Source organism: Miniopterus natalensis, chromosome 5, assembly GCF_054644295.1.
Source record: "Miniopterus natalensis isolate mMinNat1 chromosome 5, mMinNat1.hap1, whole genome shotgun sequence".
Classification (NCBI taxonomy): Eukaryota; Metazoa; Chordata; class Mammalia; order Chiroptera; family Miniopteridae; genus Miniopterus; species Miniopterus natalensis.
The window spans coordinates 90,706,185-90,767,132 of record NC_142085.1 but is presented as its reverse complement, the minus strand read 5'-3'; the positions used below and the strand labels follow the sequence as shown (position 1 = coordinate 90,767,132).

General features: G+C 52.2%; 2 protein-coding genes across 3 annotated transcripts; one reads left to right on the top strand and one right to left on the bottom strand.

Moving 5' to 3' along the window:
- Nucleotides 1-699: 699 nt before the first annotated feature.
- CEP43 (centrosomal protein 43) lies at nt 700-27,185 on the bottom strand. 2 transcript variants are annotated; one of them, XM_087817748.1, is made up of 13 exons: nt 27,078-27,185; nt 26,694-26,747; nt 23,578-23,632; nt 23,068-23,156; nt 22,086-22,223; nt 19,481-19,561; nt 17,016-17,075; nt 11,336-11,556; nt 10,243-10,355; nt 8,903-8,971; nt 4,534-4,573; nt 3,661-3,757; nt 700-2,638 (listed from the first exon to the last, which is right to left on the bottom strand). In XM_087817748.1, exons 1-13 carry the CDS (start codon nt 27,183-27,185, stop codon nt 2,558-2,560), a joined length of 1,206 nt encoding a protein of 401 aa, XP_087673874.1. In that variant the 3' UTR covers nt 700-2,557. The 2 variants fall into 2 exon arrangements, with proteins under 2 accessions (XP_087673874.1, XP_087673875.1); XM_087817749.1 differs by lacking the exons at nt 700-2,638; nt 3,661-3,757; nt 4,534-4,573 and adding an exon at nt 5,624-7,913.
- An 8,553-nt stretch (nt 27,186-35,738) lies between these two features.
- RNASET2 (ribonuclease T2) lies at nt 35,739-48,365 on the top strand. The gene is made up of 9 exons (XM_087817747.1): nt 35,739-35,882; nt 37,936-37,999; nt 38,591-38,646; nt 39,972-40,029; nt 40,347-40,417; nt 43,913-44,026; nt 45,835-45,883; nt 47,179-47,253; nt 47,991-48,365. Exons 1-9 carry the CDS (start codon nt 35,797-35,799, stop codon nt 48,171-48,173), a joined length of 756 nt encoding a protein of 251 aa, XP_087673873.1. The 5' UTR covers nt 35,739-35,796; the 3' UTR covers nt 48,174-48,365.
- The last annotated feature ends 12,583 nt before the right edge of the window (nt 48,366-60,948 follow it).

Here is a 60,948-nt window from a genome sequence, read left to right as displayed (position 1 = left end):
TATTTTGTTTTCTGAACCGTCTCCGCTGAGATACACTCTGCCTGGGCCTTTGGAACATGCTGCTCCTTTTCCCGGCGGCCGGGCCAGGGATCCTTTGTTCCGGAAGCCGTGTGGATGACTCAGAGTGGAGCTGCCCTGGTTTCTACCATGGAGTTTCCCAAATTTGCCCCTTCCTAGAATGGAAGCTGGTGGAGTGGACCACATGAGGTCCCAGGGGTTCAGTGTCGTTGGGAGGCAGCTGCCCAGCCAGAAATGACACTTTCCAGGACGCCTGCCATGGCTTAGAGCCTGCTGAGCAGTCTGTGGGCGGACGCTGCGTTAGCCAAGCACACAGTGGTTCAACACAGCTCCTGCTGAAGGAGCTTCTGGACAAGCAGCAGCCCCTCAGACAGGGACGAGGTGATGAGCGTACTCAGGGTGAATGCGACGGAGGGGCAGGCAGGCAGGGGAACACCTCCAGGCTGGAACTTCTGAGAATGAGATGGAAAGGGGCCAGCCGGGCACAGTTCTGGGGGATGGGCGACCAGAGAGGCCTGGGGGTGGGTGCTGGGGCTGGCTGGGAGCGAGGAGGAGGGGCCTAGACGAAGACCAAGACTGCCACGGCCACAGCTGACGCTTGGTCACTGTCACACACCACAAAACAGAGAAGGTGAGAGCTTTTTATTCACCTTCAGTTACCACTAATAAAATGAGACCTAGTATTTGAAAAACTCTATTGTAAAATACAGGATTTCCATAAAAATGTATTTCATGGGTTAATATTTCAATATGTATTTAACAAAAAAACACAAATCACGCTCAAATCCTGTCTAATCAAAGCACACACATGGGAATGAAACTCTTCACAGCTGAACTTTGTATTATTTACAATTCAGGCGTACGCAGCGCTGATGAGAAAGCTCCACTGGGCATTTTTGCCCCCACCCCCCCCAAATATTACCAAAAGGTCAGACTCTCTGGGTAACAGAAAAATGACAAATTTCAGGTACTACTGTTCAAAAGTTTCCATAAATTAAAAGCCATCTCCTGCTGTCCTCTATTTCACTGAGATCTAGCTCCTGACAATTAACAGATAAATCACACACCTGACAGACTCCAGGGGGCAGACAGACTAAAGCTCTACAGAGAGCAACTGTGCAGAGATGGTATCAGGGAAACACACCGAACCACGAGCACACACCATGTGGGCGTCAGCAACAGGCCACGTTGCATGCAGCACAGTTCACGCACATACAACGTGGAAAGCTCAGCTGAGACCCACAACATGGCCCCCACACAAGGGTGGGACAGCACAGCGAGGCTGCCCAGCCCACTTTCTGTCCTATTTTCTCTGTGTGTATGGCTCAGTTTTACTTAAATTTTAGATTCAGATTCCAATGTTATACAACCTTAGTCCTTACAGTATCATCTCCCTTTACCTATAGGGCCCAGCAAGTATTTCTGTAACGCGGAGGCTAACATGAAATGAAAAACTGGCAACACAGACCACCAAGTCTGCTTGCCTCCTGAGATAATGAACTCCTTTTATTAGTAAAGGTGACTTTCAGTAAAAAGCCATCATTTAATTGAAATAAAAAAGTACACAATTCACCGCGCAGTCACAGCTTTTCTTGTAATTACACCGACAGGCATGGTCGCTCCCAGCTGTCCAGCTCAGTACCATGAGTATCAGTGACCTCTGTGATCAGCTCGCTGGGCACAGTGAACGCGAGTGACGGCTCGAAATGCTCCCATGGTGCACTTTACAGGGTTACAAAGAAACTATGTACACACAGAAGGCTTGTCCACCTGGCTATGGATGGTCTCGGGCCATCACTACTATACCAGTGTAGCCTGGATTGAACATAACGAGCCCTCAGGTCCAAAATGGAAGCACTGCTCAACGGTTTCAGGTGGTTTTGGAATTTGGCGTTTCACATTGTCACAAATGATAAATGAGCGCTCTCACAGAGCACCCGAGACTAAAGGCAGCAACCACAATGCTGTCAGTGACAACAGCACCAATTAAAATCCACAACCGCCTCTAAGTTTCTCTAAAAACGAGCAAAACTAAGTAGCACACATGAGAATATTTAATAACCTTAACGGTCTAACAGACCTTCCGAATGGAAGGAAGCACAAGGAGGAGCTGACACCCGTCCCCCCCTAGGGCTGGGCTCCAAGCTGCGGTCCCGCCACACCCTGCAGCACTGCCCGCACCAACCCTGCTGGACTCTAGAAGGCCAAGGCCGCATGCCCAGGGCTGCGGGGCCTGCAGCTTTACTGACACCCTTCACTGTGCTCTCAGCACTGCTGTTTTAGTGGGTTTACCCCCTGCCATGATCTGAGCCAATTCATTCCCGCAGTGAGATGCGCGGGTCAACCAGAAGACGACGATAAATCCTCCAGACATGGGCTCCGACAGGAAGTATTTCGTTTAGTATAATGAAAAGTTAATTCTGAAAAATATCTGCAGTCATTTTGAAACATAGGCACCAACAGAGAGCTGGCTTCCAGCAGTGACTGAAAATGAATGGAGCTGGGTGGAGTCCTCTGTCCTGACGGCGACCTGCTTCCCTCAGGTGTGCGCCACATCTTCCAGGTAATCTGCCACGTCACTGAGCTGGGACACTGTTAGGTCCTGGGTCAGGTCCTCGAGCTTGTGGTTCAAGACAGAAAAGATAAGCATCAGAATGCAAGTAGGGTCTTAAGTATTTTTAAAATATATCGCTATAATTTAAATATTATCTTGCCCTGGCCAGTGTTACAATGTGGTTAAAGTCGGCCCGCACACCGAAGGGTCGAGTTCAATTACCAGTCAGGGCACATGCCTGGGTTTCGGGCTCAATCCCCAGTAGGGGGTGTGCAGCAGGCAGCCAATATGTTTTTCTCTCATCAATGTTTCTCTCTCTCTAAAAATCAATAAAAACATATTTTTAAAAAGCTTTCTCAGGGCACAGACGGTAAGGACTCAAGCCCAGATTTGCTGCCTTAGACTGTCTCGACTACAAGTGCTGCTCCCCTCAAAGGCTCCCCCTCCCCCCACGTGATCATCGGGACAGCCCCACTCCCACCAGCTGCAGCAGCCACAGCCTCTAAGGTGGACCCAGCTCTCTTGGCACCAATATGCAATCCTGAGACACCATCTCACACACCCAAGTACATTCTGCTCTCTACCTAACCACAAGCCAATTTGGATCCTGGATACAGATTCTTAATCCTACCCAATGCCATTTCTGCTCAGCTGTCTCCCCTGGAGGTCTGGTGCCTGACCTGCCTGTACAGAGCCCCTGGCATGGTGCACAGCCTCAGCCACACCTCCTGCACTCACAGGCTCATACGCACACCAACCACACGCACACCAACCTCCACAGAGACCTCTCCGAAACGACCCAGCCCTGCCATGGCCCTCCACGCCCATAGAATGATGCCCAGCAATAACACCGGATGCTCTGGAAAACCCGGCCAGTGACCAGAGTGACTGACAATGGACACAGTTTTACATCTTCACTTAATACACTTTTCAGACTTGAGCCAGGTAATTTTGTAATTCAGGTAATTCTGTCATAAACTTTTCAATTTTCAACTGTTTTTACTAATTTGTATAAATTTCCAAAGCTTAGCAGTAAATCACAGCAGCAAACAGGCAGGAAGAGCCCTCCAGGGAACCAGACCGCTGACCTTGTCACTGGTGTTGGCGTCGTCCAAATCTACAGAAAGGTCCTCCTCGATCTCCTCCCCAATACTTAGCTCGCTTTTCTCTGAGCGATGGCTGGTGCTAATTTCAGAGGGAAAGAAGAAAAATAAGAACTCTGAATATAAACATTTACAGAGCAACTACCATTGTTCAGCCTTTCACATGTTTATCTTAATCCTTTAAAATAATAAATAACATTACTTTCACATGTTCTCATTTGACCCTTAAAATAATGTGGGAAGGGCAGCAGGAGTGGTCAACTGAACAGATGAGAAAAGTAAGGTTCATGCTGCCATCTCAAAACAACTGCTGCATAGTAAGTCATTCTGTTAAAAAGTAAACATAAATTCCCAATTGGGAAAAAAAACCCTGTTAGTTACATAAAATTCTCAGCCTCTCATTTAAAATTTCTAATCATACCTATCCACAACAAACACTACTTCCAAATTAATTACTAGCCAACTCCTATGCTACACCTATGCTTACATGTCAACTGGATCAGAAAGATATGCGAGAGGGCAACGTGTGTAAGCAGATGTGGAGGGTTCCCACCGAGAGGAGGGGAGCAGACGGGTGGGGTCTTCATCCTATGGCGCCCTGACTGCTTCCAAGACCCGAGTCAGCTATGCAGCTGCTTCTGTATCTTACTCTCATCCAGTCTCCTGAACACCCACATTCTGATTCGGAATCAGAGGCATGCTTCCAGAGCCCCCTGCACACCTCTGGACGGACTATCTTTATTCCGTCCTATGAAAGGGGAACAAGCCCACTGCGACAGGCACCAGGGTGACCGGTCAGCCTCCCAGTGTCCGGAAGCTGCTCACGATGTGTCTTTGTTGTCCAACTCTTTTTCTCACCTGTTAAAATCATCAACATAGTCATCATCTTCTCCAGTCCCTGGTAAGTTTAGGGAAAGATACATGTTACATTTACATAAACATACTTAACCATTTATCTACAATTAAACACACACATTTTCTTTCAAAAACTACATTACTGAATAATACTGTATCGTTACAAAAGAAGTCCCAAAGACCAGAAATAATAGTTACCCATATATAAAAGCAAATGAGAAAGTAACCTACCTAAGAGGCAGTAGTGTTACATCCTACATAACTATTTAACTACATAAAGTGCAGTTAACACCTTTTATTCCAGACATCGAAGCTGCATCACGTTGCGTGTTTAGCATTTATAACGTCATCTGATGTTAACACTAAACATTTGATGTAATGGGACATATAGCAGAAGTGTGTTAGCCCCAACCCCCTATTATGTTTTTGACTCTATAACAGAAATCCAGTTAAAAAACGAGTGCAGCCAATGAGGGCGTCCTCAGTCAAACAGAGCTGGTTCAGGGGCCCAGAACTGAGTCCTGTGACCGGGAGCTGGTGAGCATCCCTGATGACCCTCAGCTCTGAGCTTGGTCACCTGCCCCCACAGGTTAATGCTGGGTGAAGTGTTACATGTGGCCAGGACGTCAGTGCACCGTGAACTCTGTGAAAAGGATGCCGCGAAGGGAGGGTCGCTCACTAACCATGCAGCCCCACCGTGTCTGAAGGGCACCTGGGGCCTGGACAGTGCACAGCTGACCCCACTGCCCTCACTCCTGCTATCTTCTGGGGGCCGCTGAGGAAACGGCTGTCAACAGCAGAGCAAACACTTAAGTGTCCACGAGAGCCACCTTAACCATGAGTGACTGCATGTGGAAGACATGCAGGGATCGCATGGCCACCGAGGGAGGAGTGTGGACCCTGACAGGGAGCCACACTCAATAACGAGCCAGAGAGACGCTCCCGCTGGGGATGCCCATGGGTCCCCGAAGACCAGACAGCCCATGACCATGTCCCGGCACTGCTGAGGAGGATCGAGTTCTGGGTGAGCTGTCAGACACGGTGGTCCTCTCTCGATACAATCCCCTGGTTGTTATTCATTTTCCCACAGGACAGTGACTGCTGGGTCCCAAGGCCCATCACTGGGTGAGGCGGCATCTCTGATCTCACGGAGTTCACCCTCCAGTGGAAAGAAGGGGCAGCGAGCAGCTGAGCAAGCCAGAAACTGGGAGGGGCTGGGAAGGCTGAGTGGCAGCTGAGTGGAAGCCTAGAGAAGGAGCCAGGTGCACACATCATGGGAAAAAGTGTGTTCCAAGGAGAAACATGTGCAAAGGCCCCAACATGGGGAGGCTGTGGTGGCTGGAAAATCAGCACGGAAGCTGGTAGAGATAGCATCATGAATCTAGGGGCAGGGTGGGGAGAAGACAAGAGGAGCAGAGAGCAGAAGGGCTGGCCGAGGCCAGTAAGGTCATGGTCAGGACTTCAGCATAAATGCAAAGAAGGGAGAGGAGTGAAAGAGGACAGGTGCGTGAGGCCTGTTTTTTTTCCCCACACACTCCAAACCCCACAGGAAGAAATGTCCTTGGGAGGCAAAAATAAAGAGAAGGACAGCTGGAGTCTGCTGCGAGGCCCAAGTCACAGACGACTGAGGCTGAGGGCTACGTGGCCTGTGTGCTGATATCTGACAGAGAGGCTGTGTGGGTGGGGAGGAGGGACTCAGAAATGAAGACAAGAATCACAGCTCAGCCATAGGCAGATCACTGCCAACAATGAGTCAGGAATCCCTGCAGCTGATCGGTGAGTGGCCTCCAGTTTCCAGATTGCTTGCATCTCTCGAGTAAACGGCCCACCTGCATTCTCAGCCTAGATGACTCGGGGCCTCAGACTGTCAGGCAGAGCACAGGAGGGGACAAGGGGTGGAAGCGTCTATTGAAATAACCACACAGGTGCTGGTCTGCAAGCGTCAAGAGAAACCACAGAGCCGTGAGGCAGCCTCCAAGACCCGTCCCTGTTCCCGTGTAAACTCAGCGCAGAAGTGAGAATTCAGCTGGCAGTGGGGATGGCTGCGCTGCAGTGTGAACACAGGGAGCCAACTGAACCCCACTCCAGTGTCTGGAGCCAATCCAAGACCAAGCCCTCAGGGAATAGCTGTGCCAGGACTCACGACCATGACACCCTGACTTCCTGCTGACACACAGACTACAGATACATGAAAGCTGGGTTCACAGTCCAAATCTGGCCCACAACCTGTTTTTCTACAGACTGTAGGCTAAGAATGGCTTTTACATTTGTCAAGGATGGTGAAAAAAAGTGTGACACCACACGTGCCCACAAACCCTGAAGGATCAACTGCTCAACCCTGCACAGAAAGTGGGTGGGTTTGCACTGTAACGGTGCCAAGTCTGTCTCTCTGTGACTGGCCCCCATCTGCCGAACCACAGCAAGCTGGGCTAGAGCTTGATCTGTGAGCTCAGAGCTCACTTCCCACTGAAGTGGCATTTCAACATCTGGGCGCGAGCAGTGGCTGGGCATCTGCTGCTCTGACAACAGTGCATGTGATCTCAGAAGCCTCCTTGGCCCAGGTTCCTCATCTGTAAAAATGGAGATAATAACACCACCTACCTCTTGGGGTAAGTTTAAATAAAACAGACCCTTAGCACAGTGCCAGGCACACATCACCAGCATCATTACTGTCCGAGGCTGGTCCACTAACATTATGTATTATTAAAATACTGAAAGTAATGTACATTTCCAATGAAAATAAAAACAAACAGGAAGCAATGCCATTGCAATACCATTAAACAAATCTGAAAAAAATGCTTATTTATACTGAACCCTAATGTCTGGCCAAGTGGCCAAACATTTAGCAAGTCAACAGCTAAGGTCACCTGTGTAGCTACCAAACGCCCAGCCCGGGTCCTTCCAGGTGCCAGCAGAGTAGGGAGAAGCACGGACACCTTCCCCCTACCAGCACCTTCCCATTCTGAGCAGCACGGCCCCACCCTCACGGAGGAGGAGGATTCTGGGCAGCTCCTCCTCACAGGTGGATGGAGAACAGAGCAGTCACAGGGAAGCTCAACGGTTTGGCAACAGTGAGCCACTGAAAAGGTAAGAGACCAGAGCCCAGCACACGACAGGGCAGGGCGGCTATCAGGCTGGAGGTAAGGCAGGTCTCCAGGGGTGGCTGTTCATGGGGGAAAAGTCCTGGGAGCAGACTTTCCATCAGGCCTTGGAAGAGAATGTCTACCTGAAATGTGGCCACACCTCAGGGGAAAGAAAATGAGCAGGAGGAAGTAGGCGCACCTGGCTGACCAGCCCGCAACCAGCAACTTGGAGGCACCACGAGGCCAGGTCCCTGTGGGACACATCGGCAGCTCAGGAAACATCTATGCTGCTGCAAGTGGCTGCAAACGGGAACAAAGTAGCGTAAAAAGGAAGCTAACATTTACCGGGCACTGTCCTGTATGTGCCCACAGTTTCCAATGTAGTTACTCCTCAATCAGGTGGATGTTATTAGTCCCACTAACAAGTGAGGGAACAGCTGTTTCCTTACTGCACTTAGTAGGTGCCCCATCTGGGACTTTCTGAATCATCCACTTCCAAACCGTCCGCACTGTTCCTGCAGGAGAGCCGTCCTCTCAGACGCCTGTGGTCTAAGAAGTGTGGCAGGGGGCCACACTCTCCCTGCCAGTGAGGCCTGCCCAGAGCTGCCTGGTGGGAGCCGGCACTAGGAGGCCTAGAGCTGTATCACACACACTCTCGCCGTCCTCCAAGCAGGAAGGAAATGGTGACAGAGAACCGGCTGCACTAGCTGCATCCTCGCGGTTAGCTACCCAGTAAGGCATGAAGTGTCCCATCACATGGTCCCGGGTCTGCAGACAGAGAGCCAAGGCGAGGCCCTGTGCTCACCCTGAGGCTCTCACTGCTGCAGGAACGCAGGTGCTGCTCTGCATCACACCCATCCCCCACACCCACAGTGCCGGCACAAGTCTGTCTCCCCCATCAGAGCAATTCCCTAGGCCTAACCATGAGCTCTCAGCACCCAGGACTGTGCCCGGTCACCTGAGCAGAGAGGTCACTTCCTAGGAGAGGCCTTTCCAGAAGGAAAGCCTGGGCTGGCTTTAGGGGACCTGCTCCCCACATTCATGCCACGTGCACGGACTCCCCTGCCACCCACAGAGTCTGCAGGGCCTGCCTAACACCCACCAGCAGCATCTGCCATGGCTGCTGCTAGGTCTACCCGGCACACGGGCTGAGCCTGGACACACTGAACCAGGCAGGCGTGTGCTCATGAGGTGTTCACTGCAGGATGAATACCTCACATCATTTACGATTTTATTCTATAAAATAATCACCTCCGAGCACTCAACACTAAAACTGGACATCTAGTTACCTAATCCCAGAGATCCAGCTTTATCGTTCGCCAATTTCAGATCTTTCAAAACCGCGTTTCCCCTTTTACCTGCAAACAGGGAAAAACATTGGCATTAAATCAACAGAACACAAATGTCTCTAAACCACATCAGTTTTTTTCAGAACAAGGGCTTCTTTGCAACAGCTACTTAATAAACTAACAGGAAATGACCAGATATGATGAATGGCTGCCTGTGTCATCACGCATCACACCCCTTCCTAACCACACACAACTCTTTACTAGACTGCGACCATCACCACGATTCTGCCCAGCTTCTTCCTTACGTACGACCACATGGACTACCGTTACTCTCATACTGCTTTTCCTTTGACCTCTAAATTCTGCTGATGCAAAATTCAATCACGATTTCACTTACCAAACTGAGCTTCTCTCCCTGGTTTTATTTCTTCAGCCCCTAGTTCTCAATGCCCCTCTACACCATTTGTCCCTAATCAGTTTGGGGTGACCTCATCACGATACCCTGGACTCTGTTGCTGCAGGTGATGATGACGTGGGAAAGAAGACAGAGGCGATGTGGTGGGGCCACAGTCGCAGACCCATGGCTGGTGGGCCAGAGGGTGAAGAGATACCACAGACCATCTTGTGTGCCTGAAGGCCCTGCAGTAGCATCACGTAATGCAAAATGGTGCAAATCACACTGTAATTTCCTAACAGAGCTAATCTACATTTTAGAAAACGTCAGAAGAGGCACAGTTACGCTCTAAACACTGTGCTGATCAAACCCTGTTTCCTACATACAGTATCCAAGCTCATCTCCGTATCTGCCGGTGTGAGCCCTGGGTCCTGTCACTGTGGGTAACGGGGCTGTGGGGGGCTTGGGAAGGAGACATGTGCTGTAGGGTGTCTGTCACTCCTCGTGCAGCTGACAGTCTGTCTCTGCTGCACAGAAAGACATGTCAGGCCCAAATCCCTCTTACCCTGTGATGATCACTGTGGTGTCACGCAATCTGCAAAACACATACTTATTAAACTAACTGAATTAAATCCTACTTATCAATCTAAATGTCCAAAAGAGAGAAGGTTTAAAATTGTATGTAGCATGTGACAGAGGGCTAGAAAGTCAATTTCCTAATAGTGCTTTGATGGCATAGGAAAAACAGAATACAAACCATACTTTTAAAAATTAAAAAAATAGAACACAGTATTAACAGAAAATGTTCTGAATGGAAAAATTATGGGCTACTTTTCTGATTCTGCATACATTTTTCTGGAAAAATAAGCAATGATCATATACTACTGAACAAGTTAGAGAGAAAAACATGAGTATTCAGCGTCCACCTCTTCAGTCCAGCACTCACTTTCGGAGTCTTTCAATAAGGGGGCTCCAGGGAGGGAGCCGAGCCCGCTCCTCAAGGACGGGGCATCAGAGAGTGAGGCAAGGCTTCCTCCTTGCTTCCCGGGGTCACTTCTCCTAACAAGAAACAGGTGCACAGTTAGGTGGTGCTCTTACCTCCTGCACTAGAACAGAGCAGCTTACGCAGGTCTCATGGGAACAGTGGCTGCACCATAAAGAATATACAAAGTACGCAGCACCGAAAGGCAACATCCGCTCCCCGCTCCCCACAATTCTGTATGACATCCAATCATAGAATCACCTTCACTGTCTGTGATTCTATCAGAAATGCGGGCAGGACAACACAGGAGTCCTGTCTCCTACCATCACACCCTCCGCCTACAGCGCACCCACACACTTCCACCCCCAGCCAGGACAAAGGCCCTGGGCCTCGAGTGTAGCTCTCTAGAAATCCTCAGTCCCTACACCATCAACTTCCCTCTTTAAAATGGGACTGTTCTTATCAACATACACAGGTGCTGTTATGTTGCCCACTTTAATGGTTCTCGACCCCACGCCTGCCCTCCGGCCCCACCCCATTCCTTGGCCCCTAAGCCTTACAATAAAGTTCACCAGAAAAGTATTCACCATCTATAGTCCTCTCCTCCTGTTCTTTCTTGAGCCCACTCAAACCTGTAATACCTCCTCTGGTTCTCTGCTCAACAGCCCCTGGAAGGCAGGCCTTCTCTGACACCCTATGGAAACCTGCACCCCCCGTCCCTCCCCACTCCCTCCCTTCACTACCCTGCTCTCCTGACACAGCTCGCTGTGCCTCTTACAGTGGCCTCTGCCCCATCAGCAGAGGTTTTGCCTGTATCACCCCTGGGCCCTGCAGCTCCAACAGCAGCTGGCACACCTGCCTACGGAAGGAGTAACACCTAGGTTCCCTATATCTGGAACTGCCTTACAACACAGAAGGCTTTGATGACACAAAACCAGACTTACAAATCCAATACGTACAGAACCTTTAGCAGCTCACCATTCCTTAACTGTAAATAAACCATTCAGTAATTATATTTTTAAGCCTCTGTTCTGATAACCCAAAACCGAGGACTCACCAGCCGTAGGTTTTCTCGGGCTCGGGAAGGGGGTCATCAAAGAAAGAGTCTTCATCCACGTCGTCTTGTGGGCCGGGGCCAGCTCTGTCCTGGGCGTCTAGACTGGGATTGTTTAAGAAAGACCCGGTTTTTGCTTCATGGGCCAGGAGGTGAAGACTGCTTCTGCTCTTTGGTTCTGATGAGGAGACGCTTGTATCGCTGTGACTAGCATCACTGCCGCCCTTCTCGAGAGAGACAGGAGAGAGAAGGGCTCCTTGGTAAAATAAAACTCTAATGTTTTAAATAATAAAAAGTCGTGAACATATGCAAATCTCTGTATGTGAGTGTGTGAGCACATGTGTGTGGGGGGGTAGGGGTCTTGCAGCTAACTGCCTGAGGTCCAAAGCAACCTACCACTTATCCCCTCACCCCCAGGCTCTGGGGAACTGCCCACTTTTGAAGGGACAATGTCAAAGAACCACGTAAACGCCATTCCTTCTCACTCCCTAAGTGTAAACACCTTTGCTATACCTACTCCATTATAAATAACTTTGCATTTCCTCTTACATATGTATCATTGCTTCATAAGTTACCACAAATTAATGTTTTCAGCTTGAAATAAAAGGCATTACTAGTAAAGCAGAGAAGGAAGATTAGCTCACACAGATGAACCAAGTATTAAAACAAAGTAAACAGCACTTTTCCACCCAGCGCCTGATACAGCCGACAACATAAGGTAAGAGACACCGCCTCTACAACCCCCCTTCCTAATGTCAAGATCTGCTACCAGGACAGCACTGGCCTTAACTGGGACGTCAGAGGACTCCCCAACCCACACCTCCCCTGAATGTCCATAGCACGTGTGCCACGTCCCTGTGAATCTAGACCAATACACAAGACTCAGCACTTTCACTCCTGTCCCACTGCTCTGGAGAAGCTGCAGGAAACTGTGCGCAATTCCTTGTTCTCAGTGGGCCCTGACCCTCACAACCTGGCTTGATTCTGTCCTTTGTTGATTTCTTTTTGCCCTTAGACATGCCTATGTCAACAATAAAGATGACAACAAAAACAAAGGATATGAATGACAGTAATAGAAGTAGCTGACATTTATTAAAAGCCTTCAATGCTTCTCACGTTATGTCATTTTAACCCTCGACCCCATGGTGTGGGGCATATTCACTCTGCTTTGCAAGCAAATGTAGAAAAGATGTACAAGCAGTTCAGCCACTTGCCAAGGTAGCTGGGGAGTTCAGGGGTAAGGTAAACATCACAACCTGACTCCAGAGGCCAGTGCTTAGTATGTGTGTTATGCTCTTAGGTTGAGTCCTATGAAACTGCAGTTTTTGTGGGTTCAAAATGGCAATTTCCCAAGCCCCGCCTTCCACCCTGAGAGAGAAGGGCACGCTCCTCACATGGGCGGGGACACAGTCCATGCTGCGCTGCTACTGCAGCTTCGCACAAAATGCAATGCCCTTCCAGCATGAGCGTCCTTGAGAACTAAACTAGAGCAGCACTTTCCAGTCTCATCATTACTAGGAGTTAAGGAGGCTGGGAGGCTGGGGAAGCCAAAGACTTGAAGCCGGCCAGGGGTAACATGTGGGTCAGATGTTTCTGCTTTCATGTGCGTATAGACAATGCACTGGGCACATATTAAGACACGTTTCTGTTTTACACTAGCTAGAGACCATGATTAGTCGACAGTGGGCATTATCTATGCTGTACGGTGTTTGGGCCTTGTATGGAGTTATACGTCCACATGCTATCAGAGCAATTAATGATTGAAAAGAGCTGTCTGCAAAAATAAACACCAAGTCCTCATCCTGTTAGACAACACAAGATATTTTCAAAGCAGCAGAAAGTTAAAAAATCTCCTGACAACTTCCTTGAAGTTTTCCTGGTACGCAGCATCAAACACGGAGAAGTGCGGCCAGCGGCCAACAGCCAACGACAACGTGGAGAATCCACAGCGGTCTCAGAACTCACTCCCTGCACACCCGCTGAGGCCGACCTCCAGTACTGGAGAGTGTGCCTTTACTTACAATAGGGGAGCCACAGAGGTAGCCAGCAAGGTCATATTCAGCAGGACAGGCCCTTAACCCAACAAGCTGGTGTCCTTACAGCAGAGTGTCGACACACAAGAGACCACCAAGAATGTGACAATGGGGACAAGCCTGGGACTGCCCGAGCCATGGGAAGGTGGGCAGGCCTGGAACAGACTCTCCCTGTAGACTCCTGCCTCTCAGACTTCCAGCCTCCAGGACCACCAGCCAGGGTGAAAACTGTTCTCAACCAAGGTATTTATTATAATAAAGCTTGGTCTCTTCCTAAAATTGGAGAACTACTGCACAGCACTGCAGCAGCCACTCAATTCCCTCAGTGGATCTTAAGACTAATAAGCTTTATGGAAAATTTCTAGATTAACAGAAAATTAACATCACAGAGAGAGGTTTCACAGTGAAAATAACTACTAATCTTCCAATAGCCAAAAACTTGAATTATCACTAGAATGTCTTATGAACCTAGAAAAAAATTAATTGCTTTTCTAAACTAAAGGCTTATTCTGAAATGCTCATAATAGAGAAACATCAAAGCCAAAGTTTTCCAAGTTTCAGAAGTTCATGCAAATTTTCTTCCTGCCCCTTAACCCCCCACCCTAGCGCCCCTCCTCAAACCCGCCAAAGGCAGCATCTGACCCAAGACTTACCAATAAATTTAGAAAAGTAATTTTACTATAGCTGTAGCGCACGCGTGTGCACACACACACACACACTCACTCTTAAAAGTTTCATTCACCTAGAAAGTAAACAACTGTGGAATTCAAGATTCACAAAAATTCTAACTCCTTTCTAAAAACCGTTTTTCTACAGAAACTCTTCCTATGTTCTATTAGCAATTTGTAACTCCCACAGGTGCACAAGGGGACCAGTTCTCTGGCTTTGAAATCAGACTAGCAGACGACCCTGCACAGCTGCTCCATGCACCGCCCTACCCAGCCAGCTGCTTGGGGCCCAGTGGACAGTAGTGCCCAGATGTCAGGTCTTGCTTCTGAAGCAACCAGGATTGGGCTGCTGGCCACGCAGGACGGTAAGGGCCGAGTGCTGGGCACACTGCTCACCACGTGCATTCATGCATTCAGAATGGGTATGGGTGTATGTGTGAAGGGAATGACAATGCCCGGTTTATCTAGAAAATTGAGGTGTCTGAAAAACACAGAAACACCTCACCCCAAACGTACACACAGTGGGATCCCCATCACTGCCCTAAATCGACGTGAAGCTGGGCTTATCCAAGAATTATTTAAGAAATGGCCCTTTTTAAAGACCTCAAAGCAAAAAATACCTCAATACACACTAGTTTTAAAACACCTGAAAACTGATTATAAAAAGGCTGACCTTCCACATTATATTTAATGTGATAGAGAAGCATCTTACTCTAAGTTACATTAAGAACTCAAACATGGGATATCTCACTCAGTTTCTCTAAGTGAGCGGAAAACCCCAAGTTAGCGGTGCCTTCAGAGTCTGCTTAAGTTCTGATGCTCTTTCAGACAGCGACAAATGGTTCACACTGAAACAGGTCACACTTTGGAAGGGTTAGCATAGAGTTAAAAAAAATGCTAACTCATTAAAGAAACACCCTCCTCCCACCACCTAGCCTTCTAATTCTTGTGTCCATCCTTTATAGACTGGTAACAATAGCAAAACCCAGAAATATAACTTTTATTTTACCCATGTTAAATTAGTTTAAAAACCTTAGATCTTGCTTTGCATTTTGACAGGTTCACAACAGTAATTTTTATATACATAGGAATGATTTTTCAAAGGGCCTTTGTAATATAGCTTCCCTGAAAACAGCTAAGGGTCTCTGAAGGAGCCATTCAAAACAGGCCTTCTGCATACAAAAGAAGCAATAAGACACACCCACAGGCCTTGCTTGTGCCCTGCCCGGTGCTCTCCTGCTGTTCCACCCATGTTCCTGGACAAGGGCCAAACTCTGAGCTCTGCCCAGCTGAGAATGCTAGCTACCTGCCTGCGTGTGAATGGCGCCCCCTGGAGTCCGGCTGTGTACAACCTCAATGACCACATACGTGTGGCTTGGTGTGGAGTTATTAAGATGTTAGGATAGTGGGGCATTAAGGATATGGGAAACCTGCTGCATGCACAAGGCAAAGCGGAAAGGCAGAGGAAGAAGAGCTAAGAAACATCTCTGAGGCTGGAAACTGCTGGGTATGACAGATTTCTACAGCAGTTCTGCAACAAGACCAGGAAGTAGAAGAAAAAGGTTTCAAAATAAAACCTTTGGGTTCAGGAACTACAGGATATGGGCCTGTTCAGACTCTTCAGCCACCCTCGGGTCTGGGAGTGTCTGAGGCCCTGCCCTAGAAGGAAGCCTGGCCCACCAAGCTGCTCCATGCACAGAGTGAACTGAGTCTCCGTGGGCTGTTTCTGTGTATCTACTTCTTCAAAACGTTCCAACCTCTTTAGACCCATGAGAACAACAAGATTATGAAAGCTTGGTAATATAAAATATGCTCTTAATTTTTTTAAAAAGTCCAAGAAACTGATGAAAAGCATCTATAAAAAATATGCTGTTTTATATTTTTACTTATCTTTCTTAAGGTATGTCTTAATTCAATTAGACTGTAAGCTACTGAAGTGAGGACTGTATTAAATGTCGCACCCGGAGCACTTAACACATGAGCTTCTCTAGGTAAGTGTTCAGACATACTTGCTAAATAACATTTTAAAACATCTTGTATGGTAAGGCATAAAAAATAGTGTAAACAAACACGATGACAGGAATATACCATTGAAACCCACAGACGAAAAGCCACCAACATAGCAGACACACTGTAAACCCTTCCATTCTGGAGGTCCGCAGGGATCGATCCAAGAACCAAGGATCAACAGAACCACGAACTCCACAGAATTAAAAGCTAAGTACAGTTATCTTACTCTAAACTCGTGTAAAAACTGACTGATGGATAATGCTCCTAAGACTCTAATACCTAAAATTTAAAAGTGGCTGGTTTACTGGCTTAGTTCATTTTTGGGAAGGAAGCAGCCATAGCTGCTCACTGTGGGACTGCCCTCCTCAGCAATGTGTGATGGTTTCACAGCTGCTGAGCACAAAACGTCTGAAGGAAACTAAATTTAGCCTTTAACTTACCAACTGGAATGTAGCAAAAAGTAGTATTATGTCTACTGACCTCAGATAAAAATCATAATGTTAAGAATACGTACATGGCCATCCATTCAAAAGTATTTTCAACTTTTTTTGTTGCCAAAAACCAAGGAATCCTCAACATAAAACTGACAGTGTAATTTAAAAGTATAATAGTATGGCCCGGCTGGTGTGGCTCAGAGGTTGAGCCTCGACCTATGAACCAGAAGGTCACAGTTTGATTCCCAGTCAGGGCACATGCCCAGGGTGCAGGCCCGATCCCTAGTAAGGGGCGTGCAGGAGGGAGCAGCGCACGCGTGTATATATATATATGGCAGTATGATTTTCACCTGGATAAAAACTGAGAGTCAAATTACTTCCTGTTTATGCCACCATGACTTTACCATGTCTGACTACAGGTAAGAGTGTGACATTTCAAAGAGGTGACCCCAGGCCCATGGATTGCAGGCCCAGTGGGGCCCACACAGGCCGGCCTGCCCAGCGGGGCTGCCCGTTCCTCTGCCCTCATGCGCGTTACCTTGGCACCAGACTTCTGCCCGCTTGTCTTCTTCTTACCTTGTCGTTTATACCTTGGTATCTGAGCATGAGAATAAAATGATATTTTACCACAAAGTATAAATCTTTAAAAGTAAACTAATTTATAAACAAACTAACAAGGATTCCTATTAGAAAATTTCTAAAAAATGGAGACATCGATTAATGTGTTTCTCTTAGAAACCCACTTTTTTGGTCTTTTCTTAACTCTCTTCCTCAAGGGGTTCAATTCATGTTTAAATACTCTGCCCAACAGTTACCGGTCAATGTGGACACTGTAGCCCTGCCCCACTGCATGGGCAAGCTCTTTGGTGCTCCATTGAGCAGCCTTCTGAGAAAGCCAGGCCTGAACTCCTGAGCAGCTGCAGTTAGGACTGCGCTGGCCTGGCCTTGCCCTCCCCTCCTCAGGGGCACACAAAGCAGGCTCCCGAGGGCTGCCGGACCCTGTGCTTGGCCACACTTCCCAGAGTCCCTTGTGCTCCCTGTGGCTCTCCAGACTAGGAGGCCCCCCTTAGGCACAGGCCCTTCTAGGGTCCCCAGTGACTCCCAGACCACTGAGGGAAGGGAGGAAGCCGGTGAGGAAAGCACTGGAATCCCAAACTAAAATGGAACTGTACATGAGTCCAGGCCCAGCAGAGATGAGCTGTGGCACTCTAGACGCAGCCACTGCCACACAGGCCTGTAAACATGACTGAGGCTGAGGCTCCACGAAAAACAGTCAGCAGGTGAAGGAGTGTGGGGCCGCCTGAAGGTCTGGTTTCTGTTCTCTAATCAACCTCAGAAATCTCTATCCCTTCTCTGGGATTGTTTAGGGCAGCGATTTTCCCACCTTTTCCATCTCATGGCACATAAACTAATGACTAAAATTCTGCAGCTCACAAAAAAACGTATCTTTTGCCAATCTGACCAAAATAATTGGTATAATTTTGACTCATTCACACTGGACGGCTATTGTAGTGTTGGCTGTGGTCATTTTTAAATCTGACGCTCTAAGGAGAAGGGGTCAGTGCCCCTGACTAAACAGTCAGGTGTTGCATGTTTTAAAAGTTCTTGCGGCTCACTGGTTGAAAAATCGCTGGTTTAGAGCAACATTTCCTAACCAACTTAAAACATCAGGTTCTCATCATAATTCTTAAGTCCTAAAAAATATGAAGAGAATTAGAATATGTAAAACAGACATTTTTTATCTTGAAGACATACCACATGTGAAAGGTTAGCATTGCTACTTTGCTTTAAAAAATAATTACTTGCTAAAAAGGGAACTTCCAAATAGCTCAACGTGCTAGGTACTACTAATATGGTATTTGGAATATGAGTTAATTTTAATCCTTCTAAAGCCAGGTATTTTCACAGAAAGCCACACTCTTTACAAAGGCTCTTCTCTCTGTAATTCACTTCAAGGGACTCTTTGAGTTGACTCACGATCTGGTTCTCTGTTCTGTTCTCCCCATGAGCATCAGGGGGGAAAAGCCTTCAGGGACCCAGCTCCCTGCAGAGCAGGTACCAGACCTGAGAAAAGTTACCAGCATCAACAGTACAAGGGTCTCTCTGCTTGGTTAGAAACAAAGTATCCAATTCCTTTCATTTCTACATTTAAACAATAAAGAGGATCAACAACAGCAGGAGCCATCTGCCCGTGCCTGTGCCCAGGCCCCCAACAAGCAGCCGTGGCTGCCACCTCCCCAAGTGCGCCTAATCAGAGAGGGCCCACAGGTATCCCCCAGCCCGGCTGCACCAGGAGCCTCACCTGACTGCTCCCAGGGTGGAGCCAGAGGGCCAGTCACCATGCTCCGCGAAAGCCGCCCTTTGGCAAGAACAGGTTCTATCCCTGCGCCCTGCTCCAGCACATCCCAGAGACAACACGCTCCTGAGGACCACCATCCCACCCATGCCTGTCACTAGCATGAAGACCCCTGACTTTGAACCCGAGTGTTCCTCTCGATTCATTTCCATTACACCACATCCCTGAACCAGCAGGCCCTCACTTTGACCACTCCTAGACCACACACACATAACCCAAGCACAGACCTTCTCATAAATCCTCAAAACGGCTCCTTAACATAAATACCCACCACCATGGCTTACAATTCCAAGCCTGGGCACCATCTACAGTAGTCAGCACAACATTTTATATTCCTGAATATTCTCAAGTTAGGAATGTATAAATGAAAAGGGGAACAAAATTTCAAAGTACCAAATGAGTCCAACAATTCTACAATTTTGTTATTTAATAGGATATTCCTCTCTATGCCACAAAATTCAAAAAACTAGCAATTAAAGCAAAATAACTTTTAAAAATACATACTTCATCAAAAGGAGGAAATCACTGTCAAAAAACTGAACAGCACCTGTGTTACAAAGCAACACAGTGTGTAACGAGCAAGACTAGAGAGGAAACCCCGAGCTGGGCAACTCGGTCTGGACCATCCCTGTGCCCTGCCCACTTACCTTGCTGGGACCTGTGTGTGAGCTCGGTTTTCCGTCTGGTGACTTTGGTGGAGAATGTAGATCAGCCAGATCTAGCGCACCCTAAAATATTCAGTTTAAAATGAAAACATTTACAAATAAAACATAAACATACTAATTACACCTCAACAGAACGTTAACATTTAAAACCACTACACATGTTGGTATGTTGATTTCTTCCTAATTAATGTAAATACCCTTACTAGATTTTCCCAATTTTAATTTAAAAAAGCAAAACACACTTGGATTCTGATTACCTGTAGAGCATGTCACTCACTCAGTCTGCACCATTAAGCCCTCTTCCCTGCCCAACTCCTCACTGGTCCTATCTCACTTGGCAGACACTTGCTCTTCCCACCCCAGGACTGGCTGCCCTGCTTCATTTGTCCCAAGAAATGTCATCGAGTTCCACTCTCTGGCAGACGCCAATCTCTTCAAAGGGCAGCCCTCACTTCCTTCCCCTCCCACCACTTTCTCTCTACTTCTCAGGGCCCTGGCTCCTGTCCCGGCCTCACTGGGTATCTTCACAAAACCATTAGGCAAAGCAAAGGACAGACAGCTCAGGGAGTACTCAGGCAAGTCCCTGGGCTGGAAGCAAGGGGTGGGAGGGAGAGAACCACGTGAACAGACATGTGGAAGGAGGACTGGAAAAGAACACTGTCGGTGTTGCTCTCACTTTGCTGGGAGTAGAGAATGAATCGCCCTTTTGCAGGGCTCCAGCGTTCCGTGGGTAACCGGATGGCTGTGCCATGGGAGGGGTCTGAAATTCTGGTCTCGAGCAGGGGAAAGGGCTGAGCGGGACTTAGGGAGTCATCCAACAGTAACGGCAACAAAACCAGGAACAGTCATCACAATGGCCAGTGTTGTCCCATCACCAATGCCCAGCACCGTCCCAAGAGCTTCACACAGACTGGTGCCTTCAGTCCTCACTGCAGCTCACCAGGCTGACCCTCCTGCTACCTGCACTTCAAAGGGGAGGAGCTAAGGCACATGGAGGTGAGTGACCGAAGATGCCGCACGCAGGGCAAGGCCGAGCTGGGGTGTGAACCTAAGCAGCCTGGCCCCAGAGTCCAAGCTGTCCCCAGTGCACTAAGGGAGGAAGAGCAAACCCAGGAGAAAACATGGGCAACCACCATGCGTGAGGTGAACCCAGGAGCAGCTGGACTGGAAATGAAAGGGAAGCACGGAGAGAGACAGGTCAAGGCCTCAGAAGCCAGGAGCTGTCACCACTGCCTACAGACTGCTGGCTCAGGAGAGAGTGGGCACGATAACTGTCTGGGGTTCCTTAACTGTATGTACGGCTCAGTGCCCATCCTATAAGCGCACAGCAAAATCTTGTCAAATAATTATGTGTGAATGAAGTTACGATGCACAAGCTGTGGTGACAGCCTGTGCTCTGGACAGACCACCTGATTTGCCTGCCCAGAGGCACTGCCCTGCTCTCTGGTTAAGGCTGAGCTGAACAAAATTTCACAACAATGCCCCCTTCTGAGTAAAAATAATTACTCAAAATGTTTAGAGCTAATCATTTATTGTATGACACTTCCTCTAAAATCACAAACCATCATTTAAATGTCCATTTTCTCATGAAAACATCTTATCTTGAATAGCTCTCAATTTTTCTAGCACTGCACATAAAACTGTCCTATATTTTATTTTTAATTAGAAGAACCTATTTATTATGCCATGAGTTCTCCGTCAAGCTTTACTGATTTTCCAAGACACTAACAGAAAACCCTGACACTGTCCAGACAGAAGAAATGGCCGGCAGCCACACCCTCCACATTCTTACCCCTCAGCTGTGCCTAGAAGCACATGTGTAACCAGCTATAGTATCTGGACAGTTAAAATGCTGTCTATACCTGTCAGCAGTACCTTTCCATAAGTAGAAATCAGACTATTAATCTCTCTAGCACTGTTTCTAAAAAGGAAAGATAAGAGTAAGAAACGTAATGGCTAATCAAAAACACAGAAATTTGAAAATGTTTAAAAACTAAGCAAAACCAGTAGCTCAAATATTTTAGGTCTAGTTTAAAAAAGGCTTTCAGTTAAAATATTAACTACCCTGCAAGTTGGCCTTTTTCTGTTTAAATAGCACTAAAATGACAACTGACTCTAGTGGCGTGTTCTCAGCATTTCCCGTGCAGCCCACGAAAACCTCTTGGATCCCATCTCCAGAGGAGCCAGGAGGTTAGCACTAGTCAGCAGGGAGGTTATACTAGTCAGTGGGGGATTGGGGAGGTTAGCACAAGTCAGTGGGGAGATTACACTGATCAGCAGGAGATTGGGGAGGTTAGCATTAGTCAGGAGGGGGTTAGGGAGGTTAGCACTAGTCAGCAGGGGAGCAGGGAGGTTAGCACTAGTCAGCACGGGATTGAGGAGGTTAGCATTAGTCAGTGGGGGAGCAGGGTCCATCAATAGAACAGGGGTAGCAGCAGCCTCAGAGTGTCTACACCTCTTGTTTTCATTAAGACGTGCCCTTATACGATCTGAATGTTTCATTTTGTTTCTAAGGAAAAATTTATTTACACCTTGGTTCACTATGTTTGTATTAATAGAAGATGAAAAAGCACAGGACTGCACCCACCTCTGCACAGGCGGGCCCTCTCTCTTTCTGCTGACAGCGTCTGATCACTTCCAATAACAAGGGTCCACCCACAGTACCTTCCGCTTCAATAATACCTAAGTCCCGGGCTAAATTCTCTCGACCTTCAAGACCTTGAAACTAGGGAAGAAATAAGATGAAAAAGCAAGCTATAAGTGCAGAAATATATAACAAAATTATTTTCAGAGTTTAAAGAAAAAATATTGTCAGATCTTAAAGACATCTCTAAACTCAGAGACTGTTTTTCTAATGAACGAAATGTCCATTTTTAAAAATTACATATACAGGATATCCCCCAAAATGGATACACACTTTAAGAGCTGATTCTATTACATTTGGAAAATGAAGTGTATTTTAATAAACACTGCCTTTATCATTATTCAAGTTTGTATACATTTTGGGGGGAATGTATGTACATATATGTATTTGCAGGGAGAGGGGGACTGCAAGTTGCCACAGGAGTCACTGGTGGTTCACCCCAACCTGAGGCTTACTCCCAAATACTCACTGAATGGGGCAGTGGACTCCAACACCACAATGTTTAATGATATTCTTTCTTTCCACAGGAAGCACAGTTGCTCATGTGTGTGACATAAACACATAAAATACCACACCACAACATGAGCACATTTCTATTTGGAATTTTTCACATGGCAAATGTAAGAGTTGGGGGGGGGGGTTTATTTTATATTTCTTTTACCAGCTTCTATACTTCTTTTACCAAATTCTACATTAACAGGTATAGTCTATTATCATAACAAATCAACTTTACAACACTCCTTCTTAGTTAAATAAGGCAGGGAACCTGGAACCTGCTGCCAGTTCATATGGTATTTAAGAAAAACAGGTAACTACAAAAACCATCTTTATGCAGGACACTGAAAGCTGTCAAATGTTAAGTTTCACCTTATAATGAACTCATTTGTATCAAAGGCTTCAAAGGTGATGCAAAAATCATTCTTACTGCGCTAGTTTCAGGTTGGAAAACGGCCAAGGTGAAGTCAAGATTAAAGAACTGAAGAAATTCTGCCACCAGACTAGCCACCAGCCGGCCTGCAAAGAGGAGAAAGAGATGGTGAGCAAGTCCCTGAGCCTGCAGCTTCTCCACCAACACTTGAACAGGACAAGCTACATCAATGGGAGGAAAGTACAGTTAAGTATGAAAACCCGGTCTCCCCATGTTTCCATTAGGGTCCCAGTCTGGCAGTGACTATCAGGAAGACACTGTGACAGTTCATCAACAGATCAGAGTTCTGCGTCTTACAGCAAAACTGGTTTATCCAACAACTTCCCATGATCAGTAATAGGCAAAGCAATTTAACTGTTGTCCAATAAAATCTGATTTTAAAATAAAGACCTACCAGAATCACAGACTCTAAAAAATAATCTGAAATTCTTGATTTCTCCCAAGTGAAGTCACAATTTGAAAACTTAAGAGACAGACAAAATAAGAAAGAAGAGCGGAACATCTTACCGTCTTTTGTATTTAAAAACTTTCTCAGGCTCTCGTTGACTAAAGGGGTTTTGTTCTGTTAAAAAAATGAAATACTGTAAGTGTCATGTGTTTATCATGAAAACTACAAAATGTGGATTACAGGATAATTTTCTGACAAAGATATAAATGAAATATTGTCACCCATAAAACTATGGTCAACCCCATTCCACAACTACTGATGACTAAGAAAACTGTTCTGTGCTACTTAAAGAGTGTCTCAAAATGATAAAACTAAACTGCATAGGAGACTTGTCCTCACTTTTAAATGTTTTATAAGTTGCTTATTAATTTAACTACTTTAGAAGCCAGATCTTCAAATACTCATGTGAAATGACATTAAGTTTACTTATAAAAATAACCATCAACTATATGAAGTTTGATACTGTCATCTCAGCGACCCACCACTCATGACACACTCACTACGAACAGGACTTGAATTACACACGCTCCTTCTTAGTCCACCTGTGGGAGGACACATAACTTTACATGGTGCACAGGCCAACTTATTTGAGTAAATAAAGAAAAAAACCTTGTAGTACATGGAAGCTCCTTCAAGCAGGCTACGTGAGTACAGGTATAGGGGCAGCCTTATACACGGCTGAGGAACATGGGGCAACCACTCTAGAAAGCAGTCTGGGAGTGTTTTAAAAAGTAAAAGACACCCCTGCCATGTGATCTACCCTCCTAGATATTTCCTCAAGAGCAAAGAAAGTACAGATCCAAGCAACAAACATGTACATGAATGTTCACAGCAGCCTTATTTACAAGAGTTGAAAAGTGGAAACCACCCAAATGTCCACCAACAGGTGAACGACTAACCAACTGTACATTCTACAGTGGAACACTACACAGGAACCAGGTGGAGCCATCTACCAACACACCACCATGTGGATGAATCTTAAATTCAGTATGCTGAGTGAACACTGCCAGACCCAAAAATAAGAGTACATGCTGTACGATCCCAATTGCCCAGCTGTTAGAAACACTTGGGTTGCCCAGGGTGGGGCAAGGGCTGGGGGTATTACAAAGGGGTGTGGAGAGACTTGAGGAAACTTTCTTTTTAATCCTTACCCGAGAATATGTTTCTTTATTGACTTCAGAGACAGGGGGAGAGACATCAATGTGAGAAACATCAATCAGTTACCTCCCATATGCACGGACTGGGAATCAAACCCACAACCTTTGGGTTTAAGGGACGACTCTCAACCAACTGAACCACCCGGCCAGGGCGCGTTGAGGAAACTTTAAAGGTCATGGACATGTCTACTATCTTGACTGTTCCACAGATGCATAAATATGTTATAATGTATCAAATTATACATTTTAAGTCTATTGAATTTACTGTAGGTCCATTATACCTCAATTAAGTTTTAAGAAAACTCAAAAAAGACAAGGAGGGTAAAGACCACAAAGGTCCTCAGTGGCTGCTATAGAAAACTGTAAGATGTTGAGTCAACTGAAATATTTAAAGAAAGTGCAGGGGCAAGATCAAGTGTACTGCGAATAGCCCACGAGGGAGCAGCATGGAGAAAGGGCTTCAGGAAGACGGACAGGGACAGCAGTGAAGGCAGGAGGAGAGGGGAAGTGACCTGGAAAAGAAATAGCTAAGCATAGGCCACGGGGCAGCCGGGAACCTCCTCAGACATATCAGGTACAGAACCGACAGAGAACCAGGCCAGACACGTGGGAGGAAGAGCAGGGCCTCTCTGATCTCTTGCCTGGCTAAGTAAAGTCCCCATAAGAAAGATCAGGTGAGCAGGCGTGTGGCACACGTCCTGAAGCTCAGGCGGCGAAGCAGATGCGAGATGTGGGGCTGAGGCTGCTGGTGTGGTGATGGCTGTTCAGGGACAGGATACAGAATGACAACTCTGGGACACTGCACCGAGGACCCCAAGGAGGTGAGCAGGAGAAAGACCATGCTGAAGAAACAGAGTGATCAAGAGGAAACGAACAGAAAAAATTCCCCAAAGTCAAAGGAGATTTTCAGGACGGAAAGAGGGATTAACAACGCCAGGTGCCACAAAGGGAGCTTAGATAGGCGAGAACTAAGATATTCTCAATGAGGATCCTTCTTGACCGCAGCAGAAAGCACTTAGGTGCAGCAGTAATGAGCTTAGGGGTGCTACCGGGTTAAAGGGCGCCTGGGGCATAAGAAACAGTGCAGACACACTCTTTCAAAACGTGCCTGTGAGGGGAAAATACAGTGGAGGGAACAGTTTTCAAGCTCCAGCGAGGAGACAACAGCAAGAGCGAGGCTGAGATACAGGGCCTCCCGGAGGAGCTGACAGCGCCCGAAGGCAGCCGCAGCCGAGCCTCCTCTGCAGGAGGGAGGCACAGACACAGGAGCTCCTCTGGGGGAGGACACAGCCTGACCACCTGATGCGCCTGGTCCCCCCAGGCACTAGACCGTCAGTCAGGAGTGAGGCCGAAGGGCCTCGCCAGGGTGGTGGCCACCATTCAGGGACATCAGCAACCCGCGGGCTTGGGGACTCTGCTCCAGGGTGCACAGGCGGGAGGGAGGGAGTTAGCGTGCTGACTTCAATGACCAGTAAGACTTTCTTCCAGACCGAGTGCAGCCACGAGGTGAGGATCTGACGTATGGTCCACGGGGTCCAGACCAGCGGAAGGGGAGGCTGACACTGGACACGCCGAGGAGCCAAGCGAAGGGCTCCGGAGGTAACGAGGAGCCGGCATCTGGTCCGAGGGGCCGGCGAGGCCCTGAGCAGGGTGAAGCCGGAGGTGGCGGCGGGCCCCGCGGACAGCGTCCCGGCCGCGCACGGGGCGGGGCCGCGAGGAGCCCGCGCACCTGCCCGCGGAGGCGCGGCCGGCGGACACGAGGACCCGCGGCGGCTCAGGGGAAGGCGCCCGAGCACTTGCCCCAGGGCTCCAGGCGCCCGCAGGAGCTGTGACGGCGGGGCCTCCGCGGCGGGGCGACCCTCGAGGCTCCGCGGCGCCCGCCTCCCGGCCGCAGAAGGGTGACTCCGACCCCCGCCTCGGATAAAGGGACGCAGCCCGCGGCCGCCCGAGCTCCCGCCCCGACCGCAGCGGGCACTCGGAGGCGACCTCGGCGGCCGGCAGATCCCGGGACGTCCTACCTCCACCTTCTCCTGCTCCTCCAGCGCCAGGAACACGGCCGCCCGCAGCTCCGCCTGGGAGACAAAAGGGCGCTGGGGCCGAGCAGCTTCCGGGCGACCCCCGCCCCGCCCCCCGCGCCCGCCCCGGGAGCGGCGCCCGAGGAGCCGGGTCCCAGACACGCGCCACGCGGCCCGCAGCCCGCCGCGCGAGCAGCTGGGGATGCGGGGCCCGGGCCCCGACCCCGGAGGTAGGTCGCCCGCCCCGGCCCCGGCCCCGGCCCCGGCCCCGTTCCCGCCCCCGGCGGCCCCCAGGGGCCCCGTCCCTCTGTGACGCCCGCCGTCCCCACAGGCCCCGCGGCCGCGCGCTCGGCGGCGCCCCCGCAGGCGGCCAGGCCTCCCGCCGACCTTGATGCGGTTGAGGACCCCGCTGTTCTCCAGCGTCTGCACCAGCAGGTCCCGCAGCTCCGTGTCCTCCTCGGCCGCCACCGCGGCCGCCGTCGCCGTCGCCGCCATCTTGCTTCTCCAAGACAACCGCCGAAGCCGCGCCAAGGGCCAGCGGCGCCGCGCGTCCCGCAGGCGCGCGCCGAGGCCACGCCCCCCGCGCGACGCACGCAGCCCGCCCTCACGCCGGGGCGGGGCCTTGGGGCGCAGGTGGACGTGGGGCGGGGCCTAGACCGGAAGCCGGGGCGGGGCCTGGGGCTTGGGTGGGCGTGAGGGGCGGGGCCGGGGCGGGGCCAGGCCGCGGGGCGGGGCCTGCGGTGAAGGTGCCCTTCGGCGCCGACGGGCGTTCCCAGCTCGGGGGCGGCGTGGGGGAAGCGCGGGCGCCGACGGCGCGTCCGGGGTGCAGCGCGTCGGGGGGCGGGGTTAGCGCGGGGCCGACCCCCGGCCGGGTTCGTCCCCGGCGGGCGGCCCCGCTGTGCTCCGGCTGCGGCCCCTGCGCCAGGAGCGCGGGGCGGGCCCGGGGGGCGCCCTGCGGCGGACCCTGAGCCCCGCCTCCCCGCGGGAGCCCCTCTCGGCCCCGTCTGTTTTCTTCCCCTTCCTTGGTCTTTGTCGCCTTTTAGGGGAGCGGGAGCCCGGGGCGCCGGGCCGGTTCCTTCCGAAGGCGAAGATGGGGTGCGCTGTCTCACGGACGCTCCCCGCACATTTTTTTAAAGTTTCTTTATTGTTGAAAATATTACAGATGTGCCCCCTTTTACCCCCATTGACCCCCCTACCCCGCATCCACCCCACGCCCAGGCCCTCCCCAGACCCACGCCTGCGTCCATGGGTTATGCTTATAAACATGCAAGTTCTTCCATCATCTCTCCCCGCCTTCCCTCTGAGGCCCCTCCGTCTGCTCCGGCTTCCGTGTCTCTGGATCCACTTTTCCCATCAGTTTATTTTGTTTATTAGATTCCACGCATGAGTGAGATCATGTGGTACTTGTGTTTCTCTGCCTGGCTTATTTCACTCAGCATAATATTCTCCGGGTCCCTCCACACTGTCCCAAAGGATAAAAGGTCCTTCTTTGCAGCTGCGTAGTATTCCATGGGGTGAATGTCCGTCAGCTTTCATCCATCATCTCCTGATGGGCACTTGGCCTGTTCCCAGATCTTAGCTATTGTAAACTGTGCTGCTATGAACACAGGGGTGCATATATTCTTTCTGATTAGTGTTTCAGGATTCTTAGGATACATTCCTAGAAGTGGGATCACTGGGTCAAATGGTGGTCAATTTTTAATTTTTTGAGGACCCTCCACACTGCTTTCCACAGTGGCTGCCCCAGTCTGCACTCCCACCAGAGGGCACCAGGTTCCCCTTTCCCCACACCCTCGCCAGCACTTGTGGTTTGTTGATTTGTTGATGGAGCCATTCTGACAGGTGTGAGGCGACAGCTCATTGTGGCTTTAATTTGCATCTCTCTGATGATTAGCGATCTCCACACATTTAATCAGTTCTTGTCAGCTTTAGGTTTTTGGTGCCGAGTATTTAAAGCGCATCTAGTGTCAGGACCGCAGAGAACATCCTTTGTACTTATGTGAACCCGGAACAGGACATCTGGGTGCCAACTCACAGGCCTGTCCGTGGGTTTTCAGGACTGTTCCGGACACCTGAGAGCAAAACCCCGTATAGCCCCGCTGGTGTCGCCCAGATGCCCCCCCCCAGGCCCGATTCTTAAACTGGGTCCATGGGAGGTGCCAGGGCCTCTGAAGCCAGAAGACCCAGCACTTTGGCCCCCACCGGGGATGTGGCTCCACAGGGACATCTGCAGTCTCTAGAGGGGCTGCCCCCCCCCCCCCCCCCCCCCCCCGCAGTGCTGGTGATGTGGGGGGGGGGCCCTCCACCCATGCACAGGAGAAGGCAGAGCTCAGGCCCAGAGCTGGGGGATGGGCCGGGGTCCAGTGTGAAGAAAAGGGTGGAGCGTGAGTTGCGCCTTGAGGAATGTAGCACAGGGTTTATCTCTTTATTGATACAACCGACTTGTACCATTTCGTTAGTCTCAGGTGCGCAGCACGTGGTTGGATACTGTGTACACGGCACAGCTGACCCTTAAGCAGCGGGGGTTAGGGGTGTCGACCCCCCACACACATGCAGTCGAAAATTGGTGTATAACTTTTGACTCCCCCAAAACTTAATAGCCCACTGCTGACAGGAATCCTTACCAATCACGTAAACAGCGGGTGAGCACATGTGTTTGTATGTTATGTGTGTTATATAAAGTATCCTTACGTAAAGCTGGAGGGGACGATGTCAAGAAAATCATAAGGTAGGGAAAATACGTTTACAGTATTTATTGAAAAAAACCCTACAGGTTTGAATGGATTGGATCTAGCGCAGGAGGAGCGGAGGCTCCCAGCAGGACTAAAGCAGGCCTCACACTTCAGCAGGGACACGAGACGGGCTGGGAACACCCGTGACTTCTGCTCGTCTCGGCCCACGTGCCCGGCCCGTGGCTGCGTCTGCACCTGGGCACGTCTGGGCTCTCGTCCTGCCGCTGGTCTAGCAGGAGGCAGCCCTCCTTCCTTCCCCACGACCCACGCTCAGCTTTGTTTCTCCTGCCTCTCTGAAGCTGTACTAACAGACAGGTGCAGCAGGTTAATATTATTAGCGACGAGCCAAATGACTCCCCACCACTCGGGCTTCTTAAGATAATGACGACAGCCACCCGGGGATAAAGCCTTGGGCAAGCTCGTTAAGACAAGTTGAGTCATCGCTTTGATCTGGTCCAGGTGAACCATCCTGTGGTTTAATTGGCTTCCCAGGCCAACACCAGCCCAAGGGCAGGGGTAAATTACTGGGATGACTAGCAGTGTTTTGAAGAGGGAGCATATAGCATCAGATAAATAGAGTCCCCCTTTTAATCTGGGGCCAATTAAATCTTGAAAGAAAGAGATGAAAGGGAGATTCAAAGATATGTGAAAATAAGACAGAACAAGAAAGCCCTTCCTCCTAAATTTATTCATAAACTCAGGATGTGAGCTCAGGATTTATTTCCCTAAAACAAACAAATGAAACGTGTTTCCCAGCTTTGAAAATCAGCAGAAGCAGTGACCAACCCTGTAGCAACGAGCACCAGGACTATGGTCTCTAAGTCCAAGGTCCCACCGCGAGGAGCCAGGGTTCCTTTAACAGAAAAAGGCAGGAACAGCAATGTGGATATTGACTGATGTGGAATCGGAGGCAAACATAACACAAAAAGGGATTGTTTTAATTATACAAGGGAAATTTTATAAAGAAACCCTGAAATTAGAGCACCAGACAACCCAAAGCAAAATACACAGGAGCGCGGGATTGTGGCCAGGGTGCGCCAGGCGGTGCAGCGTTTCCTGCTGCATCGGATCAGAAACTCCTCCTGTCCCGTCCTCTCTCCGCGATGTTAACGCTGATCGTGGCTTCAGGGGCACCTCGCCGATCCATCCACGATAAATGTCCCTCTCGGCTTCTCCCCCAGTGGTTTAGCTCCTGTAGATGATGGAGGCCCAGATTCATTATTTTGGGGGGAGGGGGTTGTGAAATGGTGATACTGTGTAATACTGTCATTTCTTCTTCATTTTTTAGTTGGAATTCCCTAGAGGAGACCTTTTCCTCGTCAGTTACTGTCATGACAGACACCCCAATATCACGACAGGCACCCCCAATATCGCGACAAGTGCCCTATTATTGCGAGAGGCAGCCACTATTGTGACAGGCATCTACTATCTTGACAGGCAGCTCCAGGGGCCGGACTGGGTGTCTTCAGCGTCTAGGGGCATTTCCGTGGCAGGTAATAAGGGGAAATGCACTACGGCATTTTTCTGTTTTTCTGCTGGTTTTGTTCATTGGAGGGGGGTCGTGTGGTGCTTGCCTCTGGCTCATGTCCCTGGCCTGGTGCTCCCCAGGCCCCTCCCCGCTCCTGGGGGACGGGACTTCCTTCCTGCTACAGCCCAGGGGTGTCCATTGTGTCCATGCACCTAATTGGTGTTTAACCCAATATTTATTCATTTGTTATATTTACGCATAGCAAAACGTTTGTAAGAAAATGCAGGGGGAAAGGGAGTCTCCCTAAAACCCCGAGGAGCTGGAAGCAGAGGCAGAGGCATCTAATCCAACCAGTGGAGGCCGAGGAGACCCCTGCCCAGCCCGTCCCTGACAGGTGGGCACCGAGCCTGGGTGGGAGCTGCTGCAGGGATGGGGGCCTGCTACCCACCCGTGCCTCCCTCGCCTGCCCGGCCCACTCTGGGCATAGACACCCTGCTGTTAGAAGGATCTTTATTTTATTGAGGCCACAACATCATTCCCTATACTTATGACCTTTGGTTCACGATTTGCCTTAACGTACATAATCTAATGTACACACTCAGCTGGTCCTTACTGGGCCCAGAATTAGCCTCTGAGGGACCTGAAAACCAGATTGGGTGGTTTTCATGAAGGCATAGAATGACTATGCTAATTAAGAATCGAGTCTCAATGAGACAACGTGGGCGCGAGGTGGAGGAGTGGAGGACACTGGGAGCCAGCAAAGAGCAGAGGGGCTTGAACCTCAAGACGGGCAAAATAGAGTTCAGTGGGCCGTCCCCGCTCTCCCTGGGTCTCCCACCCTGGCGTCAGAAACGGAGCGCTGGGCTAGAGGCTAGGAAACTTAGATCTGGTCCAGCCCATCTTCACTTGGGAAGGTCCTTTAAGCGCCTCCTAACACAGTTTTCTCACCTGTAAAACTGGGTTAATTACGCCCAGCCTTTCCCCTGTCAGGGGCTGTTATGATCACACCGGCTAATGCACATGAGCTATAGGGATAAAGGACTCTTGGCATAAATATCAGGGAACATCCTGTCTCTGCTTCTATTTTACTTTTCTTTACATTTTGTAAACTTATTCACAATCTCTTGTTTATACATTTTAAGGTAGCTCATATACTTTTGAAATGGAGTGTGGAATAAATGTGAACATATACAAAGTTTTTTAAAAGACTGAATATTTATAAACTGTCTACACGTTACCTGTGATATTCAACCGATATGGGTAATGCAGAGCGCTTCTCCAGAGAATGCAGCTCAGTTATGTAATAAAACCGCAGAAGTCTACTTGTTTTTTAAGATAAATTTTGAAAACTATCCAAGTAAACAGTCTTTTGTAATATCATGAAGGAGTGCATACTAGTGTGTGTGGGAGTGTGTGCACGTGTGTGCACGTGGGAGTGTGTGGGAGTATGTGCATGTGTGAGTGGGGGTGTGCTTGTGTGCATGTGTGTGTGTGTGCATGTGGGGTGCACACGTGTGCATGCGCGTGCATGTGTGTGCATGTGGGAGCATGCATGTGCGGGTGTGCATGTGTGAATGGGGTGCACACATGTGCATGTGGGAGTGTAGTGTGTGCACGTGTGTGCATGTGTGTGAGAGTGAGCTCAGTTTTTTCTTTTCCTTTTTCGAAGCCTTTTATGATAAGAGTCAGAAATAGTATAAATAATAGACTTTTTAGGTAAAAGTGTGATGATTCCTTGGTCTTGAGCCTAAAATTTGTCATCAGCCCTGGCCAGTTTGGCTCAGTGGTTAGAGTGTCGGCCCTCGGACTGAAGGGTCCCAGGTTCAATTCTGGTCAAGGGCACGTCCCTAGGTTGCAGGCTTGATCTCTAGCCCTTGACCCCGGAGCCCGTCTGGCCAGGGTGACGCTGCATGTTTGGAGACACCCAGTGACTATGAGCCTTGAACCCAACTAACAGGCATCCTGCCTTGGTTCTCACTGGTCCTGACCCTGACTTCCAGGGGCCTGGAAGTCTCTCCTCAAGGACAAATACAGACATTAAGGAGCAAAATGCTTTACAACTTTGCACTGTGGCGTTTGGTGCCCTCAGCTGACAGCTGTTTATTAGTTTGCGTCTGATGAATTCCCTGTACCCTGCTCACCCATGCACAGCTTGGCAGGGAGGCGGTGCTTCCCTGAGGGTCCCGTTACTCTGCACCCTCTCCCCTGCCCCGGGAAAGCACAGGGCTCCCCCCACAACACCCACGCTGCCCGCATCAACCCTCCGCTTCATTTCCAAGGTCCCATTTCAGCCTCATTTATGGTGGGCCGTTACTCTTCCCAGGTATTCGCTGTCCTTCCCCACATGTTCCCGTTTGCCCTGTGACTGCAGTGCCCTTCCTTGTAGGAGATTTTTCTACTCCAGGGATGCCAGGCATGACATGACTTGTTTTGGCCAAAATAATTCAAGTGGAGACCAGACATCAGCCCCACGTATTCAGAGCCACGTGTGGTTTGTGCCGCTGCTGGACCATTTGAGTAGAGGGTGTCATTTCTGTTCCTTCTGTCCAGAGTGACGAGGACTTCTGCCGTGGGAGCCAATAAAATGACCTGGGGCTTCTCTGCCTCCTGCAGGGTGGAGCCATCTCCACTCTTCTCTGGGACAGCTGGCCAGCTTCCAGGGCCTTCATTCCAGAGCTGCAGCCTCTGCCCCAGCTGTCCCTGTCCCTCCTCCCTTCCTCTCTCTTGCATGTTGCATGAATGTTTATTCAACACTCACTCTGCATGGGGCTGTTTAGCATCTTGCTAGGTGGACAGCACTGAAAAAGATGACCACCCAGGGCCACATCCAGGTTGGGGGGTGAAAGCATACGACCTGAAGGCCCCTGTCCTAGAGCTGGAATGCAAGGTCAGGAATGCAGATCGAGGCGCCGGGTCCACCCGAGCGCAGGTCAAGTTCCCACCAGCCTCAGGGTCAGTGCGCCTCCTGGGGGGCGCGTGGAAAGCAGTGAACATGGAGAAGCAGGGACCTCCGGCGGGTGCAGAGCGGCCAGCAAAGGTTTGTCACCAGCCGTCTAAGGTGAACAAACCCTCAGCCCGGGGGCGGGCGGGAAGCGCAGGGGCCTCCCTCAGGTGAGCGTCTGCAGACCAGGAACCCGCAGGCCCCGCTGGGCACCGAGGGGCCTTAGTGGAGACCACGCGGCCGCTGCTTTTTAGAGTTCCCTCCCTGGCTCCTGGTTGGTTCCTTTCTGTGCAAACGAGGGATCCAAATGGGCACAGGCTGATGGGTCAAAATAGCATCTCCTGATTGGTCGGCTTCACACATTCTCCGCTCTGATTGGCCGGCCAGATGCTCAGCCTGGCCTGGGGGGACCACCCCTGAGCGCCGCGCCCATCTCCCCACGCGGTCCGCTGACTGCTGACTTCCCTCCACGCAGGGACCTTTCCTCGCCCTCGGGAGCCCGCGCGTCTCGCTCCGAGGCCCTCCTGCCAAAGCCTCTCCTCGCGGAGCCGGGGTCTGTTTCTTACTTGGCGGTGGTCAGGGAAGGCCTCCTGGAGGAGGAGGCCTTTGACCTCATGGACCGCGGTTGGCGGGAGAGCCGGGGTTAGGGAGGTAGTTCTGTTTCACGAAATGGGTATTTTTTACCCTAAAAAAAGAGCGAGAAGGGGACAGGACCGCGGGGCGCGCCTGGGCGCTGGGAGGAGCGAGCTAAAGGGCCCGCTTCTCAGCAGGGAAATGGCCGAGGGCCTGAGCAGGGCCGCGTGCGGGGCCAGCCCTGGGGCGGTGCGCGCCCGAGAGTCTCCGGGCTCGTCCGGAGGCGGCCGGCGAGACGCTGGGCATCCGTCCAGGGAGAGGCCCGACCAGGTGACCTCTCGGTTCAGAGCCACCCGCGGGCTGCGGCGTGGGGCGTGCGGCTGGTCAGGCGGCAGTACTGAGGCCCCGGAGGAGGGGCGCGCGCGGCCGGCGAGGCCTGGGCAGCGGGTGGCGGCGCCTCCCTCCACCCAGCTTGGACGGGTCGCCCGTCTCGGGGTCTTAGGCTCATTGGTTGGGGGCTGGTGGCCGGCGTGCGGTCGCAGGCTTGCTTCCCCGCTGTCCTCAAGGCTGAGGCCCTGGGGCGGGGAGGGGTGGGCGAGGTCCGGCCTCCGTCGGGCTCTCCAGTGTCCTGAAGCGCCCCGCGCAGTGGGGACCCTGTGCCTGGAGCACAGCGCGCGGCGTTAGGCGGGGTCAGTGTAGGCTGGACCCGAGCGGACAGGACCTGGTTGGAGGTCCCTGGTCGGTTGGGCTCTGGGAGGCCCCGAGGCAGGGGGCGCGACGCCTTGGAGGGAACAGCCTGGCCCTGGGAGACCGCCCGGGCCGCGCGGCGCAGCGCGGAGGGGCCGGGACCGAGGCTCTAAAACAGGCCCCACGGGCGGGAGGCGAGCGGAGCCGCCGGGCTGGAAGCAGAGCCTGTCCCGGGCCAGCGGGAAGGGCCGCCCGGGGCCGGGGCGTGTCCTGCAGACGGGGCGGGCCGGGCGCCCTGGGCGGGCCTGCGGGCCGCGCGCTGACGTCGGGCGTCGGGGGCGCGTCCCGGTGGGGCGGGTCCGGGGCGTGTCGGGGCCGGGGCGGGGCGGTGGAAAGGCTCGGGCCGGGCAGCGGCGGGGGTGCCACTCGGGGCGGCGGCGCGGCTCGGCGGGGACGCGGGTGCGTCTGGAGGCCCCGGCGGGGCGGCGGGCGGCGGGCCGGGGCTTGCGGTCCGCTCGGGACGCGGATCCGGTGCCTGGTGGCCGGGACCCCCCGTGGGCGGAGCTGCGGGTGCCCGCCGGCCCGGCCGACACGCGCTTAAGGAAATGTGTCCGTTTTCAGGGACGCGCAGGGCCCGGCCTGGACAGCGAGTGGCCCGCGGGCCTCGGAAGCCGAGCCTTCGGGCCCGTCGGCGGCTCGGGCGCGATGACGCCCGCGGCCCCTCGCCACGCGCTCCTGGGCGTCTGCCTGGCCCTCGGCCACCTGTGCTGCGCGCGCGGGCTCCCGACCAGGTGGGTGCGCACCTGGGCGCGCGGCCCCACGCGCGGAGCCGACTCCCGGGTTCCCGGGCGGGCGGCGGGACTGCGGAGGGTCCCAGCCTCGGGGGGCCGCGCCCGGTGGGAGGCTGCGGCGCGGCTGTGGCTGAGACTCAGCGCCGCGCTGGGGACGGTGCTGGTTCCCCCTTTTCGGTTCCCCCAGCCCTGCCCCCCTCAAGCTCCCCGTGCCGCTGAGGAGGGGGGTAACCGGGCTGTGCTCCAGCGGATCCCCACTTGACTGGACGGGGAACCAACATTTGAATACCAGGCTTGGGTTTTTCCCTTTTTTTTATTTTTTATTTGGGCAATGATCGCACTAACAGAAGGATTTCATGCTTGTGCAGCGGGTGTGGGGAAAGGTGGGTTGTAACTTTTTAATGAAAGTTTTAATCAAACCGCTGCTGTTTTATCGTATACTTCAAAAGGTAACATCGTGTATCGGTTTCCCCAGGAAGTGTGTTTTCTGAAGAGCCCCAGCCCCCGGTTTTGCCATCAGGTTAAGGGGTCACTGGAGGGGTAGTGCTGTGCTTCTGGGTGAGGGTGACCTGTGGACTCTGGGCGCAGCAGTCTGCTCCCCTGTGAAGCAGAAATACAGCACAGCCGGTGCCGGGAGAAGTCAGCTACGGAGTGGGACCTGAGTAAGGCACTGCCTGGCCAAGCGTCACCCGCCAGTGTCAGCTAAAGACGGAGGCGGGAGTGTGTGCCCCCCTCCCCAGGCCACGCACCTGCTCCACCTGGTCAGCTACCCTGCCTGAGGCATGGCTGGTGACCCAGACCCTTTTAGGGCTGGCAGGTCAGCGGGCATGTTGCCCGGTCCCGGGCGAGTCCGGCTGAGAAGGCAGTGACTGGCCTCTCCCTGTGCCCAGCCGGGGCCCTGCAGCTGCTCCGTTGCCTCGAGGAGGCCTCTGGATTGCGCGGGGAGATTGTTACAGACGCGCGGAGGCTTCAGAGTTGTATTGGCCTGGTCCCCTGGCCGTGGCCTAACCTGCAGCCTCAGTCCCCCCTTGTGTGAAGAGAGGTTTTTGCATCCAGGGAAAGGAAGCTTCTAACAGGCCTCCCAGCTCTAATTCTCACGCTGCTGTTCCTCTGTTTTTTCCTTTTATACGGATCTCTTGCCTTACTATTTTGGACTTAAAACTAAGGTTTCATAACCTCGTGAGTTCTGTAGTTACTCTGAGTGCTCCCTACTCCCGAAAGCGACTGTGGGGGGCCTCAGTTCTGTTTCCCTGTGAGCCTTGTGCGGAGGCCCCCACCCCCACCCGGTCTTCACCCTTCATCTGCAGCCTGAGTAATTTTGCAGACGGCCCGCCTGCCTGTCTGTCTGCTGAGCCTGGCAAACAGGGTTGAGTTTCCTGCTGAGATCCCCGCTGTGACAGCTCCGGTCCCTTACGGGGTAGTCTCAGTGTGCAGCAGGCACCCAGGGTGTGAAGGGCACCCTCTGCTCAAACGTGACCCGTCTGCAGGGAGCAAGTGCAGCTTCTCCCTGAGTGGGGCGGGGTCAGAGGCACCCTGGGCTACTCGGGTCCTTTTGGTGCCAAATGAACGAGTTTTCAGGGCCTCTGGGTTTCACCAGTGGGATGAAGGGGTGACAGGTCTGCTTCTAACTCGGGAGCATCCTTAGGACAAAGGCATTTTGTGGCCGTTCCCTCCTCCAGGTCTCCGCTTCCCTCAGGCCTTCTGGCTCCTGACCTAAACTTCAGCACCCCCCCACCCCCCGCCCTGCCGTGCCATCGCTCCCTTAGTTATATTCTTTACCGTTTTTTTCCACGTGACACTGAAATGTGCTTTACTTACTAGGCCGTTGTCTCCCTCACAGCATGTGTGTCTCAGGAGGGTGGGGGCTCCTCCCTTGCTCAGGGCAGCACCCCCATCCCACAAAGTGCCCAGGGACTGTCCCTCACTCAGGACAGTGTCCTTGTTCCACGGAAGAGCCTGGCCTGCAGGGGGCACTCCCTGTTTCCTGAATGAATGAGGGCACGAATGGATGGACGGGCAGGTGGACTCATGTTTCTATAACTTTGCCTTTCAGCCGTGACAACCACGAGTGGAAGAAGCTGATTATGGTCCACCACTGGCCGGCAACCGTGTGCAAGGTGAGTGTTCGCTCTGCCTCCGTCGCCCCCCGATCCAGGGAAGCCCTGAGACAGGGTGCTCTGTGCGATGTTTCCTCCCTGGGGCCTCGGGCCGCTGCTCGCAGAGCTGGGCCTTCCCTGCAGGACACTTCCCCCAGGAGGCCCCGTGACAGGCTCCCAGGGGCGTCACACTGCACCACAGCCTGGCTGGCTCAGAACTCCAGAAATTTGTTCCTATTTCACTGATGTATTTGGACTTGGTACCTGAACAAACGTGAGGCTAGTGGGGTATCATCGGTTATATGATAGGAAAATTGTTCATAAACAAAAAGGAGTGTTTCCATCAGGTCGACTTAATTTTTGAGCACACAAAGAGCAAAAATGGGTTTTTAATTCTGTCATTTAGATTGAGGATTGGTCCACTCATTGCTAATACTACATCCAGCCCCCTGGAGTTTCCTCACAAATATATTGCTGGAGTGAATTTATTGCAAATTAACACAGAACTTATTTTGTGTGAGTCCTGTCATTGATGGGTGTCAGAGAGGAAGGCTGCTACATGTATGTAAATAAGCAGTGAACCAGTTATTTTCTGTGTGTCTTATTTCCCAGGAAGTTGAAAATGACTGTAGAGAGCCCCCGGATTACTGGACAATCCACGGATTATGGCAAGTACTCTGCAGAGAAACCCAGGCAGTCCAGGCAGCTGGCTCATCGAGACCCCAGCTGGAGCCTGGTCCTAACAGTCACACTTGAGGTTTTGTTAGGAGTTTATTCTGATAGACCCTACAGTTTTATTCAATAGACAAGGTCCGCATTTAAAAGTATCTGTAATGTTTCTAACAACCGTAGTTCTGTTGTTGAATTCCGTTTTGATAGAATGTTAACAGTCTAGTCTACATATGCATTTAAGGATTCTGGGTGTATTTTAGGATGACTAAGTTTTAATTTTCTCATTTCTTTGGGGGCAATAAGTAGTATAAATAGACTATCTAATCTGTGTTATAGACACGTCACAGACACCCAGATTTTCTGGTTTTGCCCGCATTTTGTTGAGTTTATCTTTTGCTACCTGTGTGTGTATTCGTGGTGCTACGTTGCACACATTAATTGGCCCTGTGAACTGATCTGTCTTCTCCTGGTGCTCAGATGAGAGGAGGGCCCTCCCGGTTTTAGCTGGCACCGGTGTTCCTCAGGAGCAGGGGTCAGCAGAAAGCAGATTAAACCGGGGCCTGGGGACCTGGCCTCTAGTCCACCTGCCCCCAGGCTTGTCGGGGACCTGGGTGCTTTAGTGCTGGGACCCTGGCTTTCCGCTGCCTCTGCCACCTCACCTGTGAGCAGGGAAGACAGGGCATGGTGAAGCCCCCGTCCCCGTGGCAGGTGGCGCTGGTTTCAGGTCAGGAATAGTTGTTGAGGCTGGAAACACGACGGGGGTCTAGAGAGTAGATTTTGGTGGCCTCGTGGACTGAGATGACATGTGAGGACAGAATTCCCTGCAGACGGAGGGAGGGCGACGGGGCTTGGTGTTGTAAAAGATCATCTCAGCTCATTACCAGGCACTGAGCCCATAGGTACATTGTCTCCTGCTCCCCATCTCCACTTAAAGGAATAGGCCTGCTGGCCTCGCCTGTGGTCGTGGAGTGGGGTTTGCAGAGGGCGGATCCCTGGGGCCCAGCTGGAGACCCTGGGGACCTGACTGGGAGCGTCCCCTGCTGGGCCTCTGTTAGGCTTCCTCTGCTGTTTCATCAGGCCTGGGCCTTTCCCCACAACCTCTTTCCTCTGAAACTGGGGCTGGGACAGCTGTGTGGAACCGAGCCTCTCTGTTAAACGACCCAATGGCTGTACCGTCCCTGAGCCCCTCTGTTAAATGACCGCCCGGCCTGCGGCATTCCCACGTGGAACCCCTTGGTCCTCTGCAGACCACGTGTTTTCTCGTGTCCTTGGGAACCCATCCCAACCAACACTAACATCTCTTTTAATTTTCTTATTCGAGGGCTGACAAAGCAGAACAATGTAATCGATCGTGGCCCTTTCATCCCGAGGAGATTAAGGTATTTTGATTCTGGTGCTACTGCAGGGTGCTGCCCTGGGTTGCATCTTTTCTTAACGAGCGTGCCCTCAGAGTCGAGTTTTAAAGTGAGGGTCCTGACTGCATTCACCAGAACCGACCCCTTGGCACCCGGTATAAATGAGTATCTAAGGCAGTCCCACAAGTTCAACAAGAACACACTTTCTCCTCCTTGGCCCAACCCCCTGGGAACGAAATAAGCCCAGAATTATAACCACGCCCACCTGAGTGTGATTAATGAGCAGCGGTACGTTCTTTCCTTGCACTCGTTTCTCTGAATTCTCTGTTTATTATACGTAGGATCTATTGCAAGAAATGAAGATGTACTGGCCCGACGTGATCCACCCCTCTCCTAATCGCACCTCTTTCTGGTGAGTTCTGAGCCATCATGAACCCTGAGACACGGTGAGAGCCCCTCGAGCGTGTGCTCAGGGGAACTGTGGGAAACACAGACGACAGATGACAGAACCCTTCCTCCGAGCTGAGAGGCGTGAGCAACCTCCAATCTGGAACAAACTCATTTGTTAGGCCATTCTTGGTGCCTCCCTCTCCCCAGTGCATAGAAAGTGAGGGCAAGTGAAATTTACTTTATAAACCTGTTTTTAATCTAGTATTTCATTCATTACTTTGTTTTAAAACTTTTCTCTACTGAGGTTTAAATAACTTGCATATCTTAGGAGCTGTCCCTCCAGATCAGCTCTGTGAGAGAGTAGTTCTCACAGAGGTTGTGCTGGTGTCTTGAAATATATCCAGAAAAAAGAAGACACAGTTCAGAAGATGAGGATTGCCCTAGGGAGGAGAGAAAGGGAGGTTTTCACTGCAGGCTCAGTCCTCGGGCTGTCCCATTAAAACACCTTTCAATTTAGCAAGAGCTGAGCCGAGAAGAAAAACGCTGGGTTTCATGAAAATCATTGCTTTTGAAGAAGATAAAATTAATATTCTTTTTAATTATCTTCAGTTAATAAAAATATTTTCTCCATCTCACTCCCATATGTCAATTTATAACTCAGATTACAACTGATCAGATTTTGTCCAAAAATGTTCATTTAACCTGAAATATGTCTATTTAGAATTTTCAGGAAAAGAGTTAAGGTTAGAGAAAAACTTTTGAAAATGAAACGGAATGAAAATGGTGTCCGTGGTCCTGGTCACTGGTGTTCGGTGTGAGATTTCATTCGGGAGCCGTGGCAGGGAAGTGGTTGAGGGTGGATCCTGGGGCTGCGGGTTGAAATCTTGGGCGCTGAGTGGTTCAGGTCTCCAGGACAGGTTCTGTGCAGCCAGCATTCCAGACAATAGTTTCACATGGATAGTGAAATAACTAGAACAGGAAAAACGATGAAACGTTCGCACAGCACTTCGGGGTGTGGTAACTAAGTACACAGAGTGGAATATTTCCAGCTGTTATAATGTTTCACCGGAGAGTCAGTCAGATTTTTGCCACATGGCTTAAAAATAAATCAATAAACATACAAAGACTGTCTCCTGGGGGCTCAGTCCTTGAAGATTTAATCAAAATAGTGTGGGCCAAGTAGGCACTTAGTTTTGTGCTCAATAAAGGCAAAGTGATTACCTTTTTCAGGTTGGACAGTTAAATTGCACACTTAAAACCTTTTTGTTCTAAATGACAAAGGTAAATACCATACACTAACGAGTATTTATGCTCTCCAGAGCCCGTCGGCACAAAAGGACAGGTGTGGAGACTGGGGATGTGGCGCTCTCATCACCGTCTCCCCGATCACCGCACCTGGGCCCTGATTGCCCAGTTGCCTTTACTGCGGGAGATGCTGAGGTGTCCTTGCCGCCCCCCCCCCCCCCCCGGCTTTGCCATCAGCTCAGTGGGGAGAGGCTTCCGTCAGAAAACTGTTTTGTATCATCCCAACTAAGAATCAGGCATGCAGGAGAGACAGCCTTGGGATTCCTGGGTGCTCGAGGTCATTCTCTAAGATGAAATCTCTTAGTAAAATGAGAACATACCACATGCAAAGTAGGGGTTCTGTCTGCTTTCTGAGTCATGTCAGGAAAGACCCGGAGTGGGCCATGCCCAGCTTGGCCATGCAGGCTCCTGTGGAAGGTGTCCCTGGGCCTCAGTGGTCAGCCCTGGGGCGGCCCAGGCAGTCCCGGGAGGGTGACTCCGGCTCTCACGGAGGCTGGGGGGCGGGGAGAGGGCCACACAGTGGTCTCTTCTGATTGGTAACTGACAACTTTGTGTTAAATGAAAAACATCCCATTCTAAATGCTGTGATTAAATGTTTCCAAGTTACGTTAATCTCAATACTCTAATGTATTCTTATGCCTGACACCTATTGAGTTAACAAGTAATAGTTGCCATTGAATGTTTACGTTGCACTAGGAACTGTCCCTGTCAGCTCCTTAGCCTGCCACTGCCCCGGGAGCAGGTTCTGGGGTTATTATTTGTGTTATTACAGAAACCAAGGCACCTGCAGTTCAGGTGCACTTTCCACTGGGTGGAGACAGTCTCCATTTTCCACCCCACAGTGTAGCAAGTTACCCAGTAATTCACTCTGGAGACTGTTCTAGAAGAAGGGGGCCCGTGACCCACCAGTGTTGTCTCCTCGTGGTTTGTAGGTAGTTACGCTGGCTCGGGGGCGTCGGGGTGAACTAGTGCAGCGCGTCCAGGTGTGTTTCTGAGGCGCGGGATGTGCGTGCTGTGTGAAAGCTCGGGAAACGTTACCTATTAAAACCTCAGGGTGGACTAAGTGCCGGTAACGCTGAGGGACCCGATGCCCGTTTCTTTTTCACGCTGACGGTGGTTAACACCCGCACCGGCCAGCTGCCCGTCACTGTGAAGGTGGGTACGTTGTCTGCAGGTGGCCGGGGGGATCCGATGGCTGTGCGACCGGAGGGCCCTGACCACGTGGGCTCCTTTAGTGGGGTGCCCAGCTAGCGCCTCCGGGCTTCAGTCTCCCCATCGCTAAACCAGCAGCTTTGGTTTCACATTGTGGAGTTGTGAGAATGGAGAGAGTGAAAATGCCTCGTGAGATGTTGATCTGCAACAAACTAAAGAATTACCAATAACAGGAGCTTTCCTGAGTACAAGGTGCTGTGCGTGGGCGCCCAGTGGGTGGGGCTGTTGTGTCGGAGGGAGGTAGCAGCTCCGCCGGTGAGAGGCCGAGTGGGGAGCAGGCCTTGCATCTCTTAGCGGGCACCCCGCCTTTCCTCACAGTCGCTGCTCTGTGGAAACCCTGGCTGAGCACGGGCGCAGGGCCCGGTGCCTGTGCGAGTGGCACAGCCGTGGCCCTTCCTCCTGCCCGGCCCTGACCCCAGCGTGGTCACTGCAGCAGAGGGTGGAGACTCGGAGGCCACCGTGTTCACTGGGTCGTGTTCCAGGTGGGGGGTGCGGGTTAAATCATTGCCTGTGTTGTGAATGAGGGATGCTATGCTTCTGTTTTCAATTTTATTTTTAAATATTTATTTATCTTTATTGTTGGAAGTATTACAGATGTCTCCCTTTTTTCCCCACTGATCCCCTCCTCCTGCCCCACCGCCTCCCCAGGCCTCTGTGTGTCATGCAGATGTGCATGTAAGTTCTTGGATTCTCTCTCCCGACCCCCACCCCCGCCTTCCCTCTGAGACCCTCAGTCTGTTCCCTGCTTCCATGTCTCTGGATCTGTTTTGTCTGTTGGTTTATTTTGTTCATTAGATTCCACGTACGAGCGAGATCATGGGACACTTGTCTTTCTCTGACTGGCTCACTTTGCTCAGCATAATCCTCTCCTTTTCACTTTGCGAAAGAAACATCCTGCCTCCGGCACATGAGAGCCCTGCGCGGGAGAGAACGCGTGTGCGCCTGTGGACTGGGGCTTGGTTTCATGGGTTTCTAACTCGAGATGTTATAAAATCTCCAGGAAGCACGAGTGGGAAAAACACGGGACCTGCGTAGCCCAGCTGGACGCCCTCAACTCCCAGAGGAAGTACTTCGGCGAGGGGCTGGACCTGTACAGGGGGCTGGCCCTCAACAGGTAGGCACCCCCAGCCTGGCCGCTCCTTGTGTGCTATAGCCTCCCCTCTGCACCTGACTCTCAAATGTGATGTCCCTTCCCTGGGATGTGCCCAGAGCCGCTGTGCCCGGCAGCCGCCCCTCCAGTGCCATGGACCCCGGTGGACAGCAGTGTGATCGTTCTGAGAAACGCTCGTGCCTCCTCCAGGCCTTCCCATGTCGCGCTGGGTCACGGCCACGCAGCATGGACACAGGGTCGTGGCCGCCTCTCTGGATGTCGTTGGACAGTGTGTCGGCCAGAGGAGAAGGAGTCCAGCCAGGGCGTGCCTTGTCCAGCTGTGATTTCTGACAAAAGCATATTGAGCTCACAAGACAGTTTCTCTAAAGACGGACCAGCAGTGATCTTTGGTTCTTTGCTGGGATGCTCCTGGACAAGCAGGGGGTGGTGACGGGCAAGGTCCTGGGAGCCCCAGGAAGTACCAGGCCCTTGGGTACCCAAGAGCGAGGAGCCCTCCCCGGGGCAGCGTGCCGAGGGCCGGGCCCAACCCGCCCTTCAGGCCTTAAAATTAAGGAAAACCTTAAAATCCCCTGTACTTCCTTCTGTATTGTAGACCATTGCCTTTTGCTTAGAGGCAAGCCTCTCAAATCACCGTAAGTTAGCGCTTTCTTTTCTTCACTCTGTAAAGGCAGCAAACCTGAAAAAATGCAGAATATCTTGAACTGACAAGATGGGCCAGGGATTAATGACAAAGCAACTGGAGCTCTGTGGAAAACAGTGGGCACCAGTTTGGGCTGATGCGTCTCCTGGATGTTTCTCTGCCTTGTTTCCTGGTGACCGGGGTCAGGAGGGCCCTGCCCCACCCAGTGCAGCCCGAGGGAGTGGGTGTGACCTGCAGGGGTAATTTTTCATTTTCTATCAGCCTCACGAAAAAGAGCAGAAAGAACAGGTTAACTTTATATTTTGTTTAATCCAACATATTTCAAGTATTATCACTGCAACTTAAATGTATAAATTCGGGAAATTTTGCATTTTGGGGCACAAAGTCTCTGAAATCTGGCATCTGTCCCACACGGACAGCGCAAGGTGGCCGTGGGCACATTGGTTTCTGGGGCGTCCAGGACTTTGCCCTCCCCCTGCCCCTCCCGCCTGCTGCACCCACCTCACAGTCGAGGCCTGGCCCAGGGACCACAGTGCAGCTGGGAGAAGCTGTCTTGTCCACAGCACCTTTGTCAGAGACCAGGGCTGAAGAGGAACCGTGCTGAGGCCGACTCCCCTCCCGCGTCCGCCCCGCGTGGTCCTAACCCAGATGACCCAGAGAAGCTTGATGGGGCCAAGGATTTTTTTTGGGGGGAGGGGGTACGATTAACCTGAGACTTTTTATTGTCTGCCAGACTGTAGCAGGTTAACCACGTGGTGCTTTGGCAGGATTCGCTCCAGCTGGTTAAGGCCCCGTGCTGGGGAAGTGCTTCCATGCAGTGGGTGTTAAATGTACTTAAAGATTTGGCCAAGTGTGGTTTCCTGGGACCAGCCTAGGATCCAAAATCGATTGTGAGCTGTCCTTCAGAGCAGGTGTGGCGAGGCGGCGCCGTTCAGTGTCCAGGAGCCGGGAGGAGAGCCCGACCGCCGTGCCCTGGGTGCGGGGAGGCCGCCCTCAGCCACCGCCTGCCTGGCCTTGTTAACAGGCTCATCGCCCAGTGTCAGGGAAAAGAGCACGTACCTTTAAGAGCATCTTAACTTTTGTGAAGTGTGATGTTTGAAAACAAGAAAGGGAAATGGACCTTCATTAAACAGTTTTGTTTTTTTTTTTTTTTTTTTACTTTAAATCTTAGCGTACTCCAGAAACTGGGGATAGTGCCGTCGGGTGGCAATTACTACCAGGTAAGTCTTGCTTTGAGCTTCTCGGCAGGTGCGTCTACTCACCGGGCCACCTGGCAAGTTCAGGTGTCGGCCTGTGAGCCGCACGTGTGCTTTAAAAAGGTCAGACCGGCTCCCCTCCTACCTCGTTGCCGTTTCTAAGCAGACGCGGTCTCAGTGTTGCTTCCTGGGTGTGGAGCATGAAGGGCAGGGCTCCTTAGACCAGCAGAGGAGAAGCACAGAGCGCTTTCCAGGATCGGACGGGGCAGAGGGAACACGCGGTTTGCAAAGCATTTGGTTTTGTGACAGTTGTTTGGGGAAGAAACAATTTGTTTTTGTTTCCTTGATGAAACTGATTTTTTTTGTTTTTATGATAAAAGCATAGAAACTGAAACGTGACCAGGTCTTACTGGCTCACAGCCCCTTTGGCTCCCGGCCACACCACCCCCTCCTGTCCCCTGTGGCACCACTGAGCCTCCGCCCAGCAGAGAGACCGTGTGACCACGGAGCCTGACGTTTTCACGCTCTGGCCCGGTACTGGCTCCGTTTGCTGTCTGTCACTTTAGAGAAGCATGTCCCATTCTTGGAGCTAGTTTTATATCCATCACAGGTGTGGGTGAGGTTTAGTCACCACTAGTAGCTGTGGTCCCGGCACCGTGGCTGGGTAGAGTGGGGCGTCCCAGGGGCCGTAGTCCTGCTCCATGGTGTCTGTGCGGCTGGTCCAGTGCGTCTGTCCCTCCCCCCACCGAGGGCGAGGAGAGGGGCCGTGACCTTAGGAACAGAGTATGGCTGCCCTCTGACCATCCTTCTAGGAAGCCCTGAGGAAGTGTTTGCAGGGCCCCTGGGTTCACCTGGATTGACGTTCCCGTAGGTGAGGGGATTGTGTTACCTCCTTGCCCTGAACTTGGCTTCAGTGATGATAAAGCAGAAGTAACAGCAGGGTTTCGGAGCCCTACCCCCATGCTGTGAGCACCATTGGGCATCAGGACCAGCATGAAGTGTGTGCAGACATGGGAGGTCCTGGCCACGAGTCAGTCTAATTTATCATCAGGGCCTTTTCTGCTCCTGCATCCGCCCCCAGGCTCCGGGTGCGGACGGGAGCTGTGCAGAGGACAAGAGTGTGAGATGGTGGCCTGGTGGGTGGAGGCCACATCCTGTCCTTGGGTGGGGGCGGGGCTCATCCTCAGCACCTGTCCTGTCTGCCAGCCAGGGCTGCACTCGGCGAGGTCACTGTGGTCAGCTGTGCGTGTCACATCTGAATAGACAGTGCTGGGCTCTCTATGGGACTGTCATTTCTAATGCACTTCATTTCGTTTCAGGTTTCAGACATCAGAGACGCCCTCGCCAGCGTGTACGGAGTCATCCCCAAGGTCCAGTGTCTTCCCCCAGAGCAGGTCGGGTGCTGTTTGCTGACCTTCTTGTCTGTATTGAGGAGACAGGTTCCACGTTGCCGGCAGCTTTGTGCTCACGTGGACTTCCCAGTGTGTTGCTTGCATGTGAGAGCCACGTGTGCACGTGTGGGTACACATGTGGGTACACGTGGTGCAGGCACGTGCTGTGCATGCGCTGGTGTGCATATGGCACGTGCCACGGGTGTGCTGTGTGTAGAAATAACCTTGCCCTTTGGCTCGATGCCAGGACAGAGTTTTTCTCACGACTTATCCCTACCCAGAATGCACCTGTCCTGGAAGGGCCGGCGGGCAGGACATCGCTGTAGTTGAACGTTTCTGGGTTAGAAATGTTTATAGCATGAGCCTCAGTGACTCATGGCTGTTGCCTGTCCATCTTATGGACGAGTTGTGATCTGTCAGTTGAGGGCAACTTGATTTTTTTCAGGTCAGGAGGCTGGTTTCTCTATGAAGCCGTCTGCTCCCAGTGTCGTGGGCACATGCACGTGAGCCGCTGTGTCCACACTGCCTCTGGCCTTGTGTGTGGATTTCTAAGGAAGCAGCCTCTGGGTGGGGACTTGGGGTCCCTGGCCCAGACCAGCATTGGAGGGAGGGGCTCGTTCCTGGAGCCCGGGTCCCAGGCTGGGAGCCGCCTTGTGTTCAGGTTCTGAGTCGTCATGACGTAGAGCTGTGAGGACGATCCCAGGTCCGAGTTCTAACGCGTCTTTGTCTCTCGTGGGCAGGGCCAGGAGGTACAGATGCTCGGCCAGATCGAGCTGTGCTTCACGAAGGACCTGCAGCTGCGGAACTGCACGGAGCCCGGGGAGCCTGGGGCGCTGGGGGGCATGCCATGGCCCAGCAGGAACCTGGAGGTGTGTGCGGACGGCCCTGCCTTCTACCCCCCGCCCCCCGGGACCAGGCAATGATGCTACAGTTGGAAATCAGCTGTTTTGAATAGTAAGAGGACTTCACAAAGCATCGCTTTAAAAAGGCAACTCCATAGTGGAGCCTTGTGTGTGCAGGCCTGCAGTGCCAGCTGCTTTGCTTTCCATGTTATGAGCGAGCGAGCAGACTTTGTAACAGATGGAATAAAGGTGCATTTTCTTTTTCCCCCTTTATTAATGTCTTTGGCATCTTTGGAAGATAAGGTGGCACCTTAGCATCTGGGCAGATGGCTTGGACTTGGGAGGACTCCCTGTTGTCCCTCTGAGTGAGCTGCTATCTGGGCGCAGGGTGGCCTTGGGACCTGCTCTGGAGCTGGGGGTGTCCCCACCTCCTTCCTGAGGGTTGACAGTTCTCAGTCCACGAGGCCAGAGGTGATAAAACGTTCACCCATGGCGTCTGGCATGGGCATAGGCTGTCTGGGGGCCAGCCCCGGTGGGTTAGCTTCTCTCCTGCACTGAAGCTGTGTGGAAACCGTGTCCCTAGACGGGTCCATGTCCCCGATGACCTCGCTGTCCTCTGGCAGCTCCTGATTCACCTCACAAAGATTGCTGCTGTTTCTTTAGAATCAGTTTTGCAAATACCTGGCTCAAGGCTGGGGTTTAACGTCACTATTTTCAGGCTAGCCAGTGAATTTGAACAAACTTCCTATTTGAATTGCATGTATTTTTAGCCCTGGAGAATCATGGACAGCAGTGGTCTGTCGATGTCCCCACACACCCGTGCACTGAAATTTACCTTTCCAGTTTCTTAATAAGCAGTTATTTTTAAAAGATATTTATTATACTAGTCTGGGTGTTTGTTGAGGGACTTAAACAGGAGGCGTCATGGTGGGAGGGATGGGCTGTGGAGTGAACCCCGGGTCATCTAGGAGCTGCCGTGGGGACCCGACAGAGTAGAACGTGGGAGAAAGTTTAGCCACTTATTACGCCATCACCGTCCAGTAAGTGCTGGTGGCTTTTTGTCAGCATTTGTGTTTTGACCCCGAGCACAGCAGCAGATAGTAAGTACACATGTGGTTGATCGAATCCCAACGTCCAAGGCCCTGCAATGAGCAGTGGAGATGCAGGAAGGAGTCTGCACCCCGGGGGGTGGGCATCTGACAGTTCAATCCTCACAAGCTTCCCAGCACTGCTCACTGAGCCGCGGCTCTGCCTGGGTGCTTCCCGCAAATGCGGGGCAGTGACCCCAGGGCCTTGAGCTGGCTGTGAGGTTGGAAGGGCTGCAGAGAAGAGCATCTGGGGAGGCGGATGTGTGGTTGGAACAGAAGGGCCATCAGCAGGACAGGCACTGCCAGCAGGAGGGCCACAGGGCGGCACTGAGGGCTCCCAGGGCGCATCCCTTCGCCCGTGAGCTTTGCGGGAAAGAGGAATCCTCACCTGGGCCCAGACGGAGGTGGGGAAACCGAACACCATGCACTAAAGTGAGAAAACAGACGCTGTGAGGCCCTTGGAGACCGCCAGCCCCTGGTTGGCAGGGTGTTCCTGAGCCCTGTGGCCTCAGCAGGCGGGGCTCACGTTGCAGGTGGTTTAGCTGCCCATCACGCAATCACCCGGGACTCTCGTGCACGTGGTCACGCCTAAGGTCCTCGTGTGTGCGGTTACCGTGCTCATGAGCAGCTATCACATTCAGATGGTGCATTTTACCTCCCGTGGAAGCCTCTGCCACCTCCGTCCCAGTGACATCACCGGCCCCACCCTGATCCAGGTAAAAACCGCAAATCTCACCTGGAAGTTTTCTTCATTCTATTTCCCTCCTTCGTGAAGTGTATTTCTTAGCTCGATCCATTTCCCTTCCGTCGCTGACTTAGGCCAGAGCCTCACGTCGTACAGGGACCACGTGCCGCCTCCGCAGGCCCCTGTCATCACCGCAGCGCCCGACCCTGGGTGTGCATCGCTCTCCTCACGGCAGCCTTGTCCCTCTGCTGGGTCCCCGCTTCTCACGTGCCCGGCCGGGAAAGCTCACCGGCTGTGGAACTGTCTGTCTGCTCTTTCCGTGGTGGTTTCTGAAGTTTGACCAGGAATACAGAGAATTTAATCCAGGCCCCAAGGCAGGTGAAAGTTGCGCCGTAAATATTTTTCCAAATCCAGCAACGTTGGCTAATTCACCACCTCAGAGGGCGGGGGCACGTGGATGAAGTAAGAAAGCTGCATCGCTTGCGAGGTCTGGCCTGAGATTAGCGGGCATCACCCCGATTTTAAGTTGGCGTCGGTGCTTCTGGGGGGAGATGTGGCCTTGTCCGTGGGGTGCGCTGGGCTGCTTTCCTCGTGGAGGTGGGTAGCTGAGGCTTCCTTACTGAGCAGAACCCTGGCAGACTGACAAACACTGTGGCTTCATACGATTTTTCTGATGGGAATTTTTTTTTTTTGGGTAGACCTACGGGACAGAATTCGCGTTGCGGGCTCGGATGATCAGGTCGGGTGGTTAGGAGCAGGACGTGTGTGAGCTGAGAGCGGCTGCAGCAGCTCTGACTTCACACAGATCCGCCCTGAACAGCTCAGGCCTGTGAGCCTGTCACCCACGAGCCCTTTCCCCGGGGAGCAGAAATTCTGCCATCGCTCTTCCTGTTCACATTTTTTTTTTTTTTATCTTCACCCAAGGATATTTTTCCCATTGCTTTTCAGAGAGCGGAAGGGGGAGGGAGAGAGAGAAACATGGATGTGAGAGACACACCGATGGGTTGCCTCCTGTACCCACCCTGACCAGGGCTGGGGGTCGAGCCCAGGTCCCTTCAGTCCGCAGGCCGACGCTCTGACCACTGAGCTAAACTGGCCAGGGTGACACGAGTGTTATTTAATTCTCACAACAGCCCTGCAGGGTGAGATCTTTGCCATTTTACCTAAAAATGGGGTAGGTGATTAACCAACTTGCTCAGGGCCCGTGAGGCTGACTTGCAAAACCACCAGCTGGGCCCACTTCCTGTGAAGCCAGAGCCAGAGCGAAGGAGGGTGAGCGAGCAGCTGCTGCTCCGGGCGCGGCCCCCGCCCCCCGGCCGCGCTCGGTGCAGACAGCTGGTGCTGCGGAGCTGAGTCCACGATGCCATCACATCCTGCCGATGCCCAGCATCCCCCGACTTTCACTTTGAGGCTGAGCCTTTCATAACTCTCCTTATGAAAGGAGGGGTTGGTGGGGCCCCCCCTGGGGTGGGTGGCCCTTTAAACCGATGCTTTGCTGAAAGCGCTTCGAGTTTGCCACAAGGTGCACAGCCCCAGGGTGCTTGGTGTGCCCAGGGCTCCTGCGGACACTGCCCGGTCCCCTCGAGGCAGGCGCACAGTGCGCCCCAAAGGGCGATGAGAAGGTGCTGAGCCTGGGGTCTGTCCCAGCTGGTCGGTGACCCCAGCCCGGAGGGACCCTGCTGGCTGGAAATGCAATTACTGAGCAGTTGTTTTACATCAGGGCAAATCGGGTTTGTGATGACACCTTTTTCTGTTTCCCCGAGAATGGGAAGTGGTGGTGACTCGGGTCTCGGGCTGGCTGCTCGGGGCATGTGACACTGCCAGACCTGCAGTCACCACATCCGGGCAGTGAGAACTGAAGGGAACCGCGACCCAGGCGGCACCGCCACCTGTGTTCTGGGGACAAAAGCCCTGGAGACAACGTGAGACTTTTTTGAAGCAAAATATAGGTGTCCCCCAAAATGTACACACACTGAATGACTATAAAGTCAGCGTTTACGAACATACAGTTCATTTTCAACATTTAAAAGAATCTAAAGAAATGAATGATTTTTTTGGTCGACGCCTGTTTTCAAAGGGATGACCGTTCTGGTCCAGGCCCTGCTGACAACGCGAAGCAACGGAATCGCCAACATCGGGAATCATCTCCTGCGGCATTTGTGCTCTCAGTGCATCAACTTGCGGTTTTGTACCATAAGCTTTATCTTCTATGTGTCCCCATTAAACAAAGTCGAGTGGATAAATTTTCTTTGTTCAAAGCTTTATCTGGCTTCACCCATGATTTCCAATCATTTGACCCTGAAAAGGAGTGAACATTAAGTGACTTATTCGCTGTTAAAGTGTGTGTACCTGTTTTCAAAACACCCTATAGTTTCCCGGTTGTGTCCTGTTGGCCTCTTGTCAGTTCTAGTCGCCTTAAGTCTTGAGTTCGAATTCGACCACTGTCCCCACCTCTCCCCCTCGCAGGGGTCGGGAGCCCAGGGCCACTCCGCTGGTCAGTCAGTTCATTTTCCAGAGCCGGCTGCGTTTGTAGTTTAGATAATAGGGCTGCTCACTGCCCCAGGGGCCGAGGGCAGTTAGTGGCCCCCAGGCGAGTGTGGCCTGTTGAGGATGAAGCCAGGGGTCCGCTCGAAGCCTCACCTTGGTGCCACTGTCACTTTGCTCTCTGTCCCCGTTTGCAGGACAGGGGTTATCGGCGCGACTGCTACACAGACTGCGAGCAGCTCGCTCCGGGCGCCGTGGCCTCACGGCTGCCGGGACGTGAGTCTCCACCCCGGCCTCGCTGGCTGACAATCTCTGGGAGAGGCTGTCGAACAGGGTGCCTCTCAGACTTGTTTTCATTTCCACAGACCGGTGCTGATTTCTAAGCCGCGCTTCTGCGTGATGCTTTGTAAGCGTGTTATTCACGGGGGCAGCAGGCTGCCCAGGGAGAGCCTGGCTCCCCGTGCCCTCTGCATCCCTGGGGCTCCCACTCGGGGTCACCGTTACTCATTAACGCGTTTACGCAGCAGCAGCCACGAGCACCCCTCCGGGCGAGGAGGGAGCCACGGCCCAGGAGGGGATGGAAGTTTCGATGGTCTTTGTGACAGGGGCGGGGACGTGGGGCCAGGGTCCTGCTCGGTGCTGTGGCGCAGGGGCCCTCTGAGGACTTCGTGGGTCACGCTCATCGCCTGGGACCCCACGTGTCCCTGCTCTCTGCCTCCAGGTCTGTTTCATTTCCTGAGTAGCAAGTCTGCCCTCCCCCGTCTCCATGGTTTCCAGCGCAGAAAACCATTGAATCTCTGCACAAAGCCCCCAGGGCCTCTTGGAGTCAGACCCGGGGCTGTCCTTGCTCTGCGCTGGTGTCTGCAGGTGCTATTGTGTGATCCAGAGCTGGGTGCTGCGGGTCACCTCCATGGAAACCAGGCCTCGGTGGCCGTCCCTTCCCGCCTGCCACGGTCAAGGCTGCGAGCAGGGAGCAGGCAGGAAGATAGGATGTTATGTGTTGTGACATAAACGCAGCGTCAGGCTGTGCTGCTTACTCTCGGGGCTGGAACTGCGATCGAGGGCCTAACGCCCGTGCCTACTTGGGATGGTCGAGAATTCGGGCGTTTAGCACCCCAGACAGTGGGGCCACTGCCCTGCCTGCACGCCTCCCCTGGGCCAATCCTTCCCTGGAAAGGAAATAAAATTTATGATCCCACAATGCAGATAGAACCATTTAAAAAATGCCTCTTCTTCCCCTGCTGGTTTAGCACAGAATACTTGTGTCATCCACTCCTGGTCATCGGATGTGTCTGGGTCTGACCCCCAGCAACTCTGCGACCCCAGCTGGGTGTCCTACAGTTCAATTAAGTGCTGACACACCTACCTGGGGACAGCACACCCCCCTGGTTAAGGGCTTGGTCCCACAAGACTGCCCCACCCCCCTTCAGATGCCAATGGCAAGCCCAGGTCGTCATCTGGGCATCTGATGACCGCTTATAAATCAGAGACCCCTACAGCCCCCTCGGTGGGTTCAATGAACTTGCTACAATGGCTCATAGAACTCAGGGAAATCGTCTACTTCCAAGCCCCAAATTCTGTCGTCTCCACCCCAGGGGACCACCGGGCTCTGTTTGGGCTCTGCCCTGTGACCTGGAAGCTGTCCCCAGGCGGCCAGCTGGGGTTGAGGGGTTGCTTCCCTGGTTCCCCCTCTCACGTGAATGGTCCTTGGAACCTCTGTCCTGTGCTGGAATTTAAAGTATGTGTTTACTGACTTCAGAGAGCAGAAGGGAGAGGGAGAGAGAGAGGGGAACATTGATGAGAAACTTGGATCGGCTCCTGCACGCCCCTACTGGGGATCCAGCCCGCAACCAGGGCACGTGCCCTGACCGGGAATCGAGCCGTCACCTCCCGGTGCACGGAGGGCTTTCGACCAACTGCGCCACGCCAGCCGGGCGTGGCGCTGAGATTGGAAGTGTCCAGCGTCAACCAAGGTCATCAGCCACGCACAGAAACAGGGAGCTATGACCCAGACCACTGTTACACATTTTAAAAAACGTGTTTCATGTGCCTTTCTGTTTGTGACATGAGGGTAAATCCCACCCCCGTTACGTCACCCTGGCTGGTTCTGAGTCTTCACCATATTGTGACTCAGGCTAAAAATCATAACAAGAGACTTGCCATGCGGTCGTTCTTTCCTCCGAATCTGTCTCCCTTCCGAACCCTGCCTGCTTCAGTTTACGCTCAGAGCCCGCGCGGGTGGTCGTTTTGTGTTTTCTCACATAGTGACTGTTGCTCGCAGGAGGTTGGTCTGTTAAGAGACAAAACCAAACTTTATTTTAAAAAAATGCAATTTACTTAACCCTGAACACTATCCCTATCGATGCTGTCAGACACGGTGGAAGCACCCTCTCCCCCCTCCTCTGCTCTGGGCCTGACTGGGTCCGGCCCGCAAGCCTCCCGGTCAACCTGTGGGCCTGCCTTCCGCCGGCTGGTCCAGGCGCGCCTGTCCTGACCCGTGCTGGCCCTGGGACCGCGGGTGCCACAGTCCCACCGAGAGGAGGCCCGAGCGTTCACAAAGAAAGCCAATTTCAAGCTGTAACAGTAAAAATTCACATGATTAACCCATGAGGCAAATTCCCAGGCCGCCTGTAGATGTTAGAGATGAAGCTGAAAATTGAAGGTCTCTGTCCTCAGGCCCTTAGATTCCAGGCTGGAAGAGTGAGCGGGTGGGAAACGTCAGGGAACAGGTATGAAGGTGATGATAGCCCGCTCAGATAACTGTCACAAAGGCCGACCAAGTCCAGTGTGGATTTGAGAAGCATTGTTCAGTCTGCGTGGGGGACACGGTGCACAGCAGTTGGGCCAGGGACAGTGCCACTGTCACCACTGACATGAGCCCCTGCCCCTCCCCAGGTGGGCAGTGACTACCTACATGGTGCACGTGGCCCTGGAAGAAGACAGGGAAGCCTCAGGAGAAGCAAATGTTGAAGGCAGATGAAATCTGAAGGATCATTTGCCAACAACAATAGAATAAATGAACGCTGCATGGTGACTGTGACATGAAAACCCTCCACAGGGTCACAAACATTAACGTATTTGATCCCCACAGGGACTTGGTGAGGCTGATCCAGGTGGACAGGTGCCCATCTCTCCACACTGGCTGGGCTCCCATCCAGGAGGTAGCCGCCGGCTGATCCCTCAGGCCACCTGCCGAGAACACTGCTCTTTCAACGCGACAGGACACATCTCCCTCGCTTGTTCCTCGTGTCCTGCAGGCTTAGCTCCCTCACCTCCTGATCCACTGACAGCCCTGGGGCTTTGGCTCCCTCGGGTGGGCATGCTGGCCTTCCTGGGGTCCCCATTCACACCACCCCTGGTTTGGGGGCCTCTGGTAGGGTGAGTGGCAGGTGCTCCTTCGGCCAGTCCTGGGGGAGCTCACTGGTCACCGGGCTGCTGGCTCTAGACAGGTGTGCTTGTTGCTGCTGTGGATTATACCAATCTTCTGATTTCCAAGGAAGGAGCTGAGCTCAGAGGGGGGAAGCCGTGCACCCAGCTCATGTGATAAGTAACTAAGGGAGCCAGAGCCTGGACACCGTGGCCTTTCCACCGCCAGCCCGGGTTCTTCCCACAGTGGATTTAACGCTGTCTCTACTCACACCCAGGTCGGGCATCGCCTGCTCACACAGGGTCCCTGGTTCCCTGTCCTGCCTCTGTGTTACTCCCCCCTCCTCCATCCTCTGTATGTTACTTTGTGACCATCCTCCATCCTGTGTGTGTTACTTTGTGACCATCCTCCATCCTGTGTGTGTTACTTTGTGACCATCCTCCATCCTGTGTGTGTTACTTTGTGACCATCCTCCATCTTGTGTGTGTTACTTTGTGACCATCCTCCATCCTGTGTGTGTTACTTTGTGACCATCCCCCATCCTCTGTGTGTTACTTTGTGAACATTCTCCATCTGTGTGTGATTTTGTGACCATCCCCCATCCTCTGTGTGTGACTTTGTGACCATCCCCTATCCTCTGTGTGTGACTTTGTGACCATCCCCCATCCTCTGTGTGTGACTTTGTGACCATCCCCCATCCTCTGTGTGTGACTTTGTGACCATCCCTCATCCTCTGTGTGTGACTTTGTGAACACCCTATACCACTCTGCTCACCTCCTAATCTCGTCCAAGTGAATCTAGTTTTGTTTTGTTTTCAATTCATGTGGAGATTTTCTCAAGGCTACACAGTGAAGTGCATTTTTGTTTCTCACAGAGCCTGGTGGCTTTCGGGTCTCAGTTGTAATTGTCACTGGGTCATTATGAGCTGCCTGTCTAGGGTCCTATTCCCAAACCTGCCAAATGCCTCCTCGTTTCTCAGAACATTTAGCTCAGATGGTTAAATCACAGTCAATCACATAAGCATCAACAGGTCTATAATTTACCCAATTATGAATGTCTTCACTTTTGAAAATCATGTTTGGACAGATGGTTCATTAAAATGTAGGAAACATCATAAGTGTTACAGACATATAATGAAACATACAGATAAAACTTCGACTTCATGGTTACGAATACCTCCCTTCCCCTAAACAGGGAGAAAGGCCGTTTTTGTTTCTAAGCATAAAAGGGGAAGATTTCATAAATACATTCATATTAATGAAGATACGGATTTGTCCATTGCTTCTAATCGTAAATAACATGGGTTATGGAAACTGATTGTTGCAAAACTTACTGTCCACATTAGGATGTTAAGTACCGTCTTCAACATGTATGTAGATGAACCCATTAGTCTATGCCTTTGGGATTTATTCCATTTTTTATGCTTAGAAAGTTATTCCCCAAATAAATCAGATAAACATTCACCTATGTTTTCTTTTTGTTGTGATTTCATATTTTACAATAAATATTTTAATTATCTCTAATTTTGTGCATTTGGGAAGTGAGACTTTAAACTATTTTTTTCTCCCAAATGGCCGATTTCTCCACAAGCATTAAATAACCTGCCCCATTCTGACTGCTGTTCAGTATTTTTCCCATCACACTGGAAGTCCGGGTATATTTTCTGCAGTTACTAATGGAGCTACTTTCTCCCCACCCCTCTGCCTCACTTGATGTGCCCTTAGCGCCAACGCTGTGTCTTACACAGCAGACACTGTTCTTGTTATTTTTTAAAATATGTTTTCATTGATCTTAGAGAGGGAGGGAGAGGGAGTGAGAGAAACATCGATCAGCTGCCTCTGCTCGCCCCCTGCTGGGGATCCGGCCCACAGCCTGGGCATGTGCCCTGATGGGGAATCAAACCGTGACCTCTTGATTCATAGGTAAACGCTTGTCAACCACTGAGCAACACCAGCCAGGCTGTTCTTGTTTTTATTCCTTTGTTTTTGGTTTTAAACTCTTGTCAGTTGCCTCCCATTGTAAATTACAATTGGATTCTGATTGTAGTTGCAATAAAATTAAAATTAAATTTTGTAGAATATACCTGTTTCCATTTTTCAGTTTTCCCAGCAGGAACATGGGAACGTTACTTAATTTGTTTATGTGAACAAGCCAGCCCTTCAATGCTGTTGATTCTGCTTTCATGAAAATGGGCCAAAACGGAAAGAAAGTGTGTTTGAGTCACGAAGATCTTTTAAAATCAGCCACATACACAAAGCTCATTGCTCCTTATTTGTAAGATGAACTCACATTAAAAATGTTTTATTGTATCGCATTACGAGAGGCACAGCATCTTTCACGCCCATTACCGAGCAAGCCCACATCGGGGAATTTTCCGTAGGAGCGGCCTGGAAGCTCTGAGCACAGTGACGTTCACTGAAGCGAGAGTGTCTGTTTGTGGGGAGCGATTCCACGAGCACCGTGGAACTTTACATGGAAATTTAAAGTGATCCGGGGATGCTGTGAGGCGAGAGATTTTAATGTGCTTGTGTTGAAAGGTGACTGCAGACGGCGTGTGGGGAGGAGCTTGTCTTCATGGCCAAACCCCCTCTTGGCCACCTCTTGCACTCACCACACACCTGAGTCCACGCCTGAGTTCATACGTGAGCACATGCCCCGGCACGTGGCCCCTTCAGGCCTCTGTCCTCACTCCACCCGCCTGGGCCCTCCCGGGAGACAGCCACGACCACGGGCCCTCACCGGCCTCCCACCTCCCGTCCCCGTGGGCGGACCCCCCCACCCCCCTGTCGAGACTTCACCGCGCCTGCCATTCCCGACCCACCCTCTGTCCGGCGTGGTGCATATTTGGTGCTTGTGGGTCCTCCGGCTGAAGCGTAACTGGGCGGGGAAACGGGTCTCTGTTGTTCGGGCCTATCCCCAGGCCGTGGGAGGCGCCTGGAGGCGCCCACAAGCTCCCTCAGCGGATCTGAGTGAGGGCGGCCCGGGCGCTTCTGGCCCAGCTCTCCTCAGTGACGGCGAAGGCCCGTCGCGGCTCCCGCTGGAGGCAGCGTCACCCCCTGCTGTGCTCACTCCCGAGGGCGGTGAACAGGCAAGAACAGGGCCCGGGTAAGCGAGAGAGGTCACGGCTGTGACCAGTTTCTTGAGGGCTGTCTCGGCAAAGCTGGAGGGCAGGGCCTCCCCGGGCGGGACTGAGGAAGTGGAGGGCACTGCCCTCGCCCTGCCCACCTGCCCCAGCCTCGCTCTGCAGGGAGGGGGAGGGTGGCTCCCCTCGGTGCCCATGACCCTGAGGGTGGTCCCTGCTCAGTCACACTTCACGGCTCAGGGACTGATGACTTTGTGTGGGTCAGGAGAGGGAGGTACAGAGAGGAGGTCAGGGCACCCCACGTCCTGTCTTCCCACGGATCACCCTGACTCCCGTGGAGACACTGGCCAGACTCGGCGACATTTCACCTCGTGACCTTCCTGAGGGGGGTGTCCCTGACCCATGGGCCCTGCCCTCCAGGGCGGTCACCAGATAGTCAAGGACCCACACTCTCAGGTCAAGAAAAGCCTCTCCCCTCTCCCCCGGCTTCCCAAAGGTCGAGCAGAGGACACTCCGGAAGAGACGGCAGATGTGCACCGGGGAGGAGCGCGTGCGGCCGGGCAGAGAAAACGCCGCAAACTCAAATCAGAAAACGTCTATTTTTGCTGCAGAAGGAGAAAGCTGATCTGAGTCTTCGGGCTGACGGATGTGCCATCTAAAAGGCTGCAGGGCTCAGCTGTGGGGAAGGGAGGCATTCAAAACACGAGACAAAGGCTGTTTTCAAAGAAAATCACGGACAGCAAAAAGGCTGCATGGAACACACATCGGAAGGCTGTGGGCTTGTTTCAAAAAGCCGACGCGAGCGTTTTTACGTGAAGGAGCTCGGGTCTGAAAACACACAATGAGCCGAAACCGCTGGCCCAGAAATGTGGCTGCTCTTGTCCCTGCCAGGGCTCCAGGCGGGTGGGCTCCGGGCCCGGCCCACGGAGAGGCGGGGCGTGCTGTGGACATGACAAGCCGGGGTCACAGATAACAGCAGGAAAGTACGCACGACCTCCTGTCATTACCCCGGGGCATCGGGCTCGCCCAGCGGCACATGGGGACTGTATTGTTCAGGAAGCTCCCAGGGTCTGGCTGCTGAGAGGTCGCAGCAAAGCCGGGCTGACCGCTGTCATCGACGCTGTGGGACCCCCGACTCTAGTCACTGACGGGTGGGTAGAAACCTCAGCCCAGGGGGAAGCTGGGCACCAATGTCACATTTCTCTTCTGTAAATCTGATGAATTTTGAGACGAAGCCCCAACCACCCCAGACCCTGGGGGCCTTCAGAGGTCTCCCCCAAGTTATGCAATGACCACACAGCCCTGGGGGCCTCTCTGGTCACCCACTGCCCGGTCACCTGCTTCTTTCGACCCCAGCTGTTTCTCTGGGCATCTGTGTTGATCGTGGGGAGCCCTGTGGAAGCAGGAGGCACAGGCTGGCCTGGCTGGGGCTGGGCGGTTAGGAGTAGATGGGGTGGGGGTGCACCAAGGGCAAACGGGCTCCTGATGCTGTGATTCCTGCCACGGGCTCCTGCTGAGGCTGAGAGACTGGCCCTCCCCTGGGTGCCCCGCCCCACTCAGGCACTGCATCCGCCTCACCTGGGGCCACAGGCCATGTGCCTCCCATCGCAGTATGTGGAGGGGCCCCCCCGGGACTTGGGGGGGGGCAGAATTGACTTCTCCCAAGACTCTTGATCCTTACAAGAAATACACCTACATTCCCTGAGCTGGTCTGAGAATTCAAGGTTAGGGTGAACTCTTCTCAAGAAACAGCCTGGTAATTGCAAAGGGCCACTTGCTTTTTAAGAAAATGCCCTGCTATTATGATTCTTTCACCAGCGTCCTCATGAGTGCAGTCAATTTCATCTTAGAGGATTTGCATTTAAAACTAGGGGGGAAATCATCCTTAGAGCACTTTGGTGAAATCCATAACCCATGCGCTGGTCCTGGGAGACGGATCTGCTGGGTCCCTCCCTCGGTCTTCCCTCCATTCCCAACTTCCACTGCCTCAGATAGTCTCAGATAGAGGAGAGAACCACAGGGGTTCAAGCAGCCGCAGCCGCCTGCTCGGATGATCCAAGAACCAAGTCAGAGAGGGGCGAGACCACGGGGCAGTTCTGCGACCCTTCCATGTGCAGGGACACGAACACACACACACACACACACACACG

Coding starts and splice junctions, on each gene's coding strand:
- RNASET2 (XM_087817747.1), top strand. CDS start 35,797: ATGACGCCCGCGGCCCCTCGCCACGCGCTCCTGGGCGTCTGCCTGGCC. Junction 40,030..40,346: donor TTCATCCCGAGGAGATTAAG/GTATTTTGATTC, acceptor TATTATACGTAG/GATCTATTGCAAGAAATGAA. Junction 45,884..47,178: donor CGGGTGGCAATTACTACCAG/GTAAGTCTTGCT, acceptor ATTTCGTTTCAG/GTTTCAGACATCAGAGACGC.
- CEP43 (XM_087817748.1), bottom strand. CDS start 27,185: ATGGCGGCGACGGCGACGGCGGCCGCGGTGGCGGCCGAGGAGGACACG. Junction 26,748..27,077: donor GGGTCCTCAACCGCATCAAG/GTCGGCGGGAGG, acceptor TTTGTCTCCCAG/GCGGAGCTGCGGGCGGCCGT. Junction 11,557..17,015: donor GGCAGAAGTCTGGTGCCAAG/GTAACGCGCATG, acceptor TCTCTCGAGAAG/GGCGGCAGTGATGCTAGTCA.